This window comes from Cibotium barometz, chromosome 6 (assembly GCF_041138505.1).
Source record: "Cibotium barometz isolate CiBa-2024 chromosome 6, ASM4113850v1, whole genome shotgun sequence".
Taxonomy (NCBI): Eukaryota; Viridiplantae; Streptophyta; class Polypodiopsida; order Cyatheales; family Cibotiaceae; genus Cibotium; species Cibotium barometz.
In genome coordinates, this window is record NC_141051.1 from 25894986 (window position 1) to 25967074 (window position 72089).

Consider the following 72089-nt stretch of genomic DNA (forward strand, 5'->3'; position numbering starts at 1 on the left):
ACGTGCAACATCAAGTGCATATTTGCGTGTCTCGAAGCTTCATTGCTTAATGACACTCCAGATTCCAATCAGCCTCGAATCCCTTGCTTGAAGATTCGGTTAATTGGTTCTAGCACCGGCGCACCAGGAATGTTGACGAGGACTCGCTACACCACCCGGGGGTCTCAACCCTCAGCTGAAGCCTGAACGCTTGCCGACGTACTTGAGTCTTGACCTAAGTAGAATCATGATTTATGGCTCAACGTCCCCTCAGTCCCGAGTACGCACCGACGCACTCGTTAGTGTCAGAAAGCCCATGTCGGGACTCGGGAGTTTTACCTTTCCTCTCATCACGTAATTTCACGAGGCGCGTCTCTCGTGTAATAAAGGAAACCTGTTGCACGTAGTTGGAAGTTATAACCCTGCCAGTCTGAATTCCGTTCATCACAAGTAAATCCTATCTTTCTAGTCTTAGGAGATACTCTTACATGCATAAAAACACACGGTGAACGGTGGGACTGATCTTTCATAAGCCTCTCTTGCGCTCATCGTCATTTAATTATTTTTGAATTTTTTTTTTTTATTTGAAACAGCGGAATATATTAAAAGAAAATGATGTTACAAGGTCCCATGAGGAAGGTCCATGGGGAGACACAGTGATCTGGAGAAACCTTCAGAAAAAAGGGGGAACAAAACTAAAACATCTCATGGAACATCTCAAGACCAGTTCGGCCAGCACTAAAACAAGTAAACAGAAGAAACAGTTGGCGGCCAGCCCCTCTTCATTTAATTATTTTTGAATTTTTTGGTTTGTGAGTAGTAGATACTTCATGCTTATATTCCAGGCAATTTGTAAGGACTTTATGACACTTATTAACGGGCAAGAGTATTCTTGCATTCACATTTGTCGATCACAAATCAGTGCAGTAGAAAGAGGTGTTAGTAGAAAGAGGTGTTACTTTAGAGTCTCAAGGTCACAGGTTCAAGCCTTCATTGCAAAAGCGATGGCATGCACGAGTGTGTGTTTTTTGACTTTCTAATTCCAACCAATTGTTTTAAAAAAAACGCTCGTCCTCGAAGGGTAAGTAGGGATAAGCCTTATATTTGAAGCCTATGATGAGTCCCATGGTCCCTAACTTGACAACCTATGTATAAACACACCATGCTTGCCATATATATCCATGTAGAAGCTCCTAAAGCACTTAATTTCATTGAATAAAGTACCAAACTTGGCGTAAATAAACAACTAGCACTTCAACCCGATATAATGTTGACAATCTCAATACACCTAAACAAAGCTTTAAAACAATCTTCAGACAATTGGATTATCTCTCCTTGGAAGCCTATACTCCTCACCTCCATCTAGCAAAAAATATTTAAGAAACAAACATTAACTATTGCAAGATAAACTTTTCGTGGAAAAAAAGAAGGAAAACAACAAAAGCTTACATAACTCATTTGGTGGATCAATATTTGAGGGGCGAATGAGGTTTGAACAGGCTTGTAGACAGCAAACTGAAAAATTCTATGTTGTCCAGTGCCTATGACTCAAAAATCAACATATCAGGCTTTTCATAGTCCACAAACATTACATGTACATGAAGTTAATCCGCGATCTTTTGTAATCTCAGACTGTAATTTCCAAGGAGCCCAAAGCTCTCGTTGTAAGGGTCTTGATCATACAAACCCATCAATAATCTGAGTTCTAAAAAATAAAGATATTCCTTATTGTTGCCAATAGCAATATAAATTTATCAAACAAAACACAAAAAGCTACATAAAAAACAGGTTTCTATATATACCGTAAAACACCGGTGCTCTCTAACAGTTCGATAATTAGAGATACTGTTGCTTGTCCTTCCCAAAATGGAGGGTCTACAACTCAGCCATGAATATTACATAAATTATAAAAAATAATAATACCTAAATTATAGCAATCTCAAAAATAAGTATCTTCAATATCTCGGCCATCACTATAAACAAATGAAAATGATCTCCTTGCCACCTCTATCCTAAGAAATATATCCCTGATATCAAATATAACACTCACAACACTAATCATTTACATAACACTTTTAAAGTCTTCCTCTCTCCCTATGTGTGTGTGTGTGTGTGTGTTTAATTTTTGTGCCAAGCAAGAAAAATAAATAATGCTATTGTATATAAAAGCAAGTGAAAAGTAAACGTTTGCTTATCCAAATCTCAAAAAAAAAAAAAAAACAGGAACTCACCGACACCCGCCGTCCGCCATCTCAACAATTAGAACCACCTCTTGATGAGCAATGATGGGGCACTCCCTTTTGTGGATCTACATGGTATCTTTAGCTAAATCCAAGTAGATTTATACACGTGAATTCAATAATACCAAAGAGAAAAGCATCAATGTGAAAGATTGCATAGAAAGACAACATAGATTACACATGTTACATCATTGCAAACATTCTCTTCATTGATACAAAGATATCTATGAATGTAGTCTCTAGCATTTGTAAGCTGCTATATCAATAGCTTGTTCTCTACCTTTTAGGCATAGATTAAATTTACATCTTGATTCATGCTATTTGGAAAACCTTCGTGTAGACAACATTGGTTGTGAAGACTTCGGTTGAGAACCTTCTATGCTGCTTTCCTGTTCCATATAATGATTTACACATACTTTCACTGCATCAGATGATCTAACACATAACATAGCAACGTACAACTGTCCATGTGTGAATACTTGTGTAGCTAGGTAAAGTTTCAATACACTCAATGTTTATCCTTGGGACTTATTTATTGACATACCAAAGGCTAACCTTATAGGAAATTGTCTCCTTCTCATGTCAAAAGGCAATTGCAGCATAGTAGGTATGAATATTATCCTGAGAATAAAGACCCTTTCTCCAATGTTTATACCTGTAATGATTTCTGCTTCTATCACCTTTGAGTGAAATTGCTTGCATATCAATCTGGTACCATTACAAAGTCCCCGTCGAGGATCCAAATTACGGAGTAGCATGATAGGAGCATTAATCTTTAGAATCAAGCAATGAGGAGGGTAACCACCACCCAGGTTCAAACTGTTTAAGTACTCAATTGGATACAATATTGCGTCATTCTCGAAAGAAGCAACCGAATCAGCACTAAGGTATTCTCTTTTAAGACCGGGCAATGCACTCAAGGCTAGTTTATTAACCTCATCAACCTCTAGATTTCGTGGTGCAAGTATAGCACGGTCTTTAAAGAAGCATTCATATTCCTCCATCCTTTGAAGATCTTTGTATACCTATCCTACCAAACTCAAAATGGAGTTCCCATGGATCAACATTCGTGGTGGTATTACCACTCTGCCTTCATTGTTTGGATGGCCTATAGAGTCGTCTCTAATTTATAATGTCAATTTGATAAATTCTTATTTTGTACAATCATAAGCACTTTGTCTAACCCGCATGTTTTGGGTGAGCTTTAGAACATTCACATATCTCCAAATATGTGACCAGTATAACGTTGTAACAACAATGTCCTCATGCGATCCCTTTGGCACAACCCGTAAGATTTGCCTGAAGTCACCACCAAAGAGAATAACTTTCTCACCAAACATTGTATCACTCTGCGTAATGTCTTTCAATGTCCTGTCTAGTGCTTCATATGCATACCAATGCATCATCGGAGCCTCATCCTAAAGAATTAACCTTGCAAGCTTCAACACCTCCGCTAATGGGTTGTTAGCTTTGATTCCACATGTGCTAGAAGCATTGAGCACCAATGGAATTTTAAAACGTGAGTACGTTGTAAGACCATTTGAAAGTAACAATGTAGAAGGCTTGCTCTTTAAATTTTTGTCTGGAGCCATGAAATGATGTTTAAAATTTTTATTTTAGAATTTGTTTTTTCTTGTTTTATTACATTATTTAATATTATTAATAAGTATGTGCTGTTTGGGACCCCTAATTTTGGGCATACAAAGCGCACAATCTAGGGTCAATCTACAACATGCAAAGAGAGAGAGAGAGAGAGAGAGAGAGAGAGAGAGCTCTAAAAAACTCAAATGGAAGTGTCACACGTGCACCGTACACGCACACATACTCTCCCTATTCCTCTCTCTCTCTCTCTCTCTCTCTCTCTCTCTCTCTCTCTCTCTCTCTCTCTCTCAATCACTCACACACACATTTGTACTCACAAATCGCTACCTGCATGGTGCACCCATATATACTCAAAGCTTCCATCGCGCCTCCATGAGTGCTATTAGTAGCCTTGACTTCTTCTTACATGCAACATTGATTTCTAGACCAACCTCTACACTAACGACAGTCATCTTCTTTTGAAAAAGAAAAAAGACACCCTGGTCATAGTATTCAGAATGTAAACCTTAATAATAATCACAAAATTTATGAATTCACATGCTTAAAGAGCCAGCGGAGAGAGAGAGAGAGAGAGAGAGAGAGAGCGAGAGAGCGAGAGAGTGCTTATCTTTGTGTTGGGGGTGGGGGGAGAGAGAGAGAGAGAGAGAGAGAGAGAGAGAGAGAGAGAGAGAGAGAAATCAATTTTCCCTCAGGGACTTGGATGGTTTGTGTAGATAATGGAGTAGAAGGTTCTACAAGCCAGTGATAGTTATAGACTGAGGCATCTTTATGTAAGGAGGCTGGCAAAAGAATAGAAAACCAGGCTTCAAAATGACTAGCTCAGAAAAATAACTAGACTGGCAAAAGAGTAGAAAACAAGGCTTCAAAATGACGAGCTCATAAAAATCGTAGGGTTACATTAATTTTGCAGTGAAAACATTCAAAATCATGGCCGCTACATTAAAACAATGAAATCGGGGGTATCATTATAGGTAGGTGTCATTATTTTTCTTACAATAAATAATATGTAAGATATATATATTAATATATGCTAATATTAATATATGTTTAATATTAATATATATAAGATAATATATATGATTAAATAATATATAATTACTTATATTAATTACATATATAAGATATATAATTAGATATGTGATTAAAATCTTAGATAAATAATTATATAATCTTTATTAAGATATGTGATTTTAATATATTAATTAATTATATTAAGATCACATATATTAATAAGATTATATGGATAATATTAATATATTAATCTTAGCTAATATTATTATATCTTTATTTTTATTACATATATATATATATATACATATGTAGAGCCAACTCCCCCAATCTCCCTGGTCTCCCCCAGTCTCCTCGAAAGCGCCTCTTAGTGTCTTGATTCAATGAGCTTGTTGATGGATCTTGCTCGAGTCTCTCCGGAAGCACCCGCACAAGCTCAGAGGGAACATGTATGTTGTCTTGCTTCAACGAGATCATTGATGTGTCTTGCTCTGCTCTGTTGGTGTTCATGTTTGCCCTATGTGTCCATCAACAAGCTCATTGATGCCTCTTGCTCCGCTCTGTTGGCGCTCTGTTCGAGCCTATGCATGAATCAACGAGCTCGTTGATACCTCTCGCTCCGCTCTGTTGGCGCTCCGCTCGGGCCTTTGCATGAATCAACAAGCTTGTTGATGGAGTCCCTCTACAATCAACGAGTTTTTTTGATGTGCCATGGCGGGCTTTAGGCACCAACCTTGGATGTGACACTATCTCTCAAGTGCCTACTTAGGGTAGTGGGACCCAGTCAGCCAGTAAGCTTGAAATCATTCGTGAAAAATTCCTCCTTTTGGCTTCTACTTTGAAATGCTATCACTGCCTGCCAACAATGATATGTCATGATAGACCATCTAGTTCAAAGCATTCTAGGGACATAGTATATTCCAAGGCATGCATGATAGACCATCTAGTTCAAACTTAGAAATGCAACATGATAAGGAAACTAGATCGCATGCATTTAGCATTGAATATAATGTTTGCCGACCTTGCATTTTCTCTCCTTGTGTTATTTTGCTACTATTGGGCAGTTGGAGTGCATGGAGATCTAAATTGATGATGCAAATGGTTTCATAGTGTTTAAGAATGTGTAGTAGACCAATGTGCTTTTATGTGGGCTGATAATTACACCATCCCCTGATAATTATTATATTTGTGCATAATCCTTAATTATTCAGGGTTGAAAATCAATGGCCAGAGGGAATAAAAGTGGTGGAGGAAGACATGGGGGTAGAAGCACTTGTGAGTCTTTGCCTTCTTCACATAGCTATAATTGTGTGTTTTGAAATGAATGTTCTCTTAAGAATGTAATATTTATGCAGGAAATAATGGTTACACATTGAGGTCTGGCAATACTAGTGGAAGGTGGGTTAGCAAGGAGGTCGAGTTTTGCACTGAAAGGAGGACTGATGTCTCATATGAAACAAGAACACTAACCAATGAACCCTTGAGAACTTTGGAAGAAACACAGGATGTTATTGGAGAGCGAATAACAAGAGGTGGGCATCAAGTAACAAGAAACAATGAGGAGGTGGAGACACAACAACAAGGAGTTGGGGAACAAGGCGAAACCTCAACACACCAAGAGGAAACAGAGGCAGGGGAGCACCAAGGAACACCACCTATTGTTTCAGCCAAAGAGCCCTCTCATCCATGCACTCTTGGCAAACAACTAAAGACCCAGGTGCTATCCAAGCTTTTTAATGAATTCAAAGTTCAAAGACCTTCACACCCTCCTCCAATCCCTCTTTGCAGATTGATACCCAATGAAGTAATCCGTGTCATCAGTAGTGATGTAGATGCCATGCTGAAGGCCTTTGATGGATCATGGTGGTTATGTGGAGTTCATTGCATCTTCATTCATTGTGTCATTTCAAAAACTAGGGTCTAGAGAGTATGCCAAAGTTACAAATGTCGATCGGGCAGTTTGGGGACCCACATGGTGTTTCTTGAGTAATGAGTTTGACTATCAGCTCAATGAAGATTGGCAAGATCTCAAGGGCCGTAAGTTTTAAGTTTGGGATGGCAATCACAGACTCAAAGCATGGATGCAACCCATATAAATGAGTTAAATTAATACTTTGATTCTCTTTGATTGGTCCTGATAATGAGTTAGGTTTGTAGGTTATGAGCATGTACTTGAGATGTACGTGAAGGTTGTTTGCCACTTCATCAATGTGGAGAAAAGGAGAGAGGGTGAACTGTTATTGGCTTTGAAAGCCACTAATGAGTAGGTGCCTTAGTGTCACTTTAGCTTTTATTGCTCGTCACACACACAAGTATTCATATTGTAACATATTGTATAGGATTACTCATGCCCATGTGGCACCCTCATTTGCACACGAGGTGTTCCTCTTTTAGAAGTTTGGTTTGGTAGATAAGACATCGACAGACGAGGAAAGGCATTGGGTTGAAGTTGAGATGGTTGTAGAGCATAGGCATGGCCCTACTATATGGTACAATGCACCATCAAATGTCCTTGCTCATGTGGAAGGTAAAATGCTCATCAATATTGTTTTTATCATGGTTCCATTTCATTTCCATTATCACAACACATGTTTATTTCCATCCTACATAGGAAGAGTTCTCTGAAGCATTGAAAAAGGCCACTTCAAAGTTGGATAGGGAAAGTATGACACTAGAGGAGTTCACACATGCTCATACCAAAGAGGTTAGAGGGGTGGAGAATGTCTTTCAAGAAAGAGCATACAAATTGTTGCATATTGCAAACCCTAACAATGGTGATGCATTTTTCCAATTGATTTATGTATATGACTAGAACAACAAAATTGGTCCAATGTGACAAGGGACAAGATACTCACCCTTGCTCAGTCTAGACTTGATCCTGATAGGTGATATTGGAGGGTTAACATGTGGGGCTTCTGTTTGTGTGATGTTTTTTTCCCAACAACATGTGATGGTCCATTTTTGTTTGTTGTGATGTTGCAGGAAAGCTACTATGAGCAGGGATGGAGAGGCTATTATTTATTCAATTTTGGGTGATGGTGGCTTTACAAAGAGCAAAAGGGGATATCCATTCACTCTCGCATTTGCTCAATGCATGGATTATGATTATATGGGGCTTTATGAGCACATTATAGAAGTTGAATGATTATGATTATGATTATATGGGGCTTTATGGGCACATTATGGAACTTGAAATAGACAAGACACTCGCTTTAATTTCTGGACTGCAAGATGAGAAGAAGCTATACACACATCAATGAAAAGGTTTAGATTTCATCTTGAGTTTCGAGTACACCTTGAGTTCCAATTATACCTCTACACTATTTGATCATTCTCGTGCTAATTTTATGATGGATGTTTTAGATTTTGATGATAGTATTGGAAGTAGAAAGTCATGCATTGATGTGGAAGATGATGAGACATGTGTTGAAGACCATGTTGATGAAGTAACACTCTATGACATGTGTTGTATGAGCCTTACTTTGGTGATGATGACACATGTTGAAGGCCATGTTGATGAAGTAACACTCTATGACAATGAGAAGTGGATGATCCACCATAGCAATGCATTGACATGTGTTGTATGAGCCTTACTTTTGATGATGATGACACATGTTGAAGACCATGTTGATGAAGTAACACTCTATGACAATGAGAAGTGAATGATCCACCATGGCAATGCATTATATGAGCCTATTGGGATGGAGGTTACACATGAGGAGGCCCTTGTTTATGATGATAAAATTTCATTTGATATGGAAGTTCCATCACCTAATGGTGGATGTGCCACTAGGACTTTATTTCAGTTTGGGGCTTCTATATGAGGCAAGACTTTAAGGGATGGAAGAGATGATGTGGATTACAAAGAGAGGTATCTTTGTACACAATGGGGCTATAAGTGCATTTGTGGACAGATTTGAGTATGTGTGTATGATGAGATACAAGAAGAACAAATGCATGGTTCTCTTGTTGAGGAGAGCAGCATTGATAGTGAGGCAAATGAAGAGAATTATTTCAATGAAGAGGGAAGCCATAAAGATCTTGGTAGTGATGAAAGTCAAGATGCATATGAGGATAGTGAGATTGAAGATATAAATATCGAAGACTATCAAGTAAAGATGTGGATGCCTATTGAGGGTCCATATGCTTATGATCCTTATGTTGATGGTATGTACATTGATGATGCCTATGCTTATGATCCATATGTTGATGATATATTCATTGATGATGCCTATGGGTATGATCCATATGTTTCTACCTATGGAGACGATGCATATGCTAGTGAAGATATCACTTTGGAAGACCATGGTGATCTTTTATTAGATGGAGACTTGTATGGAGTTCCTTTTGATCTAGGTGGTCATTTGGATTGTTACCTTGTTTGATCATTTGGATCAAGACTTGTATGGAGTTCCTTTGATCTAGGTAGTCATTTGTATTATTACCTTATTGGATCATTACATGGGACTTTCTTCAGTACATATGGCTATGCACGTATGTATATGGATTAATGGCTCTTGGGAAATCCGTTTGACCTAGGTAGATACATGATTAGCCTTGCATTTGATGATGGGTTTTGACATTAGCCCTGATCCAAGGAATTCTTCAGCCATTATCTTCTTGGATTTCCATTTGATTGAGGTGGTTATATACTTATCTTCATCTTTGGTGGTACACCTTTATCATTTCCATTTGACCCTTGGCAAGATACACACTCACGTGGGTTAGGTGGATCTATGTGAGCACACAACTCATGGATTGATTTTTAGCTTTTTTACCTCTTATATATGATGTGTGCATGATTGCCCTTTTATTTTGAGGATGAAACCATTGTAGGAGGGGATGGTTTATAATGAAGGAAATTATGTGCTTGGATGTATTACACAAGTATATGAGGGATGAGGGGTTAGGCACGTAAAATGGGACATATGACTTGGGTTTATGGGTAGACCATATGTAAATGGTCCTAGGAGTAAGTGACTATATAAGTCACTTATGGAATAGCTTGTATAACTTTTATAACTCATAATCATTTTTTATATCAATAATCAAGTCTTGCGCAGCAAGCTTTCATGGAGAATTCTCCCATGTCATAGACATCCATGTAAATAATTTCTAAGTGTCTCTAGACTCCACATTGACGAGTTTCCTTCTCCCTACCTCCTTTCATTATGGAGTTTGTGTTCAATTTTATGGTGTGCCTCAATAAATTGTGAGTGATCGAGATGCCAAGTTTATGGGTTCATTTGGAGAGCACTACTTGAGCTCATGTGGGGAACAAATTAACTCCTAGCATTGCCTATCACCTGGAAACAGATGGGCAAATGGAGAGAGTCAACAAATGGGTGGAGACATACTTGAGACATTTTTGTCATGACACTCAACATGCCTGGGATTATTGGTTATATGGATACAAGGTGAATGTGCTGATGTTTATCAACAAGGAAGAGATTACAAATCAAAATGCACAAGAGGAGGTTGAGACAATGTAAACTCTCCTTGGAGCATGAAGACAACTTGAAGAATGCTTAAAGAAGCATGAAGAAATATGTCAATGCCCTTAGGAGATTTGTGGAGTTCAATGTATGTGATCGAGTGCTTTTACGCATACCAAAGTCAAGATATGAATCTCTTAAGGGCAATACAAACACCAGCACATAGGTACTATGGTCTGTACAAGGTTGAGAGAAGAGTTGGGCGAATGGCTACAAGCTAATGCTACTTGCTACTACATCCATACATGATGTGTTCCATGTCTCTCAATTGAAGGCATGCGTGGGGCCAATAGTGGAAGTGTAAGATGAGTCTGTAGAATAGATTGGTAGTGTTCTATTTATTGCTCATTTCTCCTTATCCCACTTTCAAGATTTTTATTATGGGTATCATTGTTTCTAGTTGACATGGTTACTCCAAACATCTAAGTTTCAAAAAGAATTTTAACTCGATGTTTAAAGCTAAAATACTTTTTTAAATTTTATTTTTTTAGTACATCGAGTCTACAAACTCAAATTACCATCTCAAACTCCATCCCTCATGGCATGACAATAGCTGCCAGGAGATACATTGTGATACATAAGCTTAGAGATACTCATGGGTACTAAAGTTCTCTAGTGGGTACACAATAAGAGAGGACCTTATAAATATCTTGGTGTACTCATATGTTAAGGATAAGAGGTTAATAGAGAGGACTACAATGTGTTTACAATCCCTAGTCTCCTCTGGGTCATAGTAAGAATAATATTCTCCCTCATATACTTGGATGGGTGCACTTGGATCCATCCTCTACACCATTACTTGTGTCTCTGCTCTTCCCTTATTGGAAAGAGAAGATCCTCAAAGGGCTTTGCTATGTGATCTCATAGTCCTCACATGGAAAATTCATAAAAGGGGAATGCAATCATTTGATCCTCAAGAGGGGATAACCCTGGCCCTTCGGCCAACTGAGGTCTAGTTTTCTAAAAAAGAAACCTAAGAATAAGTCTCATATTTTAAATCCTAGACCTTGGATTTGATATCAGATATAAGACCCCTACCTCATCATTCTATTCTAATTGGACAATGGAAGATTCTAGTCTAAGAAGGTAGAGCGACTTACCTGGGGCCTCCCTTGCATTATGTTATCGAATGGCTATTTCAGTGGCTCCTTGAGACTCAACTAGAAAATTCCCCTTACTAAGAAATGCAATATCATCATCATCATCATTATCTCATAATCATCACATTCCTATGCAAAAAACAATATGCTTGGGACTAGTTCTTTAGGTCCTCATTATGGTTAGCTACTTTAGACCTCAACAGTACAGTAAATCACTGTAGGCCTCTTGAGGATATCCCTATCTAGTTTCAGATTTATAATGGGTTCATCAATCAATAATCATTATATCCCTTAGCCTTTAATCTTTGTGTAAATCACTTTAGGCCTCTTGAGGATAGCCCTATCTAGTTTCAAATTTATAATGGGTTGATCAATGAGAAATCATTATATCCCTTAGCCTTTAATCTTTGTGTTAGGAATAGCTAAATCATCTTATTAAAATAAAATTCAGAAAACATGCACCATCAAAGCATGGATTAGTGAGTAAACCCTACCTTCTTTTTTTTGCTAAAATAGTGAATTTTTTTATTATGTATATGTGATAGATGTGCTGGACTGCGTAGTAGGGCTTGCATATGTGCTTAATGACTACACAAACCTATTGCATGTGTGCTTGACTACATAGGCACTATGCAAGCTTTAGGCTTGCTTGTAGGAATTCACATTTGTAAGGTTTGATAGAGAATATATATAATCTAATCATTAAGGAGCATCAATGAAATTGTTCCTTTCATAAATAATCATGACACCCAAAACGATAGTTTTTGGACACATCACTTAGTCATCACCCCATGATAGCTATTGACATAGCTAATAATCTCTAATGAATGCACATTCATTAGACAAAGATAGCCATGCACATTCCTTCATCGCCCCCCATGATAGCTATTGACATAGCTAATAGTCTCTAATGAATGCACATTCATTAGATAAAGATAGCCATGCACGTTCCTTCATGCAAATGTATATTCGCATATGAAATTTCGCTAAGGAATGCATGTTCCTTCCAAAAGTCTACATGTACCTTTATTTGCTACGCCCACACATATTCCCATAATTACCCATGCACATTCCTTAACTTATGCATGCATGTTCATCATCGGTGGTCACTTAGGGACCCTTGCACACATATATAGACACATATCCATGTCTAATCATACACCTCCACATGGACATCCCTTCATCCCCATGCACATACGCTAAACATAGGCTCCCAAACTTACCCACGCACATTCCTAGACCAAGCCTTGTATATTCTTATGTCTCCACACACATTCCTACATCATGCAAACATACATTCCTAGGTGTAATAAAGACCATTTTTTTGTAGAATTGGGCAGCACCCAAATTCTTGTTGTCACTATTGTCCTGAACCAAATCCACCATTGGGCCAAGTTTCCTTTCATAAACACACGATTCATGAGATTAATAAGACATAGTCCACTCTTGGAGGAAATAGATTTAAATAGCCCAAAATGTAGAACACCATCCCAGGGAGGAGCTCTAGGGAGGAGTCAGTGCACCAAGACCCATTTGGGGGGATTTATATGAAACACCAACCCGAACCTTTAGCCAAGATTCCTTTCATGTACACATGACCCCTCAGATTAGTAGTATATAGTCCACCCTTAGAGGAAAGTGCTTCAAAAAACCAAGAATCTAGAGCACCCCCTGCAGGGAGTATTTAGTGCACCAAGACCCATTTAAGGGGATTTATAGGAGTGACACTATCCTAACAATAGATGACACAAGTGATAGCAAGCATGCTAGCTTAGGAGAATCTTATGATTGGGGACAAAGTGTAAGTCAAACTTGCATGGATATTGAGACACATGGAAAAGGAGCCTTTAAAAGCCCATGTACGAGAATCCCCTACACACTCTCTAAGGAGTCTTGTATAAGACTCAAAGATTTCATCATAGGAGTTCCTCAAGCAACCTAGTGAAAACCATTCATGGGAGGCCTTCCTTCTCAAAACTCAGTTAATTGTTTTAGTGCATCATCATCTCATGAGGATATTTTTATCCAATTCACTTGGAATCCCTAGCCTGAGTATTGCTAGGCATAAGCCTAGGAGGCCTTAGGATAGGAACTCTTGGAGTATTTGGGTTGAGAGCTTGAGGAAGTGTAGCCTAGGAGGCCTTAGGATAGGAACTCTTGGAGTATTTGGGTGCATCATCATCTGATGAGGATATTTTTATCCAATTCACTTGGAATCCCTAGCCTGAGTATTGCTAGGCATAAGCCTAGGAGGCCTTAGGATAGGAACTCTTGGAGTATTTGGGTTGAGAGCTTGAGGAAGTGTAGCCTTAGTCTTCACCTCCTCACTCTTTGGCATAAGTACTTCTGAGAGTTTCAGCTTTGGAGTTGATACCAAGGCTGGCACCATGGTACCAAGGGAACTGCTAGTGCATGTAGCTTTATGCCACTGCATCATAGAGAGTAGGTGGGTATATAGGAATTCACCTCAAAAGTAGAAGGTTGTAGTGTGGGATCTATCCCCCTAGAGGGACCCTTCTATCCCCACCATATGACCCCAATATTCATGGGATACTCGCCTCAATATATTATAGCCAGCTAGTTGGACATACACTATTGGGGATATACACCATATCCAACTTATGTCCCATCCAAATTATTCATGGATACTTGCCTTAGTATTATAGCTATCCCTAACTAGACATATGCCATTAGGAATATACACCACCTATATATTGTAGGCAACTTATGCCCCATCAACTTAGCCATACACTTACCCCTATTATGCGTACCCACTCCACCACAATCTATCCTTATACCCCAACCAAGTAGGATGGTTAAACTGAAGACATTCTTAGGATAGCATTAGAAATAGGGAGAGAGGAGGGGGAGCCATCACAGGATTCCCACTAGCATTTGTATCGATTGTAGCATGGAGACAACTAGACAAGGCCAAGATTGATAAGCTCATGTCTAAATTCCATGGGATGGGTGCATAATATCTCATTTAGCGATATTTGACCCAATGTGTGATATCTACATTGAACCAAGCGGCCAAGTGGTGAAGGTGGGAGCCTTGGAAGGAAACGCCAAGAAGTTGTTTTGATCACTAAAGCATGAGGACAATCCATACTTTATCTCATTCTCTAAATAAAAACTTCACAATAGGGTGTTCCCGACAAGGAACTTGAGAAGCCACTTGAGAAAGAGTTAAACCAGATTACCATGTGAAGCAACTACTCAAGAATGGGTCAATCCAAGATTATGGTACCTTCATTTATGTTGCACTAATAACAATAAATTCTATGATGAGATGCAAACATGGAGATTTTTTGTAAAGGAATGGGGGTAAATGTCTCCTATTGCAAACCCTTTGCCCACGAGCCTTGCCTTGTACTTATCCAATGTATCATTAAGCTTGTACTTGGTGTTCCAAACTATTATGACCCATTTCTACCCCTTTCATAACTCTCTCTCTTTGAATCAAGATGGAAATAGGTAACAATCATCATAGGTATCTTGCTTCCAAGCTCAAGATCTCAATGACCTCTAAGCTTCATTTAGAAGGTAGCTAGATCCAATCTCCCAAGCCTCCCTCTTGCTATCAACAAGAGGTTTGCTACACCTCCTTAGATCAATATTAGGCAGATCCTTATATGTCCATGTAAAGATCAATTGGCGAGATCAATGTCAGACGGATTCTTATATGTCCATGCAAAGACGTTCCTTAATTGAGCAAAGAAAGAGGAAACCTACTATAGAATGATGGGGTCTTCCTATACCTCGAACAACCATACCCTGACCCTATAGTCTAGGGCAAGGATCTTCTTTTGATCCTAGTTCATCTCCTTCCCATACCATGGCAACTGTGAGTAAGAGGACACCTTGTGAGTAAGAGGACACCTACTCTCTAGAATGACGGGGTCTTTCAATATCATGGAACCCATACCCAAGAAACCACTAGAATAGGGTAAGGATCTTCTTTTTGGGTTGAGGTTATCTCCTTGACTTCATCTTGAGAAGTGGTGCTAGCAATGACCTGGTTGATTCTCCAAGGAAGAGTCATCCACAAGCTCCTCTAACCAAGCTACCGCGATAGTTCCCCCACCGGCAAGGCTTCTTCCTTTAATTTTGGCACTTGGTTGCCTAGTGTTCCTTCTTGGTGTGTGTGATAAGGGGATGGAGGAAGGTAGGAGATCGATGGGTCTTCTTATAAGGTCGATCGATTATTGGGCTCTTCTGGTAGTTTAGGTTGGCTCTAGCTTACTAGCTCCAACTCTGGCTGCACAAGGTTGATGACTCTCCAACTTTGGCTCCAACCTTGGCTCTCCAACACTAATGACCTTCGCTATAGCTCCACATGCAGTGCATGTAAGGCGGGCAAGGCCAAGATGTGCAAAGTTTTCACCTAATATACCATGAGGACTTATGTGAGCTCCTTGTGCTCTAACCACCTCTCCAACGAGTGCCATTCCCCTCCTCCCTATATGGGGATTTGGATCTATCTTGATAATATCCACCATATTATGCATTCAAAGCCTTGGTAGGATCCCAACTATGGTTCTACACTTTCCTCTTTAAGCCCAATCATAATTCACTTCCAAGGGTAATGTAACATCGGTGCCATTTATTCATGTCAAGAATTAGCAAGGAACCATAGTGTTACTGGTTAGAGCACTTGTCTTGGATTGTGGAAGTCCTATTAGAGAGATAAAAAAGGCTAAGAGGTGTGTCAATCCCTCTTGTTTGAGCCTGTCCTCTACTCTCAATCTCTTAAGTGTTCCTTCCAATAAAAGGCAAGGGTTAAGCTAGAAATCCTGAACCACCCTCTTCTCCACCCTTGCCCAATCACACTCTCACTCAAGCTAGCTAGCATACACACTCAACACATTCCAATCACACACACAAGCATGCATTCTATAATCAAGGAAGCAATATAGTAAGAGCTCAAGAGAAGAAGAAAGCTTTACACCTGAGAAATAATTGAATTCCCCATTCACATTATGAAAAGTTACATATATACAAGTGGGCTTTTCCTAGTCACCCAACTTAAGTGGGTATCTATTGCCTAGCTCTACCCACTAAATCTATAATAGACGGTGTAGAGAAATTTTCCAAATTTTATCCATAATTTTGGAGGAAAAGAAAAGAAAAGAATTCTCATGTAGGCTAACTCATTACTAGCCTTAAAACCTTTATATCATTTAAAAGCTTTAATGTGTAAAGCTTTAATTTTTTTAATGGTTCGCGCTTTTTGGCTACCTTCACACTACCACCTGCTCTTTTATATATATATATATATATATATATATATATATATATATATATATATATATATATATATATATATATATATATATATCCAATCGCCATCTTATTTCTGTTCTTTAATCTCCGACAAATCCTTTTATTTTTATCTGCCGGCAATTGCTGCCTCTTCATTTCCTAACCTTAACATTAAGCTTTATATTATGAAGCTTTTCAATCTATATATTTTATAAAGCTAGCCACCCTACAAAGCTTTGGACTTAAAAGCTTTAAAATTAAGCTTTACCAACTAATACTTAGCTTTTCAAGGTATATTTTAAAGCTTACATAAAAGCAAAATTTAAAACCTATAAGCTTTCAAATACAAACAAGAGGAGATCTTTAAAAGGATTTTTCAAAAGTTCATTTTCGGAAACAAAGCCAAAGAAGCCTCAAAAGTTTTGAATTTCGCAAAACCTTACACACACAACCTTCCAAAGAGTTCGGAGAGCTACAAAAGAGGCATGGTACAAAGAAGGGAAAAATGATTCAAAAGGATTAGCTAATCACTTAAGACAAATTTGGGCTACTTCAACAATTCGTTTTCAAAGGCTTCAAATACCACTTATGGGCTTTTTCTACACTTCTTCCAAAGTGCTACATCTCTAGCAAACCAAGAGCATCAAGAGCTACATCAAAAGTTTTCCTCAAAGGTTTACTTTGCACATAAAATCAAGCTTCAAGGGTAATTTTTCGATATCTTTTATTCAATCCTGAGGAAGACGACTTCTCTCCTGAGCAAGCGGGTAATTCCGAACATAGAAATATTTCAGATGATCCAAGTATACTTAAACCTTTTTAAAAATAAACTCTCACCTCATATGCTTTTAAAATAATAATGTTAATTAATTAATTTAAAAATAAAACGATAAATTAAGGATAAGAAAATAACATATCCTAAAACTAGAAGAATGTCTTAATACATAAGTCTGTTATTGACCATGAGACCATCACTACACGCACATACAACACTTATGTCAAATATCTTAAATCATCCTATTTAAGGTACCAAATGAATGCCAAAAAAAATTTCCATTCTTACCAAAATCTCATCCACTCTTGCCATCCTCCAATTGAGGTCAATTGCAACCCGAGCAAGAGGGAATGTAACCTCTATGAGGATGCCCATTATTTTATTTCAAGATATTTTATTTGGATGCGCCTTTTGTTTATATCATCTACCAGGATTGATGTGTTTAACCAAGCTGTGTGCATTGGTATAATGTCTACCATGATTAATGTGTTTAATTAGCTATGTGCGCTAGTATTATATGGTCAGGATTAATGTGTTTAATCAGTTATGTGCACTGACTAATATCATTTTGGATGAAGGTGATAAATGAGTTACGGATTATGTGTTAATCCTAGATGGAACATGTGTTGGACCACTATGGGATATTTTGGAAGACATGTAAACACCTTTTATGGTTTCACATTTAGGCATCAATATTTTTGTAAGGCTAAGGTCTCATACTTTTGTACATACCAAATAGTATACCAAATAGTATTTAATACTTTTGGTAGGCCCAAGACTTCATATGAATGCTTGCTATATTTTTGTAGAGCTTACACACTCATAACTCAAAAGGCACGTGTGCTTTGTTTTTGGAAGTTATCTTTTAGCGAGCTTTTTCAAATACATATAAATACGGGTGAGTGAGTGATACAAGGGTCACACTCATCCCAAGGGAGATTTGACCCACTCTTGTGTCAACGATGACCTCTACTCTATTCTCTATCTCTCTCTTGTTTATTTTAATTTTGTTTATGAAGGTTTATGCTTTTAATGTTTGCAAAAATATGTTATTGTTTGGACGGCCCTATACCTTTTGGTTTTGGATGCAAAATGCGTGGAAGCTTCATGAAGTGCATATGCCATTATGGAGTACATAATATGGCCTGATTTGAGGGCATTGAGGGCAGTTTACAGCCATACATATGTCTTTATGCCTCCAACATACATGGCTCACACATGAGCATGCTACTTGACACGTCCTTGATGGTATACTTCATAATTTTGTGTTGAGGAAATAGAATTTCTTCTCTAAGGGTCTTAAAGGTCCTGACAATATCAAAACATAAACTATTCGAAAAAAATGAACTATTAATAGTTTATAGTATACAATAAATTATAAATAACTAGTTTAATTTATTATTCATAATGGAAACATTTAATATATTATTACATGAATATAACTAGTATGCATAAAAAAATCAATATACGAATATAACCGATATATGAATATAACTAGTGTGCATGAACAAAAATTAGAACATAGTATGCTTTAGGTAGTATAACTAGTATCCTATCACTACGTACAGTATTGTATGTGTTCCAAAACTAGTATCCTAGAAATATATGTAGAGAACTATATGTGTTCCAAAACTAGTATCCTACTATATGTGTTCCAAAATTAGTATCCTATGTGCTAGTATATATACATGTATAGTATATATTTTAACTACTGCAATACTACTAGTGTAGTATATATTTCAACTACTACAATACAACTACTGTAGTATATATTTTAACTAGTGTAGTAGTATATGTATGCTATATACGTGTGTTGAAACTCATGTCACTAGTATGCCCAACACATTGTAGTGAGATTTTGCTTGCAAAGTTGTAACACATGAATACATGTATAGAGTTTGAGAATACCTTAATACTTGTGACATGATGTGTTTTAGCTCACTTGTGCTTTCTATACACAATGTAGTTTGAGTAAGCATGGGTTCTTAATGTATGAAAATAAAATTTGAGTAAGCATGGGTTCATAATGTATGAAAATAAAATTTTTACATGAACACAAATAGCAAGACCTTCACAAAGAACAAGAACTTTGTATGCTTAAATACGTGTGAGGATTTGGATATTAGAAATATTGGAGAGATTGGGCCTACTGTATTAAAATTAAGCTGGATTCTTCTCTTTTGAGAAAAAATCAAGCCCTTTAGGTGATCCATATCTAGGTTTGACACTTAAGGATGGGAGAAAGAGATCACAATTGAGGTTAAGCTCCTTAGAAGATGCACCTTGTTAGTTTAGAAGGTTAAACCTTCTATTTGAGATGACTAAGGAGTTATGTGGCAAAGCTTACCTATGGGATTGGGACTTCTCACTTTTGGTCATTCACCCTTTTAGTGATTGTGAAGGTTACTATAAAGTGTATTAAAAAAAAATATCCTAGTGAGGATTAAGAGAATTAGAGATGTTAAAGAGAAACAAATGATTATAGTGACTACGAGATGGCACACATATGTGGCACTATCCATTTCTATTAATTACCTACCCCAACAACAAGAGCATGTAAGAGGATGTGAAGCTAAAATATACTATTGCTAAACGTTTAATACTGAAGAGAGCCACAACTAGGTCTATGATTCACAATGATGTGCATGATCATCTTGGGATAGGGGATGCAAATTCCACTAAGAATATTGTCCACAAACTCGTGCCCAAGAGCACACACCATGCAAAAACATTGAAGTATCAATTGCACTTAACTTGTTTATGCAAATGCTACTCTCTATAGGGCCTCAAATTGTGGAGTTGCTATATAATTAGAAACTATGAGAGAGCTTTATTGGAGTTTGATGTAAATGTTTGAAAGATGTGTGCTTCAGAGACGTGTGAAGATGGCCAAGAAAGACATTCTTCGAATGGAAAATGGATTGGAGGAAATACTTCCAAAGAAATGTAAATATCCTTTTTTTCATGGCATAATGTGATAGCTAGCTTCATGTATGCACCCAATCACATGTTTTTGAAGTATCCAAAGTAGACCTTGTGAAGAAAATGTGGCCTAGTGGAGGCCTACTAGTGGAGAACTTGGAGATCATTGGACACACTTTAATCATGTTCACCATGTAAGCAGTTGGACTACTTTGTGAGCCTATATTTATGATCCCTATGAAGGGAGTTGCACAGAATTACAAATGTTAAAACTTAGAGTTGAGAATGCAAAAGCTGAACTTTGGCTTTTGAATTGTTCAATTTAAGGGCTTCATGGCAGATGAAGCTTGCAAAAATTGGCATGCTTCAAGATTGATTTTGGAGGCTAAGTAATGTTATGCTTGGAAAAGGGAACTTATGATCTTCCTTTTGGAAATAGAGTATGGGGCATCATACTCGTTCTTGAATTAAGCTCAGGATCATCAGAGCAACAAATGATTTAAAGTCATAGTTGGAAGAATTGCCCTCTCGCTCTACAGATAATCATGGAGAGAATATGAGAGCTTGGTGGAATGATGGCCATGTAAAACAAGGAGAGATCTCAACATTGGAAATATGGGTGGTCTATTGGAATCTGAGGGGTGGTCTATATGGTTTCTTAGGTTTTAAAAATGGTGGCAGGTTGGTGTTCTTGCAAAAACAAAGCATTCAAGCATATGTGCTACTTAAGGGGACAATAAGCAATTTTTGTTGCATGAGGCACCTGCTACAAATTTAGTAATGACCATGCTCCAAAGTGGACAGTGTACCTATCCGAGAAGCATGTTGCACCTTACAGAAATTGAAAGAGAGGTCCCATTTCTTCAAAAAAGAATCTAATTTGACCTCATACAAGTTGTGGATGAGGCTAGGATTGCATCACCTAAAATGCAGCAAGTGAAATGCAGCAACAGCGTGTCATGGAAGAAAGAGCCAATGAGATTTCGTAAGATATTTGTGATGGGTTATTTTAAGGTAATTAAGCTAACCCTCTCTGGTTTATGACCTTTTACAACTTGGTATCCATCTAACTTGAATGCAAAGATAACCGTTCCATTGCACTCTACTAAACATTATTTGTGTAGAATGAAATGGAAGAGAGTTAATATCACATCTTGACCATAGGACATATTTAATACCACATTAACAGTTCGCTATATTTTAGTCCATTAGTGATTTCAATAAAAGCACCTTTCTGAAAAGGCTATATGGCCCATTAAGTCCATGGTGCACATAGCTAGGTAATGGACGAACCATTGATGTGAAGGATCTTAGGCCCTCGTCCTGAAGACACATACTCTGCGAAGTAGTGAGCATGTCCCTTGGGCAAGGTGGTCTCAGAAAAGGTAAAACAGCTCCAAACACTAATATTTGTGTATGATGAGATGCCACAGTGAGAACATATGGAAAACATCTGATTCAGAAGGATACAATACATGGCTTTTTTTCATGTTTGATGGAATGGTATGCTGGCCCACAACCTTAGACTCAGCCTGCCATCCACATAAGAATGACTTGTGGATTATCTCATTGGGCCCCAGACATAGATCACTAAATGCCAGGAGCCGATCACTCTCACCTCTCTTTCAGCCTCCGAAGCTCTAAATGCCAGGAGCCAATCACACTCACCTCTCTTTCAGCCTCCAAAGCTCTAAATGCCCACCACCAGCTCCATTACCACTTACAATCACTGTCATTTCTCCTATGGGCATAACTTAAGCTACAGCACATTAACCTGTCTAGCCTTCTTGGTGCCATCAACACCCCCTGTACGCTCACTAAAAACTCCTCTCACGCACTCCATACAGCAGCCCAACAAAGCTTTCCAGAAACAAGAATTTCTCCCAGAAAAAAGGAGCAAGAATTTCACAACATCCTATACAAATCCAAAGACTTATGGCTCAGCCTTCTTGGAAAGGAAATCAGCCTTTCCCTCGCTGACCCTGCCATATGGCAAGCCTACACAGATTCACAATTCAATGTAGCCAACCAGCCCACCAACATTGTTTGATGGCCCACCAAATCTGACCTCCTCACTAGTGCATCAGCAACCCAAGCTACCTAGAGACTCAAAAATGGTAAAGAAAAAGACCAAGAGGCCCTTCAGTCCCAGTTATTCACTCGCTGTTGTGAGACCCTAGTGTCTATGCTAGCCAAGCTTTTCATGAATCTATTTGTCATGGCTTACTCCAAAACTAATTGGAGAACATTATTATACCTATTACCAAGATAGGGGACTCAATTAATCCACTAAACTTCCGGACGTCATGATTGATCAACTCAAGGCCAAGATATTTGGATAAGCAATAAGGGCATATTTGAGTGATTGGACAGAGCGACGGGGGGACGTCAAGCGCAGTTTTGGTGAGACCACTCCACACTAGACATATCTTCACACTTGGAGCATCATTGAAAGGCCCAGAAATACCAGCCTCTTGAACATTAACAAAAAGAGTAATAAAATTCTGCACATATAAAGAGGAATTTTACAGACCAAATTCAAAAATTGACAGAGGAGGGAATATCACATGGTTACTTTTGTTGTATGCTTCACCAAAACATAACATACTAAGTGTACAAACTATGATATCAGGACCAAGGATAGTCTGAATCAAGCAATACAAAACAGCCACTCTGTATGTATGTATGTACGTATGTATTTACAAGTGCTACACAGGCTCAGTCGGCCACAACTAGGATACAAAGGGAGGATCTTAGAAAGCATATTTATGGCAAAAGTCTAGATTCCAAGCTTAAATATACAAGCAAAACATAACTCAGCTTGAAAAAACCACAACAAAGAATGTACAATGAAGACGTTCCCCATCTCAAAAATCAACCCCACTGTTCAATTGAATTGAAAATGATGCTCTGTTTATGTTGTCAATTGGTGTCTCAACCTGCAATTCTAAACCCGAGTTTCCAGAATGGCTCCCGTTCCGTTTGGATCTGCCCACCTGTATTCAACAACAAACATTTCAGCTCTCTAACCATAGCCCAGAAGGATGCTGACTGTTGATGGCACAACAAGAAAATAATTTTTCCAAGGCACAACCACTACACAGAGTACAAATATTTACAGATTATTAGCACAGTATAAAACCAACCGAGATTGAGACAAAAGCAGTGGGCTGAATCGTCAAAGCAAAGCCACATGCCAAACTAAGCTTCTCTTTGGGAAAATGGATAAGCTCAGCTCTCCAGCCAGCATTTCTTCCTCCAAAAGTGGGTGTGATACTGCCATAAAAACATAAATCCCAAAGTATGAAAAGCCACGCAAGCCATGCTTTACATCATGATCAGAAAATAAATACATTGTAGATGAATTTCCCTTTGTGTGTGCGAGTGTCGTGCGTGCTCTCTGAATGCTAGCCTTCATCATGGCTGAGTCTCCCTTTCACTTCCAGAGAAATGATAAAACTCAGTTCGATGAACCTCCCCTTATATGTGTATGTGTTCTTTTTAGTGCTAGCCTTCATCATTCACCTCCGCAAAAGTGATCTAAACTCGGTTCAATGGTTCAACTTTGAAGATGTGTCTACTAAGGTAACATACTTTATAGATGGACTTGTACTACTTTTGGGTGTTGATGACATAAGTGGGGATGATATAGCACGTAGCATATTGGTGACAGAGTTGATGATTTGAAACTCATGGAGTCAAGTTCACACTCTGGCGTTTCTCAAGTTTGGAAAATAGCCTGAACTTTCCATTGGTATACCTTTCTACCATATTGGCGGACATGCAGATTTTTATTCCCAAGTTGTAGCCAGCTAGCTTATATTAGTTCTTTCTAACCCAAGTGTGTGTATATCTTTCTGCCATATTGGTGGTCATGCAGACTTTTATTTTAGTCTTTGTCCATTTTTAGCCAACTAGTTTATATTAGTTCTTTCTACCCAAAGTGTGTGTGCACACACGCACGCTCTTTAGTGCCAGCCTTCATCAGCCCTTCACCTCCGGAGAGGCGAAAGAAACTCACTTCGATGGTTTATCTTTGTAAGATGACATATCTTTATACATGGAGCCATACCTAGACGTGGGGATGCCATAGCACGTACTATGCTACGAATGATGAAGTCCATGATTTGAAGCTTTGTGATAGACTCTCATGGAGTCAAGATCACACTTAACCTTTGTAAGTTTAGAAAATAACCTAGCTTACCATTGGTATATATTGGCATTATGTTTACTGTTACTTTGTAAGGTCAAGGTGAGCTTTTCCTTAGCTAGAATGTGGTTGACCTGGCCTTTATGTAAGTGTTTTCGATGGGCCCTTTTGTTTTTTCTTGCCAAGAAAGCCCTTTTTATTTTTTCCTTTGTATATATTTTATTTCACTCTATTGTAAGTATTGGTTTGTGGGACAAGATTTGTCCTTATTATAATTAGTTACATGTTGGCAAACTGCTTACGAAATATTTAATGATGTTGCATGTAAGGTCTCCAAAGACCATGCCCATGGATCACTTGACCTAGAACCGAAACCCTAACGAGGTTTCATAGACCAGACGTCATACACATCGCATGAGAGCGATAGATTGTGGCAAGTGATTCACCACCCAACCACAGGTTCAGTGCCTCTAACCACCCCCAAACCTAAGGACTAATTGTTGCGAGCCTTCTTAACACCGATGGGCCCAACCTAGCGTCCCATACCACTAGGCCAAACCACCCACCTTGTAGCTCCATGGCCATGAGGCCTTGACGCCCCTAGTAGCCCTCGTCTGCTTCTTGGAAACCTCAACGACTCACAAGTGCCTCCAAGGTCACTTATATAGCAATAACCTCTTGGTGATTTAGTACAACTTGATTGTTAAAACAGTTATGTTATTACAGGAAAATATACAGCAAAATTTATTTGAAGCAAATACCTGAGCTCGATTGTCGGTCTAACCATGGCCCCAGATCTCTGCCAAGCCAATTGCTGCACAACATCAAAGGACAATGATTTTTCTGGAAGCTGCACAGCAGGTGTAATTCGTGTTCCCCAACCAACCTGCAAGCATGTGTACGCCCGCACACGCAAAGATAAGCTGAGCAAACCATGACTATTAATATTGCATAAATCATTCTCCAAAAAACAGTGCATACATTAGACACTGGAAGTCTTTTAAATATAAGCGTTGAGATGCAAAAGCCAACTTCACAGTTAGACAAAAACCATCTTCCCCTGTAATAACCATCGAATATAAAAACACGCCCAAATTATCCCATGGTGTATGTTTGGCTTATATAACCTTAGACTACAAGCATACACCACACTTAAGTATGAAGTCTTAAATAGAAACGAGCTTTCATTTCATCACTAGAAGCCCTAAACAGGACAGAGATAGGTTTGCCAAGTTACAGGAGCTACAAGATTTCTCCAACTGGCATGCTTAGGCTCCTTACATCACAAATAAAAGAACAAGAATTATTGCACTAGAATTAAAAAGGGGTGCCCAAAAAAGAAAAGACAAGGAGCTTACTTTCATTAAGATACCCTAATCTACTGATGATATCCTTGCCTCTTTTACTGGCAATACTAGAGCAACAATCTCACACTAGCATGGTGGGCCATTCAAAGGCTACACCCATGCTGGAGAAACACCTCAAAACTCTAAACCAAGACGTCAAAGCAAGTCTTTCACTTATCCATAGGTTTTACAATGAAAATATTCGCCCACTTACAGGGACTAGCCACTCAAACACTCCCTGCAAAGTTCATCAACAGTTGACCCTGGTCTTGAACAAAAAGAGATTTCAGGTTCTGAAGTGCCTAGAAAAGCGCTCACCTTTTTAGAGAAGCTCACTTTCATATCACCAGGGTACCGACCTTGAGCTTGAAAAAGGCCACCAAAGGCAGGGAAAAAAGCACCGGTTGACAAGCCCTCGCCAGCAATGTATGTAAATTGACCATAAGGGAATTGAAAGTCCAGGAATGACTGACATGTAAGCAAACACTAATCATTAGAAATTCGTCTTTCACTGGAAGAGGAGCTCAACATCAACAGACACATATGTTGCTCATAAAAGAGCAATTAAAAAAAAGAAAGTATGCATGAAATCATAGGCACTATAACATTTAAAAAGACCCATAGAAGTTCAGAAATTGACCCAAATTTGGTATAGGCAAGCTAGATAAAATGTGGCGACTAAGCAAGACAACTTAAATGTCCTATACTGGAGTTCTTGATCAGGAGACTTGAACCTTTTATCAGTGAAAAAACAAAACGGATACAAGCATGAAAATAAATTATATTTTGCAAATCCCTAACCATTCCTGCTCTGTACAAAACTTTACAACATTAAGCATACTTCTCTCCAAATGTGGTTCAGATAAGAAGAATTGCAAGCATTCAGTCCCATACAGAGGCAAGCAGCCACTGAATAAGGCTAGTGGCTAGATGGAAGCATTTAACAAAGGGAAAATGACAGCAAAAGGCTAAATCTCACAAACGCCGGTAACCTTCTACTTATCTCTGTATTACCATGTGAGCATACACTCCACCTTACCAGAGATTGTTCACTGCTAAAACTGTAAACAAGGTGACCAATTGCAGGGAAACACCCAAGTTGATGGAGCACAGATGTATGTATGTATGTGTGTATGTATGTATGTATGTACGCAATATGTATGCATGTGTGTGTATGTGAGAGCAATATGTATGCATGTGTGTGTATGTGAGAGCAAAAAAACGCAAGGTTTCTAAGGTTACCACACATAAGAAAGGATACATCATATGGATTGTGCCATTCATCTCACCTCTTTTGACATGAGTTTCGAACCAATTATGCTTTAAACGCACCCTTGTGGGCTGCTGTTGAACTGCTTGACCGTTGAGAAGAAGGCAGATTGGCTACCTGACCTACTACCAACTTGACTAATCTACTGCCAGCTTGATCGATCTGCTGCCAGGATCAACAGTCTGGCCTGGCCAACCTGTCCGCCACCTCTCTGGCACCCGTCCTCTATTGTCCAGCGTCCACCTGCTCCTGTCGGTATCCACCTGCCGCTGTCCGACACCCAGCTGCTCTGTCCAGCACCAGTGGGCAGGCTATCCCTGACAAAGGTTGCCCTTCTTGGGCTCTGCAAGTGTCACATTATCCACTACTAAGACTACAACTGTTCTCAGCTGCACCGCGTCCATATTGGTGTCATGCCAAAGAATTCAATGATTTCAATCAAGTCTCACCAAAAATTCTAGATGTCCCAAGAACTCTGAGACAACTTTGCTTCCCGTTTTGAAGCTAACATTGCGCTCTCATCTCGTCAACACAAGAACCTGCAAATTCATCTCCCAACATAATCTGCACATAAGCACCTCCTGTTTAAGTCATGACAAGCCTCCCGCTGAGGACATTCAATACTCCGTCCTTCCTATGGCCACTCCCTTGTGGAACATACTCCAGGAAATAAACTCTGCAATACATCGAAGTAAAAACTCTAAAGGGCACTCGTAGCCCTCATGTGCATGTGGCCGTCTCGAGTATGTGTGTGTATAACCTTATTCATCTGTATGTGTGTGTGAACACTTGCTTAGGTGTGAACACCCCCTTGAATCTCGATAAGATAAGTGTGACATGTGTCATGTGTGTGTTTGTGAGTATGATTTGTTTGGGTCAAAAGATAAGGTTGTAAAACTACAAAAAGGCATGTACTTGGTGTAAGAACATATCAATCAAATCCTGATCACTAAGTCGTGCAAATACTCTCTCTCTCTCTCTCTCTCTCTCTCTTAAATCTTTGTTCTCTCTCTTCTCTCTCTATCTCTCTCCCATGGCTCACCATGCCTTACAATTGGTATCAAAGCTAACTCCCTGTGCGCCTCCTGCTCGACTGCCGTAATTCGCCACCAACCACCTGCTTTCGCCACCCGGTGCGATAGAGCTCATGATAGCATGCTGGCAGGGCAGGGCTAAGCTGAGGCGGCTGGGTGGACAGCAGGGGAAGGGGAGAGGGAGGGGGAGAGAGAGAGAGAGAGAGAGAGAGAAAGCTGTATTAACGTCTACTAGAGGCCGAACTCGACCTATGAGACAAATCAATGTACAACTGTCAATGTCTTCTGGATGTCCAAAAAAAAAAAGGACAAAATGAACATAAAATAAAGTATAAAAATGAACACGAGAGCGAGAGAGAGAGAGAGAGAGAGAGAGAGAGAGAGAGAGAGACCGGCCTCTGATAGAAACTAGAGTGCGGTAGACTAGCAGTCACCCGTCCACTTGTAGTCTAGATATGAAAACAAAACAGATTGGAGCTAGAGTGCCCAAATCTGAAAAGAAAGCGACACCTGTTGGCCCCAAAGCTTGGCGCCCCTTGCGGTATTTCTTTATTCAATTCCAAAAATATGAATGGCTGAGTACAACAAAAATCAGCCAAGAGATTACACCTGTATGTTCAATCGGACGGCCCACAATACCTCTTAGCACAGAGGATCTATGCACACAGATCTGTGTTCCACGATAACACACTGTGCCTCCCTCTGATCAGCCAAGACCACTAAGCAGGGCAGCCATGAGCATACATCTGGCATAACTCAAGTGCATGATACAACATCTCAGCTCATACATACATGTACTGCCATACCCCTCCTCTCACAAGAGACCAGATAACTCATATCTGCAACAGACATCAAGCAGTAGAAAGAGAGATAGATGAACAGAAGCGGAGCTTACCAAATTCAGCTCGTGAAACAGCACTGGAGGAAGCAACGGTACCAATCTGTACTTGCAGGCACTTGTTTCCACAATCCTGCTTCACACATGTGTTTGCACTTGTCTGTACCCTCCTCCTTGTGGTCACTTCTATGCTGTCTTTGAAAGTACAGATCTGAAAAACAGCCCCGTACCCGTCTGTACTACCTCGGGATACGTGCCAAGAGTTGTCCTTGCAAGCGCCGCCTGCTGTCTGCACCTGTGCTCGCCTGAATCAGCGCAGCCAGATCTGTCCAGCACCTGTCCAACACCGCCTGCAGCAGTACTTGCTGTACCTGACTGTCCGTACACTGTACGACAGTCGTACAGTGCTGTACCTGCTGTTGTACCTGCTAGTACAGCCTGTCCAGAACCTGTGTGCAGCAGAGATCCTTGCAACAACTCCTATGCGCAGCCAGCAACAGAAGAGAAAGAGAGTACTTGCAGCAGATCTGGCCGTACAGTGCTGTACGGCTAACCTTGAAACCGGCCTCTGATAGAAAACCAGAGTGCGGTAGGGGCAATCACCCGTCCACTTGTAGCCTAGATGAGAAACAAAACACAGATTGGAGCTAGAGTGCCCAAATCTGAAAACACAGCGACACCTGTTGGCCCCAAAGCTTGGCGCCCCTCGCGGTATTTCTTTATTCAATTAAAAATAATATGTATGACTGAGTACAACACAAAGACCAGCCAAGAGTTTACACCTGTAAGTCCAATCTGACGGCCCACAAATCCTTCTCAGCACAGAGGATCTATGCACACAGATCTGTGTCCTCAAGCAACACACTGTGCCTCTTTATAAGGTGAACGGCTGTCATAACAGCTTCAGCCCAAAAACCATGAGGTAATGCATCATGTGACAACATAGAACGGACCTTCTCCTATATGGTCCTGTTCATCCTCTCTGCTGTCCCGTTTTGTGGAGGATCATAAGGAGTAGAGAGCTCCCTCTTGATGCCTTTAGCATCACAAAAGTCCTGAAACTGTTTGGACATATACTCTCCACCATTGTCGGAACGCAAAGCCTTCAGTGTTTTGCCAGTTTGATTCTCAACATGAGCAACAAACTTCTGAAACACTGAGAATGTATCACTCTTCAAACGAAGAGGATAGACCCACACCTTGCGTGTGGCATCATCAATAAAAGACACAAAGTATTTTGCCCCTCCCAAAGAAAGCTGAGGCATCTCACATACATCTGTATGCACAAGCTCTAACTGAGCATCTTTCTGTCCAAGAGCTTTCTTGTGGGGGCACTGCAGTTGCCTGCCATATATACAATGCTCACAAAACTGAAAACTTGAAAACTTTAGAGAAGGCAAGTAACCCAAACGAGACAATTGCTCCATTTCCTTGACACTCATGTGTCCCAACCGGCTATGCCACATAGAAATTTCCGGCAGCTCGGTTGCATTTACATTAGCATGGTGACAAACACTTGCATGCATAAAGTAAAGAGTGTCCACCTTAGAGCCTCTGGCAACAACCAGTGAGCCCTTACTAATCTTCCACTTTCCACGACCAAATGTGGTAACATAATCAGCATCATCAAGCTGTCCAGTAGAAAGCAAATTCTTCTTGATCTCACGCACATGCCTGACATCATGGAGCATAAGCTGTGAGCCATCTGAAAACACAAGCCTCACATCACCTCTGCCAAGAATCTTGCATGCATGGTTATCACCCAAATAAACCACTCCTTCATTGCCAGCAGTATACCTGACAAACAAGTCTCTGCAACCTGTGACATGAAAGGAGGCACCTGAATCAATGATCCATGAGTGCATACCATGACCACCTGTAAGAAGTGAATGGGCATCAAGTGAAGACGTAAATAGGACCTCATCCTCACTGCCACCTGCATGTGACACATTGATTTCTTCAATCTTGACTCCACTTTTGCCCTTTGGCTTTACATCTTTGGCTTCATCTTTCTCTTTGTCTTTGCCTTTTCCCTTTTCCTTTTGATCATTTTTCCATTTGTAGCATTGCTTTTTAATGTGTCCCTTCTTGCCACAATAATGGCATTCCAAATCCTTTTTGGAGCGAGACTTGCTCCTTCCCCGTTCTTGGCTTTTTCCCCTTTGCTGGGATCTCCCACGTGCATTCATTGCATTGGACTTTCCAACAGAGTTGTTTTTCCTGTTCATCTCTTCTTGAAGAACAGCACCCTCAACATCTGCATATGACAGCATAGCATGCGAATTGCTAGTGGCTGTCCTAAATGTGTCCCAACTCTCTGGCAGAGTGCATAACAGAAAAGTGGCTTTGAACTCATCGTCCATTGCCAATTTTTGATTAATGACCTGGCTGACAATACCATTAAACTCATTTAGATGGGCTGTCATAGCCGCCCCTTCCTTCATCTGAAGACCTATGAGTTTCTTCAACCAATACACTTTGCTTGAGGCACTTTGTTGGGCATACAAGTCCTGCAATCTCTGCCACATTCCCCAAGCTGTCTTCTCTTCACGAATGCTGAAAAGTAATGAGTCTGACACAGACAACATGATAGTAGATCTTGCCAGCTCATCCATATCTTCCCACTCTTCAGCAGTAAGAGAAGCGGGCATTACACCCCTTTCTTTGATAGGCTTGTGCTGCTTCTTCTGGAGCAACACATTGTAGCACTGGGTCTGCCAAATATCATAGTTATGTGAGCCTTCAAGCTTCTTGATGTGAAGCAATGAAGAGCTCTCACCTGTGGTTGCCATAACAATATGCAACCTGTCAATGCCTGACTCCCTGCAAAATGTGCAAACACTGCACCAAAAGCACACAAAGTGCTCACAGTTGTTCTCCCAAGCTTTATCTCCCACTGCGGAAGCACAAATGCAACTTTTCTCCCACTTTTTGTGATGAAATCACCAAAATCTGGTTGCTGCAGATTTAGAACAGCACCTTAAATGTGCTCTGTTGCCCTTCCAAAGTACTGTACAGCAGTACTAAGTGCTCACCAATGATGTACCAAACCTGTACCGGCAAGTACAGCAACTGAAATTGAACCTTCTCACTCAAATCAGTGTACAGCCATGCCAAAACTTGCACAAAGCTGTGCCAAATCTGTACCAGCAGGTACAGTAGCAATCAATGCTCTCCTGGCTGTCCAAATGAGTAAAATACAGACTTTTACAGTCCCGAACACTGCATAAAACAGTCCCGAACAGAAATTGGGCAAAAGCCCCTTGACTGCAAGCTGATTTCTGAGGATTCAAGGCATAAAAGTCTTTGCCTGCTGCTTTGCCAAGCTCAACAAGCATACGAACTTGAAAAGCCCCTTGATTTAAGATCAATTTCTGATCATACATGGTACATTGACGCACATGAAGGCATCCAGAGTGTTCGCGATGCTTCCCCCTGGCCACATATACATCCAATACATGAAAGCCCCTTGATTTACAGGCACATTGAGTGCTTGTAAGGCATCAACACATTATCCACAGCATCAAATGCGATTGCCTGCATGCAAATCAACCAAATCGGCACAAAAGCCCCTTGATTTGCACTGCAATTTGCTGCAATTTTGCCCAAATGTGCGATTTTTCACATCATACAGCATGTATGAGTGCTTAATTGCACAATTACATCAAAAGCCCCAAATTTCGACATCCAATTTCCTGCAAATTGATCCTGATTGTGACCAATTTCCTGCAAATTGATCCTGATTGTGACCAATGTCACCCAATTTTGCCAATTTTGCTCAAAAATTGAGCAATTTGGCACCTGTACCTGCTCAATTGATGATTGTATCTGCTCAATTGCAAATCCCAAAAAAAATTTGAAGCATGTACCTCGTAAATTTCTGAATTTTGTTGCAGGAAAGGGGGGTGTGCTGAATTTGGTGCTGCTCTGCAGAAATCTGATGCTATTGGAGGGCTCTTCAGGCGTGCTGCAGATTCTTTGCCCTAATCAGCTAGGGCTTTCGCCTCTTAGAGTAGCTCCGGTTCTTTGCCTGCTCTCGATGGTTTCTCAGACGGAGGCCACAACGTCCAGTCTACGGAAGGAGTATGGCAGCCAAGCTCGTACAGAAGAGGATAACGTAGCCTTCTGCCAGCGATCTCCTCTGTATGTTAATGGTGAGGAATCTGCGGCCTCCACCCTGGCTACACTTGCTGGAAAGGCGAAGCTCGCAACGGCTGATGTCAAGGCGCCTGGAAGCAACGTCGTGACTGTCTGCAAGTCGCTGATAGCAGGAGGCGTGGCTGGTGGAGTGTCTCGTTCTGCTGTGCACTTGTGTTCGCTCCACGCTTGACGCCTGGCTGCTGCGACTGTTCCACGCCTTTTGACGCCCAGCGCTGCCTTCGCCGCCTTCCTAGTAGCGCTACACAATTAGCGACCAATGCTTGCTGCCTTGCACTATATGGCCTTCTGTCAGCGCTACAGCTCACGTATTGCTGCCCAGCTTCTTGTTGCCGCCGACTGGACCTCCTCCGGCCTCACTCACTGTCGCCTATTACGCCCAGCACAGTTTCGGAGCTGAAGCCTTCAATACCTCATTTGAGGCTTGGGTTGAAAAAGGCATTGCCAGCCCTCTCCCTGCATCGATCAAGCTCTTCTACAGGCTCTGATACCAGTTGAATGGGAGTATGAAGAATTAGGGTTAGGTTAGAGATTTATGTGGGAGACATACACAGAGAAGAACAAGGGAGAGAGAGAGAGAGTTGTGGGGATAAGTCAACTCATGATATGAGTGTGTGACTCCCCTATCACACATGTATATTGCACTAGTACACATAGTGCACTTAGTACATTAAAAGTACTAAGTGTACTATGTACTATAACTTATGGGCTTGTACACACACTATAAGGGTGGGCATTATGCCTTTACCCCAACACACGATCTGTTCGAGTACCTAGGTGGTTGTTAGACACCCTTCGGGAGTCAGGTGTCACGGAGCTACCCTCCGAGTGGACCACAGAGGACGGCCCTCGAAGATCACATAGAGTCCGAGATAAAAGCAATACAGCAGAGCTTCTTCAGGTGAACTATGCTTTGATGTCTCGTATTATGCGGGACAAAGAGCCCACTTCCGTAAAGGAAGCCCTTTCACAAGATACTTGGAGGAAAGCCATGCAGGTGGAACTTGATGCCATCGAGAAGAAGAACACTTAGGAGTTGGTACCGAGGCCGTCGAAGCGGTCAGCCATTGGTGTCAAATGGGTCTTTAAGACCAAACGTGCGTCTGATGGGTCAATGGACAAACACAAAGCCAGACTTGTGGCTAAAGGTTATGCTCAACGGCCAGGCATCGACTACGAGGATACCTTTGCACCGACAGCACGGATGTCCACGATTCGGACCGTTCTTGCCCTTGCTTCTTCTCAGAGGTGGCCCGTGTATCAAATGGATGTAAAATCTGTGTTCCTTAATGGTGACCTGCAGGAGGAGGTGTATGTTGAGCAGTCTCTAGGCTTTATTGTTCCAGGATCTGAAGGGATGGTTTACAGGTTACGTAAGGCCTTCTATGGTCTTAAGCAGGCTCCCAAGGCTTGGAATCAGAAGATTGATTCCTTCTTTGTTCAGACTGGATTTCAGAGATCGGTTGCAGATCCGAACCTGTATCTCTTTCGGGAACGCGGCATGGTCACGATTATCATCCCTTATGTGGATGATCTCATTCTCACTGGCGGTCATGTGGAGCACATTGGAGTGACGAAGGCTGCCTTGTCAAAGGAGTTTGAGATGACCGACTTAGGCTTACTCCACTTCTTTTTGGGATTGGAGATCTGGCAAACCCAGAGGGGGTTTTTCGTCTCTCAGCAGCGGTATGTTCATGAGTTGCTTGAGGCCTTTGGGATGGAGAACTGCAAGCCTATTACTTCGCCGATGGACCCAAACACAAAGTTAACCGTTACTGATCCTTGTGAGCCAGTTGATGCCTCGCAATACCGGAAGTTGGTTGGTTCATTGATCTGGTTGCTGAACACCAGATTGGACTTGAGCTTCTCCATGGGGCTGTTGAGCTCTTTTATGCAGACGCCATTGAAGTCTCATTGGGACGCAGGATTGCGGATCTTGCGGTATCTGCAGAGTACGAAGGATCTAGGACTCTTTTACACAGGAGGGGATGGAATCAAGCTCCAGGTTGGAGTGACTCAGATTTTGCTCTTGTCAATCCAAGTTTGGTTATCATTTCCGCAGCATATTCTGACAGGTCATAGTGACCAGATGGCCCAAATGAGTGGTTATGATTGATTGAGCAGTTTCCTTGGGGAGCCAGACAACTCAGGACCGGTTTCCAATGAGATCAGATACTCGACCATGACAGGACAATCTATGAACAGGAGGATCTTTACATGTGCATTGCATATTGATGTATGTTTGAATTTCTTTGATTTTGTGTGCTGTTTTTGATGCTTGGATTTATTAGTCCACTGGGCTCTAGACTACCTCACCAGTACTGGAATACCCAGTAGACACGAATGATGCATACCTGTTTGTTGACTACATTGTGTCTAGATTTTGCTGGAGGTAAGTATGGATTTCTTTTATGTAACACACGTGACAGGTTTTGAAGAAAAACCAAAAAACTTTTGGTCAAAAATAAGGCATTGAGATGTTGCCAAATGAGCAAATGACACCACAGATATGGGGATGTCCAGATGCACAAGCTCACCAGATGGGGCTAGTACTTGGAACATATGGATACGCACTTGAGTCTTGTACTCCACAGTTGAGGACAACTACGATATAAGAGAGAGTGAATGTAACTATTTGGCCTTCCTAGCACTATTCACATGATGGAACCCTTGCCAGCTGGACTGGTGGAAGAAGGCATAGGGACAAGGACCATAAGGTTTGCGCATGGAAAAGCATCAATTTTGGTCAAAAAGTAATAAGTCAAACTAAGTTGACCGGGAGCCAAGAGCATCATTGGCAAGAGGGGATTGGGCTGTTTTCTTCTTCAATTTGGGCAACTAACCTACTGTTGCACATCATAAGCTTCATCATCTTCACGAACCATTTGAGTATCTCGTTTACAAGCTTGGGGTATGTTGGATTTGGTACTAGCCCGGTGAGAGATCTAGTGGGCCATCCCAGTGGTGTGCTCGGCAACAGGATCTCGTGCCTCGACATTGGTTTCTAAATCGGCATACTTGTTTGCTTTTGTATTCATTGATGTATTGACCCTAACTTCCGAGCCCGTGGATTGTTCCTGAATAAATTCTTGAAAGGGGGCGGGGCCTGTTCCCCGCTCAGTGTGTGTGTCCTGTGCAAAGTTCCCTAAACCCTACTCTCTCTATCTTCTCTCTCTATTTTTCTCTCTCTTGGAACGTGCTGGAATCTGTCATAGCACGCCCCACTGGGCTTACAGCATCATCATCACCATCAGCATGGAGGGCATCGGACCCCTATCAACAGCCAGCAAGCATCAGTCGACAGTCAACAAGAGCCTAGGCAGCAATCGACAGCAACCAGGTTGAAGGCCAATCACATGGGATAGCAGGGAAGTCAGTGCAGCCATTTATATATATTTTTTCATGAATATTCATGTCCAAACCTGGCCGACAGTAACATCTGCTGGTGTTAGCAAACCAACATCCTCAACCTATATATAAGCAAAAGGCATCATTTCAGTCGTTCCATCAAGTCATTCATCATTTTCATCGAGCATAGAAATCAGTAAAAGTTATGTAGGGGCCAGAGGTCACCCCTTTGGGGCTGACCAAGGGCCCAATCATGTACAAACATAAGTCACCTTTTTGTACCATATTAAATACAGAAAACCTTGACATCGATCTCTCTTCTTCTTATCTCCTCTGTCTTAATCATGTTAAATCAGCATCTTGTTCTTAGTCGGGCTTGGGGCTCTGGATCAGTATAGCAAGGCTTCCACGCATGCAACATCGGTATCAAAGCATTCAGGCTCAGCCACTAAGCATAGTCCCAAAGAAGGTACACAAATCTAGTAGAAGAATGCAGCAAGGTGGCAGATGGAGTGGTTTGCAAATAGGCGAAGCCAGAGGAAGCATTCCTTGAGACTATGCACGCAGAATCAATACATCATTAAGCCCAAGCGTGATCAGTTCCGACAGGTGACCCACTGATGTGTTAAGAAAGGGATAGAGGGCATGGGGACAGCAGTGGAACAGTTGCTCAGTTCATTAGCAAGACTTGTAGGTGGAGATTAGAAGTGGAAGGTGTTCAGACAAAAAGAGTCAAAGTTAAAGTAGCAAGTCAAAGTCAGTAGTCCATGGAGGAAGGATGATAGAGTGTCCACCCCGTCATCGAGTTTAGCAAGAGGGGATGTCAAGTGTATGCCCGTGCCATGGCTAATCCTCAGCATGAACAATAGAACCCTTGATTAAGTCAGCATTTAGGGCATCATTAGCAATAGGAGCATTACCATTAGCAATAGCATTAACATCAGTATCATCCTCAACATCATTTTCATCATCTGCATCATTAGCATCAAAAGCATCAGCATCAGCATCAACATCATCATCATCACCATCACCATGGAGGGCATCGGACCCCTGTCAGCAGCCAACAAGCATCAATCCTGTGTGTAGTCAAAGTACCAACACGGAGTACAAGCAGTATAGAGGACATGATGACTCGTTGGCACGGGACTTGTGTCTATGCCAAGGGTCATGTGGGCTGACACCTTGTTGGCAAGGGACTTATGTGTACACCAAGTGTCAGTAGACTGGATTCTGGTAGGTTGGGGGCTTGATGTCTGCCCTCAGATCTAGTGGACATTCTACATTCACGTGCACGATCAATCGGTCTTCTATTTCTAGGCTTGGTGTTCGCATGTGTAAGCATGGAAGCCAATGGACTTAGCACGCATTTAACGTGATACTGGGGATTGGGGAACGAGGGACTCACACCAAAACTTATTTCTTTGGACATACTCTTGGAGTATGGAAGCGAGATATTTGTTTATGGAGACTTATTTAGTCTCGCCCATTTATTTGGGACAAGTTTACGATTTTTGACTTATGGGATTGATTTGTCTTGCCCATTTATTTGGGACGTGGTTATCTTATGGGACTCATTTGTCTCACCCATTTATTTGGGGCATGCATTCTTTCAGTTATATTTGATTTATAAGACAGTCTCGTCTCACCCACCTAATGGGACATGATTCTATCTTGGTTATATGGCTTAAAGTCTAAAATTGCGGACAAAGCTAGGGGGGATGTCACTAGCCCAAACATTTCCCAGTGTGAAAGGGGTCTTGTGGACTCTAAGACTTCTAAATATTTGGAAAGTACAAGCTTGGGAATGGGGGATTATCCAATACAAGAACCAAGCACCTAGAATCGCATTATGGTGCAACATTGGACATCCTAAGCTTGGGAATGGGGGATTATCCAATACAAGAACCAAGCACCTAGAATCGCGTTATGGTGCGACATTGGACATCTAAGCTTGGTCTTGCAGGTGGGAAGCGTGTCCAATAGGTCCCAAAGACTTAAGGATTCAGCACCGAAACAAGCTCTTTCATGGTGGTTCACACTCCCTTACGGTGTGAGTGGACAAGTTATAAAATAGGCATCTCGTATTTAGAAGGTTTCATACATATTATAAGTTGGACACCCAATCTTTTATGTGATGTGAAACAAATTACTCACAAGGGTGGACATGTTGGATATTCTGCAAACTATTGGAGCAAGTGTGTATGCATTTGACATGTGGTTTATGGTGATGTGGACACACATTCGAGGCAAGTGTGTATGCACTGCTTTGAAAAGTGGCATAATGAGGTGTGGACACACATTTGAGGCAAGTTTGTGTGAAACCTCTAGTTTTGGCAGCTCCTCTCTATTCTTGGTGGTTCTCTACTCCCATGGTTATGGCTCTCTACCACCTCTACAAGTAGCCGTAATGTTGGCTGCTCTCATTCTCTCTCTTGAAGGCTGCCCATAAAGTATACCATTGAAGAGGCTTCCATTGTGAAGAAACCTTGAAGCAAGCTCAATACTTGATTTGGAACTGCTTTGAAGGTTTCCATCGTGAAGAAATGTTGAAAGCAAGGATATTTGATCATTATATTATGATTTTCAACCATTGGGCATTTATCTTTTTAATTGGTTATATAAGGACAGCCATTGGGCACTTGCTACAACAACTCAGCATGTATTTGAGCCATTAGACACATGCTATTGCCATTGGACATGAAATTGAGCCATTGGGCACTTGCTATTGCCATGCAATACTAAATCTCACCTATATTATGAACAGCTTTATGAGTCTACGGATCAGCCTTATTGATTTGTGAACAGCTTTATGGGTCTATGGATGAGCCAAATTGGCTTACGGATAGCTTTATGGGCTTATGAATCAGTATGGGTTTATGAACAGCTATGTGGGCTATTGGATAAGCCACATTGGCCAGTATCCACAAGGAATATGCATATTCTTGGCATTTTCATGGGGTCTTTTGATGACAAGCCATACATATGAATTATTCATGGTTGTATGTGAGACCAATATGGAGTGTGTGCTCCCCCAAAGCTTGTACGTGATATTTTTCTCCTTCGGTAATAAAATATACCTAGATGAATCCAGGAACATGCCCAAATTCACCTTATAAGAAAGTGAAATTTATAACCTCATGGTAGTCATCCACAAGACAATAAACCATCAACTCCATCATGCATAGTATGGACTAGATACTACAACATCCCCACTAACGTCATCATTGCCCAACAGTGGGTGTAGAACTTGGTATCAATATATGCTCCCACACACACACACACACCCCACGCGCACACACACACACATAAGAGCATACATTCTACAAAGGTCTGTGTAAAGAAGTTTCTATGAGAGCTCCGTAGATTCAGGACAGACTCAGTCATAATGAAGCCTAGCACTAAGGATCATAACAAACAGAAAGCATTATTACAACAAAAAGGTAGTTGATAGGGCACATGCACCACCATTGATGGAAAGATATTTTTCTCCTTGGGTAATAAAATATTCCGAAAGGGAGGGAAGGGGGATCGGACCTCTATGTTGTGTCGGACCTGCATCTCTCTTTCACAATTTTGTGGAATTAAGTGACATATGTTTAAGGTTGTGACCAATTCAAGTGTTTAATTGCATTAATGATTAAGTTTGTGAAACCTTGCCCACACAGAGATCCAGAGTTTGAGACCTAGTGCAGTATGTCGTACGCATATGACTTTTCATATTTCATTCCATTGTTTACAATCCTTCGCATTGTCTTGCAAAGTAACTAAACCACTTCCGACAAGCTACCTAACATTTGGTATCCATCCTTTGATGCACGTGCCAAGGCAACTAAGTGTTGGAGAATGCACAAGCAGAAGCATAAACAAAACTAGAGAGAGAGTAGAGAGAGCTTGTGCTTTTATAATAGCTTGAAGCTTTACAATGGCAATACCCAACAAGAGAATATTGAACTTGTGCAAGGAATGGATTGGTTGAAGTGAGCAATGGGGAGGACTCCTTATATAGTGAGTATATGGCCTGGCCGACTGCTCTTCAACAAGTCGACAGGTCCACGACCAACTAAACAAGAAAAAATACATAAAAAATCCAAAAATAAGGTTTGCCCAGATACACAGAGATGCACTAATTCTAACATCCCCTCTGCAACTCAGTGTGTGCAAGAGTTGGAAGAAGATAAGCTGATGAAGATGCAACCATGGACCCTCCAGCACCGCGAACAAGGTTGTTAGAGGCGTCAGAGGCGTTTGGTACAAGGCGGGTATAATACGCGCCTCGAAAGACTCGTATTTTTTAGAGGCATTAGAGGCGTGTTAGAGGCGTCTGTTATATATATATATATATATATATATATATATATATATATATATATATATATATATAATGAAAGTTGAGAGAGAGAGAGAGAGAGAGAGAGAGACTAGAGTGTGTATGTATGAGCCTTGAGGGAGAGAGAGGGAGAGAGAGTGTGTAAAAGAAAGAAAGCTGTATTAAGCGTCTGCAAAAGGCCAAAATGACCTATGAGACCAAAATAGTTCATCCTCATCATCTGGATACATCATCAAGATTCAAGGGTACAAAGTAAAATGAAATGAACCGGTAGAGTATAGTCTATAGAGATAGCTCCAAAAGTGGGTATAAAAAACATCATCATCCTAGTGTGTTTGAAGTTTGAACTTTGAACTTTGGGTCTTGAGAAAGGCTTAAGGGAGGGAGGGAGAGAATGAGGGAGAGAGAGTGTGTGTGAGAGGGGCTGCCTTGGGCCCTTAAAGCCCCCGTCTAAAGACTCAAACCAACAAAATAATAATAATAATAATAAATATTATTTTTTCGGGGTGGACGCTCGATCAAGCCGTTGTATGCCTCGAACTGTTAGAGGCGCGCCTCGTAACAACTATGACCGCGAATACTGGAATCACGTCGAGGAGAGCACCCGCCAACCTGTTTCCTTGAAACAAAATGCCACCACGAACAGCAAGGAACTTTGCTTGGCTACGAATTCCCACACAAGTGTGCAGTGATCTCCAAGAATAGATGATGAATGCCAGACACACTGCGCCCATAATCCCCAACAGTGGATGGAAAACACATCACGTCCCAAAAGCCTCGAACAATTAACTTGGAAGAGATCCAATTCATAATCTCTGCTATACCAAAGATAACCATGTCCTGCCAGATGTCTAATGCTTGGAACTCTGAATCATGGTTCCCATGCACCAGTAAGTGGAGCTGCAATCAGCCCCCTCTCTCGCCCAACAAGCCTCCTCTGGCTAGAAGCATCTTGGGGGGGGGGGGGGGGGGGGGGGGGGGACTGCATGTGTACTAGAGAAGTACACCATCTGGGTCCTCCTAAGCCGGAAGCGCCCTGGGAGCCCTAGAAGTGGTACTAGAATCTGTATCACTGTCGTGTGTCATGTCTTTGCCTTTTCTCTGAGAGCTGAAGCCTTGCCCTTGGTCTTGTCCTTCTTCTTGGACAAACAATCCTTGGACAGATGTCCTCTTTTCCCGCAAGAGAAGCAGTGATTCCAACCTTTCTTTTGAACTTAGGAAAGTGCCTAGTCAAAACTGTTGACTGACACCTTCAACTTACCCTGTGTGACAAGGACAGACTCTTCCTCCAATAATAGGGAGCTAAGATCATCAAAATCCAACTGAGTGGATGTAACTTGGCACCGCAAAGATCGAGAAATCACGTCAGGAAGCTTGGTGAAGATAAGTGCAGCCAGCTGCGCAGGGGACAAAGCAGCACCCATAGCCAGTAACTGGTCATAGATAACCTTGGCCTTCATGAGGAACGACTGCATGGAACAGCTTATAGGGAATAACAAACCATAGAGCTTCCCTTGCAAGGTAACTGCCCTCATCAACGAATCTCGAGCGAAGAGATCCTCCAATTTAGACCATACCTGATGAGCACTGGTGAGAGTTTGCACGGCCGCTGAGACCTCCTTTGTGATGGTCAACACAAGCACCGAATGCATCTTCGAGTCCCGATTCTCCCAGTCTTGTAATTCCGAAACGAATTCGTCCTCTTGATCCTTAGTCCACCTCCTAGAGTTCTGAGGGCGCTCGGGCTTCTTCTCAGTGTCCTGAACAATATCCCACAAACCCTTGTGGTTGAACCAGATCCGCATTTGAAGCTTCCAATGGGCATAGTTGGGTCCTTTCAACTTGTCATCCTTGTTCATACAAGGGGGAGCCATATCCACAACAACAAGAAACACAAATCTCAGCTCTCAAAGACTCCTCTCAAGTGCTTTCCAATGAAGCGAGGCTCCAAAACCAATCAGCCCCCTCTCAATCAGGTTTGAGAGGCAGAGGCTAGACAGCACCAAAACAATCCAAGAAACCACCGGGAACCTCCTACTGGAAGGGTAGAGACTCGTGGAGGAGGAAGAAGATGTACAGCCACTTGTCTCAACTCCACACGCAAGAAGCTCACCACAACTGATGCTGAAAACAGAAAGCGCAGCCAATAACTCCAACGCTTGCTTCTGAAGAGCAAAACACAGCCTGTAGGGCTGGCCGACAGCAGCAAGAGGGCTGGCTGAACCAGAAAACGCAGCAACTGAATATGTTGATCTACAGCCGGAGAAGCTATGGAAGCAAAACGCACTGCAGAATAGAAGACGGGGAGCAGTTTGCAGAAGGATGGAGCAACCTGAACCTAAGCAAATGATACCATGTTGGAGAATGCGCAGGCGGAAGCATAAACAAAACTAGAGAGAGAGTAGAGAGAGCTTGTGGACAAGATCACCTTTTATAATAGCTTGAAGCTTTACAATGGCAATAGCCAGCAAGAGAATGTTGAACTTGTGCAAGTGGATTGGTTGAAGTGAGCACTCCTTATATTGTAACGCGCGGAAGCTCTGGGTAGTCTTCTTTCAGCCCTAAACACTCTTGAAGACCTCCTGATGCAAAAAACGCACCATGATGCAAAAACGCAGGTAGAGAGAGAGTAGAGAGAGAGAGTGAGAAGTGCTGGAATTTCAGTATATTCTATGTACAAAAAAGGTACAAATCTGTACAGCCATGGGCTGCCTTCATAAAAAGGTTGTTAACTCCTAAATCTGTCCCCTATGGGACCTCCTGGTGACCCACACCCCTAGTGGGAGTGAATGAGTAAAACATAGAGCTATGGTGCCCTTTTATAGGCCTTTGGAGCATGTGGGAAACTGGCCGACTGCTGGTCGGCCAGTTACTGATTCATAAATTCAATAAAAATCCTGCCGACTGGTTCTCTTGGATGCGCCTGCTGTCAGCACCCTCTGGCCTGCAGCCGACAGCTCTTTGGTCATGCTGATGTCATCCTCCATGCAGCCGACACACTTCTGATCCATGCTCTGCTCCAAATCCTGCTCCATTTCCATCTTCTACTGGTTCATAATCTTTTTCTGCTTGCCTCTTCTGGATCTAGCCCTGGAAATGTCCATGGCATCTGTGATGCACATGACATATATAGTGAGTATATGGCCTGGCCGACTGCTCTAAAACAGGCCGACAAGTCCATGACCAACTAAACAAGAAAAAGTACGTAAAATCCTCAAAAATAGGGTTTGCCCAGATACACAGTGATGCACTAATTCTAACACTAAGGACATGTGCAAGGTGGTCTAGGTGAGACAAGACTTCATACACTAATTGTAACCCCTCACGAAGGGCGCAGTCATTTGAGGGACAGTGAGATACACGCCAATGATGCGAGAGAGCCACTCATACGCACATGACCATATGAAGATGGAAAAGCCAAGAACTCTAGACGACTTGAGGCACGATGCTCTATGCTTTGTGTAGAAATGTGTAACTGATGATCAGAAAGTCTAGAGTGATTTGTAAAACGAGAACATCATACTTTCATAGAGGAAGTCTATATAGATCATCTGTACTCCCATAAAGGAAGTCCATAACTCCAATTGCCCTTGTCATATACTCATCATTGATACCAATATCGAATAGCCAGCCATATTTCAAATACCAATGAGAGAACTTTCCAAAGACGGGTTACCAGACCCAACTGTGTCTCTAGAATACAATTCATAAATCGTTGGATCAAATCCCAAACTATGGATAAAATCCAAATCCAAATAAGGAAGAATATTTATAAATTAGTCATGTTCAATGATAAATCCCATGCCAATGCTTGATCTAAACGTGATTCCTCGATCAATGTTTCTATCTCAATTCCCATAAAGTTGGGCGACTCTATAAGTTACACTCTCATTTGGGGTCCTTGCCACAAATTGTCTCAAGTCCAAAGAGGTCAAAATCTTGTTTAAGTTGCCATACACAACCAAACCTTAGCCACGGCATATCTAGGTATAATGCTACTACCAAGCCAAGTCACCCAAAAAAAAAACAAAACAAAACAAAAAAAACGAAGTCATGAATCCAAAGTGCTATACCATCATATAGTCCATGACCTAAATCCTGGACCCCACGTGTAATACCATCATATACTGCACTTCCACACCCTCATTCTATCCAAGACCGGTGTCACTTCTACATCTCTTTTCGTGGTTGAACTTTTTATCATGAATGTGGTTGTGGGCATCCATAAGTGTTAAATTTGCATTAATAGGTAAGTATGAAAACCCCCTACTTGAGTTCCGGTACTTGCTATTTTCATATAAATTAAAGTAAATACTCCACAAGGGAAGGTAAGGGGCGAATCCCAGTTATTGGGACCCAATGCAATGTCTCATGTGTATATGAATGTTTATATTTCTTTCTGTTATTTACAATTCTTTGCATCTTAGTACGTACATAAACCGCTTCCGCCAAGCTACATGCCATACGTTAAGCTTTTCGCTAGGTGCGAGTGTTGATAATGACAGCAGAAGATTTGCCGCACAAACACAAGCATTCCAATAACCTACTACTAGTCTCTATATTAAAATGTGAGTAAAGGCTCCAAATTACAAAAGATTGTTCACTGCTATGTACTAAAAACCATATCAAAACATAACCAATTGCAAAGGACCACCCACCTCATGAAAACAAAAAGGCATGTCCTGTAAATCAGCTACCCACCTTTAAACGCCATCTTGTAAGCTCATGTTTAACTGCTTGACTACTCAAGGAGGAGGCAGATGATTGATTAATGAAGTGGGTTGGAAGAGGCCTCTTTATGGGCCATCAACCCCCTTCATGGCTGGTTGGCTGGTCAGCCTAGTGGCTGACCTGCTGCCCAACCTGTCTGCCACCTGTCAAGAACCCATCTGCTGCTGTCTGACAAACACTGCGCAAAACTGGTCTGGTCCTGCATGGCCTTTTGCCAGGGGTCCCATGAGCAGCTCATCCCTGTGCTGATCCTGATTGTATTGTGCTGGTGTGCCACACATACACCCAATTTTAGGCCTATTTCCCCTTTTCCACTATGATTTATCCCATGAGCAACTGCAGGTTTCTTTTGATAACTTTCTACACTCTCTTTAACCACCTGATGCCTCCATTGTTTCAACTTGCACTATATGGTCTTTCATAGCATATTGAGACTCTTAATTTAGGTACCTTCACCTTAGTCTTATGTCTATTTTGCCATGTTTTCATAGTTGTCAGATATGTCACAGCCCTCCCTCAATAACGCATGAAGTTCAGCAGTAAAAGTTGCTTTGCAATTAGGCAGAAAGCAAAGGCCTCCCTCAAAAACTACTACTCATATCATGAAGAGGAGAATCACAAATTGAAAAATGAAAGCAATTTCTTAAAGCTACATAGCCTCCACATCAAGTGCATGCAAAATGCGGCATGTTATCAGAGTCGCCTACCCCCCCAACCCTGGTATGCACATCTATCGAATGAGTTGCTAGGAGGTGTTAGTTGGGTGGGGGGGTAGATAATGAAGTACAGATTGATTTTCCCGAATTGGACAACCACCCTCGATTTGCCCTAAATTTGGCCCATTTTGTGGAAAGAAAACCTCCTCGGTCCACCCAGTGCCCACTCCTCAAGAAGGCTCCAATTGCCCCTTCCGACTTTATTTTGTCAGCCCCTTCTCCATACCCCCTTTAATGCACAATGTACATTCGTACCAGCATACAAGACCTCCCCCCCCCCCCCCCAACAGCTTGCATGTTCATGAAGCTCCATACAACTATGAGTAGATTGCTGGATGAAAATAAAGACTGCACTTGGACGTGCTAGCTAGCAAGGAAAGAACAGGTAGCAAGTCTAATTTAATTTGGAGACCCTACCGTTTGAAAAGCAGGTTAGGTGGGGCATCAATGAGGCCTACTAATGCCAATTGGCCCACTTTGCAGATCTGCATCTTGTCGCTTGTGCTTGCCCATTTGTCCCTGTCCATGCTCCACTTTATCACGGTCCATGCTCCGACTACTTGTGCCTTTGCTCCAGCTATTGATCCACTGACAACCACACATGACCCTCCAGTACTACGGTGCAGCTTCTGTTCTAGTGTTTTCCCAACCATGTTCACTCAGCCCTGCTAACATGCCCTGATGCAGCATTTTGACAAGAAATAGATACAAAGAGGGCATGGCAAATACCTAGGGCTGAGCTACATCTAGACATCGTTTACGAGTCCATAACACGCTGAATCATCCTTCACCTAATACTACGGGAGTGGCAAATCAGACTTCTGAAAGAAGAAGCTTCCACTCTCTTTCGATGCCAACCAATCATGCAAACAATCACATTTCATAGAATGACAGAGCATGGTCGACATCTATTCATTGAAAAGAGCATTAACATCAAGCTTAAAATTACAAAGGTCTAGTGCCTTCATGTGCTTACACATGTGAAAGGATTGAGGCATATCATGGACATCAGCAGCCACCTCCGATGTTTGGACCAAATTGCTGGGCAGAGAGAATGCACCCCATTCTGAAGGGAACATGAGAACATCGAACATAGTTAATCTAAGAGATTCTACAGAGAAAACAAGAAAAGGTCTTCACAAAACAGCACTTCACAACATCAAGACACATTGCAAGCAGCTTCAGCTAAACCAGCGCTGGGTTTACTCGAGGCAAACTGGACTTCTATAACACCCAATCGGTAGCTTACACTTGGCTTCTTAATTTACCTTTCGATCAAAGCCGTACCACAGCAAGTGCTGCTTAGAAAGATGGACTGGTAAGAGGAGTGTGGTGTCTCGTACAAGCAAAATTGGTCCTATTTGGAGTAAGAACAATGGGGAGGATCCGCTGGCAGATGTGCTGCCTCCATGTGAAGCCTCTGCACGCCATAATTCTCCCCTTGCAACAAACGAGCTCTCAACTTCCTGTGTCCGGCTGTTGAATGTGGTTGTCACACTGATACTGCTTTGCTGCGCCATAAGAATATGTAGTATCAGTGAAAATTTTCAAGCTCAAAACCTTCAAAACTTCAGCTTCATCATGCCAACTCAGACAAGAAATGGAAAAGTCACCATTAAGTATGAGATGAAGGGTCTAAACACTTGTATGAGGACGTTATCCTTTGTTTCTAGGTGAAAAATATAACATACTTAGGTTGGTTCCACATAAAAGGCATGCCCGTGGGAGTTCCACCATGAACACCCATAGGTGAAAAATATAACATACTTAAGCTGGTTCCATATAAAAAGGCATGCCTATGGGGGTTCCACCATGAACACCCATATGGCTTGGACTGCCAATCTTGCCCATCCTCACCCCTGGCCCTCCCATTAGCAGGGATTTATATGTATCTACAATTTAAGGAAGAAAATCTATCTTAAATCGTAAAGATTGCAACAGAAGTAGTTCCGTGACTTAACCTGTCTGTGCAGATGTTGATGAGGTTTCGTGAGAACAGCAAGAAATTCTTCATTTGAAGCATCTTGGGCATCATAGGCGTCTTCAAAATCTTCGTCAAGGTCACTGGCTTCTTCCAAACCTTCCTCTGCTGCTGTTAAAGGTCCTGATTGATTCAAATCTGTGCTCATCAAAACCCCTCCATTGCTTTCAGGCTCATCTGCGGCTGTCCAGTCCCTGCGACACCCATGATATTCCATGGAAATCGAAGACTGCCGTTGAAGAAACTCAGAGACAGCTTCAGGCACAGTTTCCACATGGAATGGCCAAGAGATATGACTCATTGCATGGTGCATGAAACCACCTACACAAGCACCAAGTACAGCACCCACTTGGCCTAAATGGTGGCCAAGCTCTTGGATACCTGCAGTGCTGTCATCAGCACAAAGCTTTTCCTGCATTGCTCCATCTTCATTAGAAGGGCGAGCACTTCGCATCCCATTGAACTGAACTCTGTTCACGCGAGCCTTTGCTCTTCGGCTGGGCCCAAACACCCATGGCCACGGCCATACAGTCAAAGATGTCATGGCCTCCTCACACCATTGTCTATCTGAGGCCGGCTCCATAGGGTGCAATGGCAGGATAGCTGGGATACCAGAAAACCTCATATGGCTCTGTAGCACACATCCTAGACCCTGTGCAAGCGCACCAAATCGGTCTGCAATGTCTTGCCCCTGCCTTTGTACTTCTTCCCATCCTTCAAGAGCTCGTTCCACCGACATGGTCACAGCACAACCAGGATATACCCTAGAACAACCAAAGCTCAGCAAAAGCTTAGGGCATCTCTCTAAGGTTGCGAACCAGAGTTCAGATGAGGGTTCCTGCCAATGTTCTGCTACAATAGGTGCTCAAGCTGATAGAGCTCTGCTCAAACATCTGACGTACTGGTAAGCTTAAGATCATCTTAGGGTTTATACCGTATCAGGTCGAAAACTAGGATTTCAAAGAGACAAGATAAGACTATAGTCCAAGACAAATGCTCAGATACAGAAGGAATTATATTAGGGTTTCAAACTAAGCTCTGTTTAATCAATTGTAGAACTTAGATGAGATGATCTCTGCTACGCACTTACCACGATAGGAGCTCAGATCACAGACATGAGCTTACCCAACCAGATTAGGTTCTCATACCCTTGCTCTGCTGGACTTTACATGATTCGCCCGCAGTGTTCTCAGCCAGAACTACGCCAACACGGGGTGTGCTTTCTAGAAAACAATGGATCTTTAAAGTCCGGGGATAAATATGTGTGCTATCATTAAATTCTCTCTCTCTCTGTGTGTCTCATATTTAGTGTGCGTGCGTGTGTCTTGAGTTTGTGTCTATATAAATAGAGATAGAAAGAGAGAGGTGTGGGTGTGTATATAATAGGAGAGTTATGGGTGTGGAGAAAGAGTGTGTGTCTATACATATATAAAGACATAGAGAATGTATGGGTGTGGAGAAAGTGTGTGTATGTGTGAGAAGGAGAGAGAAAGCGAGTGTGTGTGTGTATGTAGTTTGTGTGTGTGTGTGTGGCATTAGTACAGTGGTGGTAAGGAAGGAGTTTAAAAGCCCCTGGGTGATGGATTCAAATCTTCTCTTGTGCAAGCGATGGCATCTAGTGTGTGTGTGAGTAGCATACTTCTAAATTTTCAGGCAAGCTATAAAAAAAAATCTGAAGTGTGGGTGCATATAAAAAGATAGAGTACATTTCATTGCATGTGGAGAGAGAGTGTGTGTGTGTGAAAGAGAGATGTTTGTGTATGTTAAATTTTCTAAAAGCTAAAGAACTTGGCTTTTATTAAGGCTTCAATGATATGTGTGTGTTAAATTTTCTAAAACATATTGTTACAATAGACACTACACCTTTCTAAAACATATTGTTACAATAGACACTACACCTACATCAAGTTGTGCCAGCATTTAGAAGAGCTAAAAACCTTGTCAAAATTTTCCAAGACATGCATAAGGAAATTTGGTTCTTTACATAATTATTACCTTAGAAACCAAGTAGTGCAACGTTCTTATGATTTCATGATTGATGAATCTTTATTATAATGTGTAGTTAGTCTCCTAATGTATATCTAGCAGCCAGCACTTCAGTTGAAATAGAGTTACATCATTAAATCAAGCCAGTCAAAAAGTTTGCGTTAAACTTTTAGAGAATTCCTTGTAGACAAAGGTTTTGTGGCATAACTAGAGCCAAGGTTAGACAAAGGTTTTGTGGCATAACTAGAGCCAAGGTTAGACACAGAGTCCAACAAGATATGACATTAGTAGTGGCTATGACACCCAAGAAAGATAATGAGACAAATCTCAAGGGCTGAAAATATGAACTTGTTTTGATAGTGGTGCAATGTGCATCATGTTACTATTACTAGCTAGTTTACCTACTTACTCTACTTAGTGAAGTCTACCTCCAACCAAGCATAATATTATACTCAACAATGCTAACTACCACTAACTAGCGGTGTAGTTGTGCTAATTACCAATAGCTATAAGTAATCATTTTGATTAAAAGACTATGCTAGTATTTATAATCCTAACTAAAGATCCTTGGCATGAAAGTTAGCAGTCCACAAACAATCCAGTTGCTAACCAACAGTGCTAGCTAGCAGTCTATTTGCTATCTACTAGATTGTTGAACTTCGGGTTAACAGTCCAATCTAGTTGCTATAATTAAGAACTATAATTATTCTGCATTAATCCATAATGATTTTGCTTGATTGAATATACAAGATATGTTTGATGAATTTAAAGCTTGAAGGAAGCCTCAAACCAAGGTGTATAGCTTGCCACTTGGGTGAATTTTATGTGTATGACCTTTAAACAAGAAGGAGATCATGTACATGTGTCTTACGAAGATTATGTACAAAGAGATTAAATGAGGCCCACTATTGGCCATACAATATATGGTCATATTTTCAACGATGGTATTTGATGTCAACAAACCCTTGTACATAAAGAAGATATATGTTAACAATACTATCAAAGTAAGTTAACAATCATTAATATACAAAAGTTTTTTGCTCCATTTCTAGTGTGTGTGGGGAAATAAGGACCATACATAAGGGTGGAGAGATGGCACATGTCTCCCTAACATTTATCATCATAGGGGAATGTTTTGTGTTGAAAGTATAACAAACACAAAACTGTAAGAATATGGCACAACGGAAACAGATACATTAAGAGAGTACACTAGACAATGCAATAGAGAGAATGGAGAGAATTTTAAAATTTTGATTATATCAAACGAGAGATAGGTACAATATGATGGTGTTGTCCACCCATGCGCTCTAGTGTAGAGCTTAGATGGTGATCTAGACATACTCTGGATGGAGGGCGTACTGAGAGTATAGGGAATATATGCTCACAAGCATTGGATACCTTTGCTTGTGCCAACTATGTCCATTTATAGTGCTACAGGTAGTGCGATGGACGCGTCCAAGACGTGGGCGGCTATGCTGCATTAATGCGGCTCACTGCCCGAGTATTCATAACGCGTCCCCACCGCCCACTAATGGGGTGAACTTAATTCTCGAGGGAATATTCCCTATAACATTTCGGACCGGGGTAATGCTCGTACCCCTCATCACCTCCTAACCATCAACGGTCACAACTACAACCCCTTCTAGTATCTAAGCAAGGGTTCCCACTAAAGATACGTGCACCAATGGCTTCTCATAATGGGGGCCATACAAATGTGCACCACACATCAATGTGAGATACATGCAGAGAGGCGGGCATTGAACATATACTAACACCCCCTCTCAATGTCCATCCGAAAAGATGAACTAAGGGTTTCTTGGCCCAATGCCAAGTCCATGAAGATGTCGAGTGAGCTAGTCCTTCCCAAGAGCTTTGGTGAAGATGTCAGCGCAGTTCTACTCCATAGAACAGTACTCCAGCTCCACAATCTCATCCTCAATTAACTCCAGCACATAATGATATTGAATCTCAATGTGCTTTGTACGAGCATGAAACATAGGTTGCATCATAAGGTCATGGCTAACCTCACTAGAACTCCCATATTGCTAGAATCCTCCTCAACCATACTGTCTCACAAGCAACAAAACAAGCGACCTTGTACTTTGCTTCAGTTGAAGAAAGTGCCACTATGGGTTGCTTCTTACTAATCCAAGAGAACACACCGGATCCAAGAGAGAACCAATATCCAGAAACTGACTTTCTAGTGTCACAATCTCCAGCCCCAATATCCCACTAAGGAGTCACTAGACATGTATGTAATTCCATACTCAAGAGAACCTTTGATGTATCTGAGCACACGCATTGCTGCATTCCAATGACTTTCCCTTGGTTTGTTGGAAAACCTGCTCAACACACCCACTGCATAGCAAATGTCTGGTCTAGTACTGCACAAGAAAATCAAAGTCCCAACAAGCTTCCTATACATCTTGATCTCAACCAAAGGTGAAGTGTCCTCAGAAGAAAGCCTAAAGTTTACCTCCATTGGTGCACTTATTGGCTTGCAGTCTTTCATACCAAATGCCTTCAAGATCTCTGTTGCATACTTCTGCTGAGAAATGAAGATCTTGTCAGACTCCTGGCAAACCTCGATCCCCAAACAATAATGCAAGAGCCCCAAGTATGTCATCTCCAACTTAGAGCCAAGCCTTTCTCGTGTTTGTTGAATCAAGTCTTCATGGCTGCTAGTGATAATTAGGTCATCCACATAGAGAACAACTATCGCATATTTACCATCCTTTCTGAGTACATACAAGTTAGCATCAGATGCACTTCTAGAAAAACCAATATTTTTGAAAAAAGTATCTATTCGTTGTTGGTACCATGCCCTTGGGGCTTGTTTCAGCCCATATAAATCCTTCTTCAACCTGCAAACCTTATTTTCTGATTTGGGCAGCTCAAACTCTGGTGGCTGAGCAACATACACCTCCTCCTTGAGATGTTCATTCAGAAAAGCTGATTTTACATCCATTTGAAAAACCGGCCACTTCTTATTATAACAGCCAAGGCAAGTACTGTGCAAATAGTGGTCATTTGAGCTGTTGGGGCAAAGGTTTCACTGACATCAAAACCTTCAACCTGTGAAAAACCTTGTGCAACCAGCCTAGCTTTGTATTTCTCTAATGACCCATCAGATTTATACTTAGCTTTCCACACCCACTTGGTGCCAATTACCTTTCGTTTTGGTGGCCAATCTACCAGCTCCCAAGTGTTGTTTTTGATGATGCTGACTGCATTGTTGCCTTCCACTTTGATCCGCCAAAACTTCTTCTACATTTGTGAGCTCCTTCATTAAATCCATTATCTTAGCCATCAAGGCCATATTATCAATGTGTTCAGAAGACCTTCTATGCTCCTCTATTCTCTTTGATCTGCGTACGCCATCTACTAAAGTTTCTATAACATCAAGTTGGGGGTTGCAATCATCAAAGAGCTACCTTACCCAGGTAGGAAGTGGTTGTCCTTTAGGTGCAGGGGCAGGTTGGTGAGATTTATGAGAGTCTTCATCATCCGAAAGCTCCTCCTCCTTCAGTTTTTTGGTGCTTGAGCTAGGCACATGGTGGATTATTTCTCCATTTGGTGATAAAGTGGATGGATCCCTGTCCTCCACTGAATGTGGATGCTCCACAAACACCACATCTTGGCTGACCATTGTCTTCTTAGCCTCTGGATCAAATAGTCGATAAGCCTTCGACTCTGTGTACTGTATCCAAGGAAGATACATTTCTTGCTTTTGGCCAGCAAGCTTAGTTCTATTTGTATCTAGTATATGCATGTAACATTCACAACCGAATGTTCGAAAATGAGAACATGAAAGCTTCTTCCCGAATAGGCCTCATATGGTGTGATTCCTTTGAGCGCCTTTGTGTAGGATTTGTTGAGAATGTAAACTGCAATGTTAACTGCTTTAGCCCAAAAAGAGTCTGGTAACCCTTTCCCTTTCATCATGCACCTTGCCATTTCCATGACTGTGCGGTTGCGGTGTTCCACAACTCCATTTTGTTGAGGCATATGTGTGAGTTGGCGCTTGATGCCATGCTCCTTGCAGTATTCATTGAATTCACCTGAAAAGTGAATTCTCCTCCTCAATCCGTTCGGAACTTCTTCACCTTATGACTTGTCTCATTCTCCACAAATTTATGCCACTGTTTAAACTTACCAAAAGCTTTAGCCTTATCACGGAGGAAATAAACCCACATCTTCCTGATGTAATTGTCGACTAACAGCATGAAGTAAGAAGATCCCCCCAATGCAACAGTAGACATCTTACCCAAAGATCAGCATCATGTACCAGGAGACTTTGCCCGATTGTTGTTGTCTTATGGAAATGCCTTCCATTGTTACTTGCCCATCATACAAGCCTCACTTGGTTCCTGCAATTCCACAAATGCAAGTAAATTTTCCACCATCTCCATTTTCTGCATCTCCTTTAGCACAACAAATCCGATGTGACCAAATCCCTCATGTCAAAGTTTGCTCATGCCATTGTCTACAATAGCTGTAAGAGCACTCAACTCGTACAAATTGTTATTCCTCATAGATTTGCCAACTATCTTCCCCTCAGCATCTAGAATCTATGCTCCTATTTTCTTGAAGTGTACTTCAAGGCCACGTCTATTATTGCAGCAACTAAGAGTAGGTTTCTCTTTATTTGAGGCACATAGAGCACATCAGACAGCTTCTTTTCTTCACCTGTCTGCAACAACAAATGAGATGGTTCCAGACCCTTCGACTAGACATTTAGCATTATTACCGACAATAACATTGGTGGATTCATGTAAAGGCTGCCAGGAACTATACCAGTCCTTTTTGCAGGTCATATGTCAGGATGCCCCACTATCCAAAATCCATGAACAGTTAACAACTGGAGCCTGAGCAGATGAGCATACCTCTTCTATGGCAACCCAGAGTTCCAACTCAGCTTGGGCATTGTTGGCTAACTCCTTTCTCTTCCATGAAGTCTTCATGGTGCCGTTCTTCTCATCAGCCTGCTTCTTTCTACAGTCTTTGACGACGTGACCCTTCTCGTCACAGTAATAGCACATACCAGAAAACTTCTTCTTCTTGGGATTTTTCTTCTTGTCTCTTCAGAAGTTGCCCCACCTTTGCCTTTTGCATTAGCCGTAAATGCGATGTCACCACCATCATGGGTCTTGAACCGCATCTCCTTCTCAAATAGCATAGCACTAAATTCTTCAAAAGAAAGAGGCGGTACTCTAACTTGGGTATTTTAGTGCTGTAACCAAGCCATCATACTTCGGCGGTAAAATTCGGATGCATCTCTGAGCCAACTCTTGGCGTTGGTCTTTATGATTCCCACAACAGCCATATGGTCTCGCAGATTTTTGATCCGAGAGATAAACACTTTTGCAGCCTCCCCTTCAACAAACTTTTCAGCAGCAGCAAGCTGATTCTCTAGGTTTTGAATCCTAGTCTGATTTCGGGTCTCATATCGATTTCTCAGTATGGTCCAAGCCATGGATACTTTGGTTGTGTGTTGAATTAGAGTAAGAACAAAATCACTTACATTGGTAACAATGACGCAAATGCATTTGCATTGCGCCGCTTCCATGCCCGAAGAAGAGCAGCATTTGGTGGAATCATTCTTGTGTTATTGCTGGGGTCAATGGTTTCCACCGATTCTTGGTACGTTCCCAGAACGATCTCCAGCAGCTCATATAGGAATCAAGGATGGCATTGATTTTGAACTTCCAAAGAGTGTAATTTGTCCCATTTAATTTTCCTTCAGTGAAGGCAGGTGGACAGATGCGCAGTAGATAGCAGCATTGAACCCTGAAGCAAACATCACTCCAAGCTACTTTTATGCAAAGAAAGACTAGACTTTGTGTACTATTGTTGCTACTAAGAGCACCTAGAGCTCTGATAGCATGTAAGAATATGGCGCAGCAAAAACAGATATAGCAAGAGAAAGTATACTAGACAATGCAATAATAGAGAGAATGAAGAGAATTTTAAAATTCTAATTATACCAAACAAGAGATAGATACAATATGATGGTGCTATCCACCCGTGCGCTCTAGTGTAGAGCTTAGATGGTGATCTAGACAGACTCTGGATGGAGAACGTACTGAGAGTATAGGGAATATATGCTCACAAGCATTGGATACCTTTGCATGTGCCAACTATGTCCATTTATAGTGTTACAGGTAGTGCGGTGGACGCGTCCCAAACGTAGGCGGCTACGCTGCATTGACGCTGCTCACTGCCCGCATATTCATAACGCGTCCCCACCGACCACCACCCACTAATGATGAACTTAGTTCCCAAGGGAATATTCCTTATACCATTTCGGGCCGGGGTAACGCTCGTACCCCTCATCATCTCCTAACCATCAACAAAACGGTCACAACTACGACCCCTTCCAGCATCTAAGCTGGGGTTAGATATGTGCGCTAATGGCTTCTCCTCAATAATGGGGGCTGTACAAATCTTCACCACACATCAATGTAAGATACGTGCTGAGAGGCGGGCATTGAACATATACTAACAAAAACATCATACATCGTGAAAGAGCTAGTTCTTGTGTCTTATTACTTTCATTGTTTTCAAATTTTAAAACAACAATGTTGTTTTAAAATTTGCCGCATTATTGTCGTTCTAGGTGGCACAAGTCTCCCTAGCATTTATCATCATAGAGTAATGTTCTGTGTTGAAATTACAACAAACATAAAACATCACTTACATCATAAATGAGCTAGTTTTTGCTAATTATTGTTCGCAATGTTTCAGTTCACCGCATTACTATCACACTAGGTTATCCTCCCCATCATTACAAACTACAATCCATTATAATATCATAAGTGAGTTCGCACTTAGCTATCTAAAACATCTGCATATATAGTGAAAATGAGAAATAGGAATTTCAACTCAAATATATAAGCCTAGCAAACCTCTAATAACTTAGAAACTTATTTTAGTTATATAACCACATCATAGAAAAGGACATGGGATTGCCCCTAGCTGGTGCCACTAGCCCTCCACTGCTTTCCCACTTCCATTAATGCACCACCCTTTAGTGTATCTACCATAGAAATAGTCCAATTGCTATATCTAGCACTTTGATTGCTAACTAATAATTATAATGATTAAATTACATTTTTAAGTTTTAAAAAATGGTATTTTCCTCTTAAATTAAATATATAAGTTTTGATGAGTGAATTTAAAGCGCAAAGGAAGCACTAGAACAAGGTGAACGACAGCCCATCGATGTTCATGCAAGATATGATCATACACATTGTTCCTATAGTGATGTAGATTAATCGACAATGAAGATTTATAGATGAACTCTTGCACGAAAATAAGATATGCCACATAATGCAAAACATCATTATGCTTGGCTTGAGCATGTTAGTTATTGTATCTCGTTATTTTTTATGTCTTTCGATAGTTGAGATATCAATCTCAATGTTTTGTTTCTTGGCTTTGCCACAATTTCTTGCTTGTAAATTAAATAGCTACCATGTTATCATTCTTATCGTCTAACTCATCTCAGCTTTGTTGTGTCATGACAATTCTCATTGTACGTGCAAGCAACTTCTAAGTTTGCTAATGAATTAGCATTTGGGTCGCACATGTAAAATACACAAGAAATATGTCATGTGGCTTACAAAGAAATCAAAACATCACTTAAGGTGTGCTGCATGAGTATGAAAAATTGAAAATTTCATTTTTTATATGGCAATGATTCAACTCCTATCGTACTCTAAATTATAGTATGTCTAACCCCTCTAGCCTTGTAGCATAGGAATAATTATTGGATTCCTATGCTATTAGAAAAGAAATTAAAACAAGGTTTCTATGACTAAAGGCTGTGCTTTCGGACCTAAAACACATCAAGATAGTTCATCATTGTTTGTTTGTTCCTATAAAATATGACATGGAAGGGGAAATATTGCATAAGAAGTATTTTGTTCTCAAACAACATGTGATAGACACACAATGGTTACTAGTTTGGTAAAGAACAAACTGGAGCATAGAGAGGTAATAATAGTTTGAAGATTTCAGCATTTCTTATATCATGCAAAGCAAAATACTCCACAAAAACGACAAAGGAGGAGAGGGGGGGCAAGGGGCAAGGGGTGGGGGCTGGGAAGAGGGATTAATTGGACCCTATGTTATATCTTGTGGCTAGTTGGACCTTACGTCATGTGTGATTGGTTAAATGTTATTTAATTTAATAATTGCTTCTGCAAGACTTTCTAACACAGTTATACAATCAGAGAGCCCATAAGGACACTAAAAAGGATTTACAATGGACACCCAACCAAGCTTTATTTTGTCAAATCTTAAGTGTGAGTGATAGGAGTAGAAAACCCTATGAAAATTATGCCAAGAGATGTGTGCCGCATTTAGATGGGTTGTGTTGTGATTTAAAATAGGAGAGAACATAAGGATTTACAATGGACACCCACAACCAAGCATTGTTTTGTCAAATCTTAAGTGTGTGATAGTAGCAGTAGTAAACTTGAAGCAAATTATGATGTGTGCCAAGAGATGCTAGGTTAGAGGGGAGAAGAGGAGGTATATTTTAACCAAGTTTATGGGCCAACTATATTTACAAAGAATCAAACTTATGTTGACACCCAAACAAGGGAAGAGCCGTTTGTGTCTATTTTTATTCTTTTTTTTGGGGGGGGGGGGGGAGGGGATGAAGGATTGTTTTGGGAAGGAAGAGTACCCTACTCAAGAGGATTACTTTGCTTTTCTCTCATGGGCTTTGCATGGAAATCTAGAGATTACTCTGCTTTTGCTCTTGTATTATATAGGACTGTTATGTGAGTGAACTTTCTTGAGAATTTAATTATATTTATTCAATAAAAATTATAGTTAGAGATGAGAGTATATGAATATCTCTAAACAATTAGAGAAATATAAAGAAATAGCATATTTATGATAAAGATCCCCAAAAAGTAAGTCTGTTTTTGCACACGGTTGACTTTAGCGAAACGGCCCATGCAAAGTTGTAGAACAGGCTTATTTCTGTAATTTTAAGTACCAACTCGACTATATTCTGACAAAAAACTAGAGAGATACACTGGCCACAAGTTGTAGGCCTGTACTTGTATATACAGGGAGCCAAGACAGGTTGAGACAGGCAAAAGTCTGCAGGGAGTATTAGTTCTCTTATTGTTTTCCTTATATGGTTTCATTATTTCATGAGTGTGTGTGTGTGTGTGTGTGTGTGAGAGAGAGAGAGAGAGAGAGAGAGAGAGAGAGAGAGATTAAACATGGTTTGTAAGAATTGCAGGTTCCTTGGATGAAGCTCTCTTTTCTTTCTATCTTCTCTTTTCTCCTCTGATGAGAAGATGTATGATTATATCAAATTACTTCATATCTTAATAAATCATTGAAATACTCATATGTGAGACCGCGGGTCTTACATATGGGGGGGTAGATTGGACCCAATGCTTTTGTCTTGTGTTTATAAATATTTTTCTGTTTAGGTTTTTCGTTTAATTATTCTTCTACGGTTGATGTACTAACTTGTAGTTAACTTATTTAAAGTAATTTGTAAAATTTGTTGAAATCTTGTACTTGGAGAAAAGGTCCTGTGATAGTGGTATCAGAGCTACAGGCCAAGTACAAGATCTTTTCACATGCTTAGAGAAAGAAAATCAAAGATGTGGGTTATGGACTAACCTATTAATAATTGGACTATAGTGGTTTTGTTATTTTGCAGAACATCATTGCAATCAAATCTATGTAAGGTAAGTACATATATTTAGACTTGTTGATTTGAGCCATTTCAAACCTAAGGATTGATTTCCTCAAATTTGAGAGATTCTTGTTATAAATATCTTATAAAGGTATTTATACAAGCCTCATTGAAATTATGCCTTACATTTTGTACATGTTTATTCTGTTCGGCTTAATTTGATCTATTCTTCTTTTACGTCTTAAACTTTGTTATTTTCATTCATAATCTTGATCGAGTTATTATGAAATAGTTAAATTCAAGTTTTCATTTTATTAATCAAGATTTTTAGAATTGTTATCAGTCATTCATATTTATACTTGTACTTAAACTTTCAATGTATTGAAAGTCATTTCTATCTATTGATTATTTATAATCTCACATCCTCTCAGATAACTTTTAAACACTCAAGGTTAGTATCTATTATCTTGTATCCATAATCAATTTATCTTTCATTGTTATGATGTTAAGTTTCTCACAAATCATCTTCAAGAACTTTATATTCCCTATCCAAAGAAAGCATCACGATTCACTTCTCTTGGAGTGTTAAATTGTTTTGACATATAATTTCAATCACCCTAGAACAATGGAGGTATGTGTTGACTTTATTTAACCAACCATTCACATCATTTAGATTTTATTTTATTTTTATGATAAAATAAGCATTCTCTTCTAGAACAGTTATACTCTATTTGTCAATTCTTAAATGGATACCTGAATGGTTTTGTCCCACCTATCCCAACCTAACCCAATCTTACTTTCAAACACGGGCCAATTGATATGATGCAACCGAGGACAGTTGCTATCTAGTCCATCTTTCTGCCTAATTACCACTATGTTCGTAGCATGGCACTTGGGTGATTCCAAATATTCCATATGTAGGATATATGAAATTAGGGATGGCTAAACCAAGTGTTAGATTTATTACTTATGTGTTATCATGGACTTTTAGCATGTGTTGCTAACTTGTAGTGTGTCTGAATGGACAACCGGGCTTTATGCTCGTAAGCTGGAATGGCAGGGATGTGATGGTGGTGATATGGTGTGATTAATTACCGAGAAGGGTTTTCTCATCCACACACTGGATGACAGTTGTTTTCTCGAGAAAGAGGCACCGATCTAGTGTGTTTAATCACCCTCTGGGATCATTGGGGGATGTCCATGGCTTAGAGAAAATTGGACTTGAGTACGGGTTAGTCCTCATGATTGATGTCAGTGTTAGTAGTTGTGAGCTGCTAACATTGTGTGATGGTGGACAACTGGTATAGTTGGAGAGAGTGTGAGCATGTGTTGCTCATTATAGCCAGGAATCAATGACATGAATATAAGACAATGGATCGAGATGGTTGATATCTTAACAACAATATCGAGCTTTTGGTATGACGGGTATGCTTCTTACCAACTGTTATTATTTTTTTGAAGAAAAAAGAAATATATTTAACAACATGCATACTTTGTTATTGATGGTTTTGGTAGGACTTGCTAAACACATTTTATTGGTAATGTATGATCTAATGTACTATGTGTACAACCCTGCTGGTTTGTTGGACTTTTCTTTTGCCAAATTTCTAGGCCAGGTTTTGCAAGCTACGCAACCGAGGACTTTCTTAACCAGGAGGACTGTTATGTGAGTGAACTTTCTTGAGAATTTAATTATATTTATTCAATAAAAATTATAGTTAGAGGTGAGAGTATATAAATATCTCTAAACAATTAGAGAAATATAAAGAAAATAAATTTATGATAAAGATCCCCAAAAAGTAAGTTGGTTTTTGCATATGGTTGAATTCAGCAAAACGGCTTGCGCTAAGTTGTAGACTAGGCTTATTACCGTAATTTTAAGTACCAACTCGACTATATTCTGATAAAAAACTAGAGAGCTACAGTGGTTGCAAGTTGCAAGCCTGTACTTGTATACAGGGAGCCAAGATAGGCTGAGACAGGCAAACGTCTGAGCCAAGACCCGGCTGAGATAGGCAAATGTCTACAGGGAGTATTAGCAGTTAACTTATTTAAGTTTTTTTGTTTAATTCTTCTTCTACTATTGATGTACTAACTTGCAGTTAACTTATTTAAAGTAATTTATAAAATTTATTAAAATCTTGTACTTGGAGAAAAGGTCCTATGATAAGGACTTTGCATGGAAACACTGAGTACCAATCTTTCTCTGTAACTCTTCAAAATAGGCGACTCGCTTTCTAACTTTTGACTCAGGTAAAGCCATCCTTTTGTGAACCACTTCAAGACACAAGCATACCTTTATATGTAATGCAGTAGATTTGATATGCGCATGCACATGGGGGATGGGGCCTAGGCCCTTGGGCTTAGGGTTATTTACATGTGTACTTTTGGAGCCTTGGGCTATATTAGGCATAGGGCTCATGGATATTGTACCTTTTTACTATTTTATGATATAGACAACTATGTCTTCTTGGAGCTCATGCCCAAGCTTCTATGGTGACCTTCACCCATGGCTAGACTTCCATGTAAACGACATCTCGTGTCTCTAGAGTCTACGTTAGCCCAATAAGGTCGACCCATAAGAGTTTGCACAGCTTATTAAAAGAGCAGCATTGGTGCCTTTTTTTTTTTTGTTTGCGTTTAATGTGTATCAGCAATGTTTTTTTTTTAATGATCTAGGCTAAGATAGGTGGGCTCAATCTTCATTTTCTCTGTGGTACAAGGATCCGCTGACCTGCATTGGCAACCACGGAGCTGAGAGCATCTCTTGCTTAGACTGTAATGATGCGCTGGCTCGTTTCGGAGTATAAAGCAGCTTGCTTTTTAGGTTTTATTGTTTAATGCCTTCATTTCGTAAAATTTTTTTTTTTTTGTTGTCATGTAGAAATTTTGTTGCTAATGTTAATGCTTTGCTAGGGGCTAGTGGCTAAGCTACTGAACGTGCCACCATATCCTTTAGTGAGTGTGATGCAATGTGAGAAAAGGATAGTTTTGTCCAAAGATTGCCTAGAGCCGCTTACACATGTTGAGCATCTACTCACACTCGCAAGGTGCAATCAAACACAGGATAAGTGGATAAACTTAAGAAATCTCCATGAGAGATCCACTATCCAACTGTTTGCCCTCTTTCAATGAGAGCTTAACCAAAGCTCAATGATGAAAAGGCTCATGTATTATGCTACTGTAGAACTCAATCTTGATTTTATTGTCATGTTATCACTAATTATTATTGCGAGAGAACTTCCCACTCAAGAAGCATTGTATACAGGTTAGGAGAACCCTGTGGTGTATGGGGCAAATTGGCTCACACCAGTGGACTGGGTTTAATTCACAGCATGGCCATGCTTCTGTATACTTTGTATTGACATCAAATACACATAAATTTATACTATTTTCTACATTAAGCTGTAATTTGTACTCAATTTCAAAACTGCACTTTCTTTATTAAGACAATAATTTCATGAGCTTGTTTGCTTAAACTTTCACAAGATTAATACTAATCTTTAAAGATTAGTACTAGTCCACTCGATTATGTTGTAAACAACCTAATTTGAGATAATCTTCACAATCCACTACTGTTTAGTCTTTCTTTGCAAACATTTCTTAGCATTTCAAATGTTTCTTGGTATTTCAATTATTTCTTGATGTTTCAATTGTTTCTTGCAAGAAATCCACAAAAATTGAAACAAATAGCAAAGAGATGTCAAGAATGTGTAAGACTTTGAATATCACTCATAAATATGAATCTTTGCACCAATCTTGCAATCTATACTTGAATCTTCAATTTTGCACTAATCTTGTAACAGATATTCACTATCCTTTAACTGTGCACTTGAATCTTTAACTCTGCACTTGAATATGCACATCAACTATATTCTGTAATTGTATTCTGCATACTTTCTTGAAATTGCACCAAGATTTTGCATAGCAACCTTCTTCTTGCAGTATTCTTTCAAGAACTCAAAAAAATGGTAATCTAGAGTTTCAATCTTGAAGAAATAAGGGCTCTAAAGGTTTAATCTTTTAAAAATTATGTTCTTTAAGCAAGATAATGCAAGAAATTACTCAAAATTGATTACTAAAATTTTTATAAATCTTAATTTTGAAAATCAAAAAAATTTCAAGAAATCAAGATCAGAAGATCAATAAATTCAAAAAATCAAGCAGTAAAGTGCATTAGGGTATTTGAAAACAGTGTGATTAATACAAATTTGAACATAATTAATATAAAATTTCATTACTAATCTTCTCAAATCAAGAAATTAGCAAATCTAAAAATTGTGTAAAAATCAATTCTAAAAATGATTAATCATATTATGCTTAAATCACTCTCTAATCTCAACACCAAGAGATTATCCATAAAATGGTTGAAACTCTTGAATTTGGTAAGGAAATACAAGAAAATATAAAATTTAGGGTTTTTAAAATTTTTGGGTTTCACTAATTCGAGATTAGAAAAACTTAAACTAGGATCAAAGATCAGGCTCTGATCCCAATGAAAGAAGGGAGGAAAGGGAAGAGACTCATTAACATGGAGTTTAGAGACACCAGACTCATTAACATGGAGTTTAGAGACACCAGACGTCGTTTACATGAAAGTTTAAACATGGGCGAAGGTCACCGTGGAAGCTTGGGCATGAGGTCTAAGAAGTCATAGTTGTCTATATCATAAAAGGGTAAAAGATATAATATCTGAGTCCTATGCTTAATATAGCCTAAGGCTCCCAAAAGTAGACATGTAAATGACCTTGAGCCCAAGTGCCTAGGTCCCATCTCCCATGTGCATGTGCATACCAAATCTACTTCATTACAAACCATCCTCTCTTACAATGATTTCATCCTTGAAATCGAAGGGTGGTCATGCACAAAACAAATATAAAGGCTATATAGAAAAAGCCCAATACATGACCAAGTGTCACCATTGTAGAGAACCAATACCAATACATGACCAAGTGTCACCATTGTAGAGAACCAATACCAATACATGAATCTCATGAGCTCCGGGGTCAAATGGAAAAGATATAGGACTCTTGTTGATGATGAGGCTAGCCGGGTATCCTCTAGGATCAAATGGAAAAGATATGAGTGTCACCCTAAAGATGAGGTAATCCATACAATCATACTGCATGGATAAAATGTAAATCTAAGCCATGTAGACTCCAAAGCAATGGCTCTTGAATCGCTTGGATCAAATGGAAAATTTAGAGAGCTAATGTCAGTGATGAAGCTAGGTATGAATCGTCTTAGGTCAAATGGATAAATGTAGTATTCATCAAAGACCCTCGAATCCAATGTAACAATAGCTCTCAGGTCAAAAGAGAAGCTCAATTTTGAGGGATAGCTCATAAGCCCATCCTCGCGACCATAACATGAAATTGACATCCAGGGTATCCACCAATTGAAAACAAAACTCCTAGCTGGAATATCAAATGGTCCATATAGATTAAGACCAAGAGACGTCACAAGTGCATTTGAATGATATGCCATGTAATCATCTACCACCATACATCCCAAGTGGCATATGATGCACCCAAATATGAATGTCCTTGGCTCCAAAGAAACTAGGATCATGTAGATAATCATGGAAGCTAAAGAAACACATCTCATAGTTGACATCATGCAGGAATGCATGTGAACCAATACCGTTATCCACTATAGCATAGCTCGAATCATCCAATGCATGATCCACTGCAACTAGATCACACAAGAATGCAACACAAAAAGATTAGTAAAATCAACAAAAATGAGTTGTTCTAGCATCAAGTGAGATCAAAGAAGATAGTTAGAGAGTATTGGTAGCCCAACCTAGAATCACTTCTTCTGTACTAGCACAACTACACATAAATGATACTCTGCAAGAAGTTTGTATTGGTTCGATTTGAAAGAACTTGCTGTGTGTTCCTCTCATATGTAGCCTTTTGTAACCAACACAACTATAGGTTAAACAACACTCTTTGAAAGAAGTTTGTATCATATTGATTTGAAAGAACTCACATATTATTGACTGTTAAATGTCCAGTAGAGTGAGCTAGGAGTAGAAAGACCAAGAAGTACCACCAAGAAAAATGCTTAAAATGGAATAAGCCATGCCTCCATGATATAGGGAAGCAAACAGCAACAATCTCAACCATCCATGGTTGCAAGATTGGGAAACTCTACAAAATGGGCATTTATTTTAAAAAAAACTCAGAAGGTGTATCCCAGAGTATGAGTAGCAAGCCATGTTGGTAGAAACACACCAAGGAGTTAGTAGAGGACATTTTTCCAAAGAGATCAGAGGAAGAAAAGTGTTCCAACAAAGACTCCATTGGTGGCCACATCAACAATCAAGTATGCTCACATCTCTGCAAGAGAATGTGACATGCACCAAAGGATAGGACAACCAAATTTGTCAAATAGAATGTCACTCAATCTAGTGCTGCCTCTTGAGCCCTTCTATAAATGGGTTTTGGACTTCATAGGACTGTTCAAATGTGCAACCAAAAGAATAGGCAACAAGTACATCTTGGTGGTAACAAGTACATCATGATGGCAATAAGTACATCCTACAGCCAAAAAAATAGGCAACAATCCTAAATGCAACATCCTATTGTACAAAGTGGGCAGAAGCAAAGGCAATGAGAGACTATAGAGAAACATCCGTATATGAATTCTTATATTAGGTAATCATAACAAGATTTAAATTTCCAATCAAGTTGGTCATGACCAAGGGACACACTTCTTGAATGAGGTAATCAAGAAGCTGATGGAGTAGCACATGGCGATACACAAGAAGTCAATCGTGTATTATCCATAAGCCAATAGTCAAGCAGGAAATAAGTGTAGCCTGAGGGTCAGAGAGTGTATGCAGACACAGTGGAGAAGGTTTCTGTCTCAAAAGAGGCTTTTGAGTCAGTTTACTCTATTTCAAACAGCCGAGGTCTGTCTCAGATAGAGCAATAAGAAGGGAGTAAGAGAAGTGTCAACAGAGGACAACTGACTAATTCAGAGAGCTTATGAGGCAAGGTTTTGAGGTCTACTAATGATAGAGGACTTTTTGGAGGCATGGAGGACCTATTTTCTGATTGTGGATAAGAGGAAGACATTCAGAGGTAGAAACACGGTGTTCTATGTCAATTGGAGGTGATTTCAGTTGTGGTCAGGAGAGGCTAAAAGGTATAGGTTTAAAGATATTGGAGGCCTGTGCTGACCTAGGAGAATAGCTAGAGGAGGCAACTAGAGCAGAAAGGGAGGTTGGGTAGCTGTGGAAGTGTCCAAGCGAGTCAACTAGAGGGCTGGGGACACTTGCCAGGTTGGTTGGAGCGGGCTGGGATTCTAGTGTCCCCCAGTTTTGATCCTGTAGTGTTCTCTTCTTATGTTCCTGTAGAGGTGGCGTATAGAGGCCATCACCCAGAGACCACACAACGTGAAAAACCAATATGTTGGTTTTTTTTAAAAACATAAAACATGAAAAATATGTTGTTTAAGCATTGCTAAAAGTTTCATTGCCTTAGCTGTAGATAATAGACTTAAATTGCACCATATGAGTAGGTTGAAACAAGATTTAGACCTTTAAATTAAGATAAAATCAAATTTTAGTTTTTCACGCCTCAGAGTTTTTACGGTCATGAAAAACTACAGAATCTCATGTCGACAAAAAGTCTCTAAAATCATTCCATAATTTGCAAGATTACATTGCTTAAAATATAAAATCTTATCTCTTATCCTTAAATTTTTGGCATGAAAAACCATTGTTTTTCACGATCGTGTGACTATCTTGACTTTTTCATGCGTGATTATCTCATAGATATTCATGTCGTGAATTTCTTGAGAAAATCACATCAAAATTTTCATCTTTTGAGATGTTCACATAATCTAAACTAATCAATTGAGTTCATTGCATGTGAATTTGATATAAAAAGAATAAAAAACTTGACATGAAAAATTCGAGTTTTTCATGGCTATGGCTATCCCCCTAGATATTCACACGCGAGTTTCTTCAAAAATTCATGCCAAAATTATTTCTTTAGTTTGGATTTTTGAGGTGCCTACATAACCTGGATAGTCTACCAGGCTTGATTGGTGAAGAATTTGCACTTAAATCTTGAAAAAAAATGGCATGAAAAAGCAGAGTTTTTCATGGTTGTGATTGTCTTAGATATTCATGTCATGATTATCTTTTGAGATAGCTCGTTTGTGAATGGCGTATAGCCTAAATAATTGAGGGAATTGGGTTGGTCAAGAGTGTCTCCTTGAATTTAAGGGATAAGTACAAAAATTGACATAAAAACCCATAGTTATTCACGCCATGAATAACTCAACATTTGGGAAACCAAAGGTTCATAAACAAGAACTTGGGTCTAGAAATTGATATTTATCCTACTAAAACACCTTTACATACATTTGAGATCTAAGAAATTATGGGAGACAAATTTATCTCCAGAGGATATTGTATTGGATTATCAAGGATCTTCCTCTCAAAAGAGTATTAGATATGGTTTGTTAGCTAGCACACATCACACATCAAAGTGTGTTTGTCTGGTATGAATTTAAGCAAAACTAATAGGCGAGGAATCCATGAAAGATGCTCAGATAATAGATGAGTGATTAGAGGAGAGAGTTTCAAGCTTCCTTATAATATCCGATGGCTTTATAAACATTACCAAAGGGTTGTTTGGAATACAATTGGATATAAACCAAAGGGTTGTTTTGAGCTTCCTTATAATATCCGACGGCTTTATAAACATTACCAAAGGGTTGTTTGGAACACAATTGGATATCAACCAAAGGGTTGTTTCAAGCTTCCTTATAATATCCGATGGCTTACTCTTCTGACGAGGGTCTCGTGCAATGAGTAACATGCAATGGGAAGAGGAGTAACGTAAGCAGCATCTCCTATACAGGCTTTTGTGTCAAGGGAAATTTTTACCCACCATCATGAGCTAATCTCTTACACTCCTAGGATTAGGAGAGGGATGTGGACAATATCTCCAGAACTGGAGAGAAAATCTTTTATGCCGAGGGAAATCTTTACCCACCATCATGAGACAATCTCTTACACTCCTACAATCTCTTACGCTCCTAGGATTAGGAGGTGGATAGTATTGCCATTTTCCCTACAAGTGAGGAGATGAAAATAGAAATGAAGTTCAAGGAGGCCTAGAAATAAGCGCAAATCTATAATCAATAGAAATAAGAACTGGAGGCAAAAAGAGCCTAAGTAAAATAGAGTCGCCAAAAAAGAGTGCAAACCCTAGAGCCAAACACATAAGAAAGGGATAGAATGGAGGCCATGGCACAAGCCAAGGCTCTTGCATAAGCACTACCAGAGGGGATGCCATCCCTAGAGTCAATCTAGGAGGAACCAAAGAGTGAATGCGAAAATAGCTACCCATCATGGGCTAGTGGTGGAACCCAACCAAAGAAGCACTGAGGAGGACATTAATAAAATGATAACAGATCCTATTTCATCATGTACATGAAAATAATGCTAGCACAAGGGAAAGAGATATTTCGCCAAAGGGAAGAAGCATTGAATGGTAAATTCCCATCCTTCCCCACAACCTTGGGTAGAGAGGAGTATCACCAAGAGACCAATCCAGGAAGGAGAAGGGGAAAGGGGAAGGGGAAGAGGGACATGGCACATACACTTCTCAAAACTAACCTATGAGCCAGCTCCAACCTTTACCATAGCTACCCCAACTAATTTGTTAAGGGTGGTAGCTGAATAGGGGCTGGCAAGGGAATTGGGGACTATTCAAGTTCATGCCCCAAGGTAAAATACTATGAAGCCGTATCACATAGCAAAACTAATGCAAAGCTTCAATGGAGATGGGGATCCCATCAACATGTGGAAATCTTTCAATCCATTTGTGAAACATATGGCAGCATGGATGAGATCATAAAAGTCCATTCTTTCTCCCTAATGCTAGGTGGGAATGCACATCAGTGGTATAGGATGCTTAAGGTAGAGGATAATGCCAATTTTTCTTGGCCTAAGGGCATCTTTGTGTCAAGTTTTGCTAGAAGCAGTGACAAGTGGAGCCCAGTGGCACAATGCTCTACAATATTAAGCAACAAGAGCATGATCCAAGAATAGACTCAAGTACCCTCCCCGTCTCAACAAGAGATACCAATAAAAGATAAGGCAGAGAAGCCAAAGAAATGAAGTAGGTAGTGGAGCACACCTTGCAAAAACAACTGGCTTCATTACACAGTGACTCTAAGGGCCCCACCTCAAAATCTTAATCTTTTCTTTTTCATACTAAATCTTTTTTTTGTAATATGATAAATATTAGCGAAGATCTAACCAAGGGAGATATTTCATTAGTACAACATGACTCTAATAGGGATGTTGATCCTACTATGATCATGGCTATCTATTTATCTCACAAATTATACTGCCATGTATAGTTATGCATTGAATTTAGTAGTACTAAAATAAACTCCACCATTTTAGATGAGCAAGAGGAAATGCTTGAGTTGCTTATGCCCCTAAATTTCCCTCAACCAACACCAATTTTGAGACCCTCACTAACTCCTTTACTTGGTTTTAAACTCTGGGGTGCCTAGAAGCCTATGACAAACATAAATATTTAAGCTTATATGGGAGCACACTCTATCATTCATATGGGATATTAAAACTTTGTCAAAAAACATATAAACATCTAAAGCATATCTTAATATCTGGTGTCTATGATTTTGCTACTAAACATATTGAATACCTTACTATAATAACACAAGAAGCTAAATATGATCATAATATGTTCATAAATAGCATTAAGCCTCCACCGCCCCCATTATCTGATAAGGAGGGAGAAAATGCTTATAAATATACATATCCACTTTATAGACCTCTCGCCTAAAAACTCCTCCCTTCTCTCACGAGCCTAAGCCTGCCACCACTAACCTTGAACCGCTCATTACTAATGTAGTTGCTTCTTCTCTACTCTTTGACTTTCCTCCCTTCTCACAAGCCTGAGCCTGCCACCACTACTAACCCTGAACCCATGCTTCTTCTCTACTCTTTGACTTTCATACTGACACTCTCACCCTCGAGGAGTAATTGGCACCAAAATTGATTGTTTGTAGACAACTACATTGAGGTAACACCACAACTTGTTACCTTGCCTACAGATTGTACTAATGAAGATGTTTTGGGGTAGTTCTCTGTTATAGAATATGAAGATCTTATTAGAGTTGGAAACCCAATGCTACAACCCAAACTATTTGTCAAAGTGCATGCACCCTCCCATACACACTAAAGGCTTCTATGGTTAAGTGGGAGGCCAATGGCAGGGGAAGAAAACTTGTGGGAAAATGTGGTTATTGTCAATACAAAGCTTGCAAATCCTCAATTACAAGATTTGCTTGAGATTAGACTAGTCACATATAAGAGCACCTAGTGGAACATGAGGAGGGTACTTTAAGATAGAGATAGATGAGGCCATCCCAAGATTTTGGTATACAACCCGAATGATGCAGGGAATTTTTCTAACAATCCTAGAGTATGGGCATAATTACATGCGGACTTTACTTACATAGTGGGTGGACCCGCTCTTCATGCCAATCAAAAGGAGAGGCACCCCAATAGAGTTTAGAGTGAAACAAAAAAGAGAGTCTCATACTTGCTACAATTTGCCATTATCTAATCTAGCTCAATTTGACATCATTGAGAGTTAGAGGAAGGGCCTTCTTTTATGGATTAGATCTTAGAGAAGAATACCAGATCCGGCCATATTAGCTACCTACTAGTTTATGAAGCTCATTGTGGTATTTCTAGACAAGAGAAAGGAGGCATTGGAAAATTTTGACAAAGAGGTGCTTTGTTTTGAGATAAAAGGGGCTCCAAAAGAGCAACATATTTTATATTATTATCACCGCCTCAGGTGCTATACACATCACTTTGGAAGATACGATTGATACCTCATTTTGGATGCCCTATCTATATTTCAGATGAACACGATGTAAGCTATAGTCACGCAAGAATCACTATGGATTCAAGCTTGGTGCAACAATGCATTCAAACCTTGAAGATGTTCCAATGACAAAATGTTCATCAGGTAGGGGGGATTTTAAACCCATTTTAGGCTTAACAAAGGCACTCCCTACTATGGATGGATAATGTGTGTTATATGTAATGGCACTATAAAGCATTGTATATGTT

At 40.3% G+C, this 72089-nt stretch overlaps 1 protein-coding gene across 2 annotated transcripts; it reads right to left on the reverse strand.

Moving 5' to 3' along the window:
• Positions 1–22867: 22867 nt before the first annotated feature.
• On the reverse strand, positions 22868–49687 carry LOC147637572 (uncharacterized). Of its 2 annotated transcripts, XM_086799372.1 has the most exons (7): positions 48266–49687; positions 47573–47815; positions 47281–47370; positions 26201–26350; positions 25298–25422; positions 23533–23662; positions 22868–23382 (listed from the first exon to the last, which is right to left on the reverse strand). In XM_086799372.1, exons 1-7 carry the CDS (start codon positions 49022–49024, stop codon positions 23254–23256), a joined length of 1626 nt encoding a protein of 541 aa, XP_086655498.1. In that variant the 5' UTR covers positions 49025–49687; the 3' UTR covers positions 22868–23253. The 2 variants fall into 2 exon arrangements, with proteins under 2 accessions (XP_086655498.1, XP_086655499.1); XM_086799373.1 differs by lacking the exon at positions 47281–47370 and having other exon boundaries at positions 48266–49595.
• Between the last annotated feature and the right edge of the window lie 22402 nt (positions 49688–72089).

What these genes read in the sequence shown, in the direction of transcription:
- LOC147637572 (XM_086799372.1), bottom strand. Translation starts at nt 49,024, where the DNA reads ATGTCGGTGGAACGAGCTCTTGAAGGATGGGAAGAAGTACAAAGGCAG. An exon ending in AAGTGAGCTTCTCTAAAAAG is followed by an intron (nt 25,423 to 26,200) that starts GTGAGCGCTTTT and finishes ACATGCTTGCAG; the next exon opens with GTTGGTTGGGGAACACGAAT. An exon ending in CTGCTTTTGTCTCAATCTCG is followed by an intron (nt 23,383 to 23,532) that starts GTTGGTTTTATA and finishes TGTTGAATACAG; the next exon opens with GTGGGCAGATCCAAACGGAA.